Genomic DNA, 72,089 nt, shown 5'->3' with positions numbered 1-72,089 from the left:
TAACCCTTGTGCACACACTTTGCGAACTATACACATTGCATTTTTTTTTCCTATTTCAGTAAATGCTTTTAAAGGCGTATTAATCAAATTTATTTGATTTTTTTTTTTTGTTCCAATTTTTCAGTGGCATCAGTTCTAGCCATACATATGTAGGTTAAATTTATCAACACCTGCAAAAAAAAAGAAAAACAGTCTGGTCTGTCTTTGTAGTCAGTGACGTGATGATGACACTTTAGAGAGAGCCATTAATTGCTCTCTACTGCCACCTACTGTCTTGAGGTGACACACACGCCAACAAAGAATTTTCGGTTTGCTGACATAGTTTGACCGCCGCTCAACGGAATGATGGAAAAATCGCAGGGAAATCTATGTAATAAATCCTATTAAAATGTCTCTTGAAAATTGTGATTATAATGGGTTTATATGGTACAAAATTTGGAATATGATTATTTTTGTCCACAAAATCTCGCCCATCCGGCTGCATAGAAATTTCCGAATCGTTGCATTTCGAAAGTTTCAATCATCTGCTGGGAATTTCAGCTCCCACCCCCCATTGATTATTTTATGATATCATAAAAAAATCAAAAGACTTTCCATAATTTGTAACACAATGCCACAAGAATTAAGTGAAATGTTTTAAGAGGGCTAAGGGAGTCTTTGGATGGAAAAGAGATTGCCAATTTGAAAAAAGGGAAACGTACCAAGGGCAGGAAGAGGAGAAAACGGAAAGAAAGTGAGGCAACAGAGCATTAAAAGTAAGGAGGGGGCCAATCGGTTACCAGGAGGGCACAGCAGCAGAACCCATCAGGGCACAGAGGGACAGGAGAACAGGGAACACATGGGGGGGTATTGGCACCCCCCCCTTCGCATCCAAAGGGACAAATCACCTGCTGAACAAAGCCAATGGGCACCAACAGTGCCCCTTCCATGATTAATAGGGCTGTCACTTAGTACAAATGCACTGCCGTGTATGTGACCCATTTTAGGCAAGCGCAAGCACAGCCTCTGCCTCTTGCATCTTATGTAAAAGCCAGGACCAACAGCTCAATTGGCTGCCTGTGCACCCTGCGATCTTCTCATTGAGCCATTGCAAATGTCTTGTCTTTTTGCTTCAATTCCTCTGCCGAGTTTCGCCCCGAATGTTTGCCGCAAGCATCGTTCATTCAAACGGATCTCCGAGTAGGATCGGCCCTCAAGTTAGCATATTTGCTCAGGATTTGAATTTTCTTATGTCTTCCGGATGCATACACTTTAAGGGTGAAACGAGTTCTCGACTACCTCAATTTAAAAAAAATATATACATATATATTAGATACTGGCCAATCACAGAGCAGCCATTCCCTGAAAATCCATTCATTAGCGTTCTACTGCTTTTTTTGTGCAGGGTCACGGAGAAACCGGAGAATATCCCGGCCAACTGGGCGTGAGAAAGTTCACTGCTTGCCAGTCACAAGCAGAAAACTATTAATTCTCATATTCATAGCTTAAAAAGCTAACGTATTTTAGATCGGAGCGTATTATTTTATTTTTTCGGTACTGTACTTGCTCATCCCACACATGCACAGGATGGCAGAGGAAACTCAAAATGAAGGTCATCTATGTTTACGTTTCTTCCCGGGCTCTTATAATTGCAGTTTTCCGACTGTCGTGACAAATTGCTCCACATGGAACGAAATCCACGTCAAGACGCACGGCAATGAGCGATGTCAGGTGTAGCGATGAAGCCATTCGTTAGAAGTAGCCCAGCGTTGAACAGACTTGCCTGGAAATAACAAGTTCTGCCACAATTTAATTCAGAGGCTTCATTCCCCACCACACGTCATTCGAACCCCCCCCTAAGCGAGTTAGATGATAGTTGGAGAACAATCTCTGGAAGATTAAATTCCCCTCCAGCTACATTTCCACGTGTCTAATATCTGATCCCTGATGAAGGGTGGGGGACATTATCACTTTCTCAAATATTGAGTTACTTTCAAGGCTGGGCCTGATCCGGTATTTGTGAAATTTGGCAACTTCGAAAGAGAAGTAGGACTTAGACACTTGATTTGAGTTAAATATTTGAAATGTGATAATGAGCTCATGCTTTGAATGAAAACACGGCATATGAAAAGATTGGGGTGAGCTCATCTTTGTTCGAATGCAGCTTAAAACATCATCGGGATGCACTGACTTGCTGCTCAGTATGGAATCATGCGACTGCCGATGCGGAGGAAATATTTTTGATTTGCAAAATTATATTATTTACAAACACATTCCATCATATGTGTCGGCTAAATGCTAAAATCGCAGCATTTGTGTAGCTTTAAGCTTACTAATGTAGGATGTAAATTTTGGACTATATGGCACAGCTTTTTTCTTATGATTTGAACCCTGTGGTTTATAGTCCAGTGTGGCTTATCTGCATTTATTTTATCAGGGTTTTTTTTTCAACGTGCCACCGTGGGACAATCCACCAGTAAAACAAACGTGCTTATCTGTTCAAGGGTTGAATTCATGCAACATCTATGAAATAGAACTGAAAAGGTGTCAATCAGTAACTGTGTTGAAAAAGTAAAAAAAAAAGTTATTAAATCTATATATCGAATTGTATATAAACTATATATAAAATTGTAAATCCTAATTATGCGCAATGTTCAATCAAATATAATATAATAATGTTCTGTTACATTATTCATTATAATATAATAATAAAATAAAATGTTATCTCTGACTTTTTTTTTTTTTTTGCTCAGGTTTTGCTGCAGCATTTTTTTATACCAGTGGTGCTTATAGTCGGAAATTTACGATACTTAGGCCCACATTATACACCGCTTTGGAAAGTTAAGTGAGTGAACTTTAGCACCACCATCTTTCAAACATCAGCCGCATACGACGCTTTTGAGAGCAGCTTGGAAACGTTCACCTCAACTGGCGGCTCAACAATCAGTCACGCCACTATTTAAATTTTGCAATTTACCGACAGCTGCTGCACGTCTCTGTCCTCATATTATCCGCAGGTGCTGACATGGAAATTGCCTGTGTTGTTTCTTAGTTTTGGCTAATTACATGCTAGCAAATCCACAGATCGCAATGTTACCCAAGCTTGATTGCTTTTCCTTGGGGGAAGACAAATCCTCCCCGTGAATCACAAAATACTCTTGAATAGATCCAAAGATGCCAGATAAGCAACATCACACACAATCACAACATGAAGTAACAAATGCAGCACCTTGAAAATGATCACGCTCATTGACCAAACGTGTGCTGGAGTAATTCATCATTCAGCTTTGCCTCCCTTCCCTTCCTCCGCAACGGTGAGACAGGGAGTATGAAGCATCGATCTGCTTTCGGCCCGCTGTTTCTGACTCTGATTAAGTTGGGTTGCTACCACGCGTCTGCTGGACTTGTAAGACAAATAAATTGCACTTGATTTGAATCCGACAGTTGCCATTGAACTAACGCAAGCACAGGTTGAGAGCGGGCAGATGATCGATTGGCAACGGGGCCCGCACGCTAATCTGAGGGGTGATATTGGCTGAGCCTGAAAAAATAAATGTTGTCGGTCACACCCTCCGTGTTAGGTTTGCGGTTCCGCCGACCTGCCGTCGGACACATACAAACTAAATTACTTGGACTTTGTGGTAAATGTAAACACCAAAGAAAAGCTAACCCAAAAAGGCACTTTCATATTAAATGTCAATCTTTTCACAATTTCTTACATCTTAATAATGCAATAAAAACAATATGTGTGATAAATATCATATGCATAATGTACAGCAGTGTTGGTATTCCACATGGCTTCACGGAAATCTCGCTTCTGTTTGATTTCGTGCTAAAGGGTCACATCATGGTGGTTTCAACTTTTATTGATCACTATGTACATTCATATAAATAATTTGTCAAATGATGAGGATAAGCGGCTATGGAACATGGATGCATGGATGGACGGATGTTTTAGACGGGGAACTGAGACAACTTCAAAGGGACAGGCTAGCTAACTTGACGGAAAAAAAATGCCCTAGCAATGGTGTGCATCATCTACTAATCCCTTATTTTCATGCACCTCCAACACAATTTGAACCTTTTTCAAATGATCATCAAAATATAAAAACATCTCTCGCTACATATATATATATAAATATATATATAATGCACACGCACTCCTGAGGAAAAAAGCTTGAAAATATGACGACAGATTTACACGACGTTGAATTAATTGCGTTGAGGAGAGGAAATAGATTGATTCGGTTCACACACCATTTGCTGTTCCACCATATAACCTTCGTCGTCCCTTGGGTTCGCTTTGATGAAGAGCAATGTAAAAAAGATGAAGGAGTTCTGCGTGTTCCATTACTTGGTGCAAGTCTCAGCTAGTCAGCATATGGTCCCCGTGTCATTTGATTACCATGCTTGTTGGTCGTAATCATATGACTAAAAGTGAACACTGCTGCGGTATTTACTGTATATTGTGCTGAGAGGAAATAAAGTATCTTTTATATACAGTGGTGATTATTATTCCTGTAGGCAACTGTCCACTTAGCTGCTGTAAAGCCAGAATCAGCCTCTTGTGGGACTAATATAGGTTTATTGGATTCTCCTCTGTTCTTCTGCTGAATGCTGGAAAATGCCAGGTGCATTATTATCATTTTGTCTGTGTTGGTGCTCTTTGTACACACAACAAAACAGATGAAAAAAAAAAAAACAATGTGTAAAATGTCCGTTTTTGAACGTAGCTTATTTCGATGCCATATCGCATTATGTGGCTGTTCGCATTGCACGGTGGGAACATATTGGACAGTTACGAACAGGTTCTTAGTTTGATTATGCTCTCAATTATACCTCAGGTAATCTCAACCTTAATGTGTTCACCGGGTATTGTCGTTGACTCAACTTAATGGACATTTTTTCCAGCCCTGTTTCTAAGGTAGATCCAAGAACTATTCAAGTGCAATGAAAGTAAAATCAAACTGTCAGTTGGAATTGTTCATCAACACCTCAAAAATAGAAGGTCGGGCCTATATTCTTCCATCAAAAACATCTGTTACGTGTGATGAAACAGGCATCATCATGCGCTGACATCAGGAAGCAGAGTGACATATCCAGTCAGGAAGAGAACACTGACATGCCGCAGGCTGTAACGGTTCACAGCCTTTTCTCACTGTGATGGATGGCCTTGTGTGCCAGGCTCCAGTTCTTCCTCTCCCTCAGGCTCCACTCGCTCCTGCAAACGTGACACTCTTTTACTTTGGAAGGGGCTGAACTTAACTTTGTATGGAAATGGAAAAATACACGGAGAGTCCGTCAGCGGGAGCCGGCTGATGCTTGGCTGAAAAAAAGCTAATTAGTACACTTCTCTTTCACTTTTATTCAGGATTGTGTCACTTAGCTGTCCCAAACTTCAACAATGGAAGGTTTCTGAACAGTTTGGGGGATGAAGTAAGCAAAGTTTGCATATTTCCCCTGAGCCTGCCTGGGTTCTTCCTCCCGCATTCCAAAAAGATGCCGTGGCCAGGTGTTGACACACTGAACCTTAGGTGTGACTTGGGTGCGTGAATGGCTGTTTGTCATCGTGTCCCTGCGATCGGCTGGCCACTAGTGTAGAATTTCCCCTACTGCCCGACAATAGCTGGGATCGGCGCCAGCAAGCCATCCACCCACCATGTGACCAATTCCTTCTTCCATCACTTAGATGAATCCAAGCAGTGACCTTCAACGTCCCACGATATCTTGGCTTAACATTATAAAACTGCAGTCTGTGAAGATGTTGTTTACTCAAAGAGTCAGCAAGAGTACAGCCTGCTCCAAATAACAGAAAGATGCATTCAGTCTATCGTGATGTATTCACTACAGTATGCCCTTGGGTGAGATCATAAAGACATAGAAGTGGATGGCTTTCTTTTCCTCCTCATCCCGCTTTGATCTGTGAGCTGTCCCAAAATACCAACAAGCCTGCAAATACGCATTTAGAACACACACACGCTTGCTCACATCTCCCAGGTTTGGCATGTGATTAGGAACCGATATCTTGGGGGGTATCTTTTCTCTTTGGAGGAGGGGCTAACCTGAGGCTAGCTCAATGTGTCCAGAGTACTGCAGCATAACAATGATGAAGTGTCAGCGCAAATGGGGATACGCAAGGAGACAGCTGCCACCAGTAGCAGCGGTCTGCCGTGACAGTGTCATGCACGGCCCTCCAAGACATGCGCGTATTCGCGTCACACACACTTGCGTAATGCTGCGACATGACAGCGCGCTTATGTATTCCGATCATGTATGATCCCAGGCTGATACCGCAGGCACGCAAAGGAAGGGACAGTGCGATTCAAATGAAAGGTTTGATGAAGAAAGTCATGGAACATGCTTCCATATAAGGCATCATTTGTTGGGTTCACTTCCTTGTTCGCCCCTCAATTAGATTTGGCAACTGATTTCAATTGGGTGCAGCATAACAGAAAAATGCTGCTTCACCATATTTGCTATAAAGTCAAGGCTCCACTAAATGACCTGAGTGTCCAGAATTCAGAGCTGATTGGGTTAGCATTTTTTTAATGTATTCAGGACTCAAACCATTCAGTGATCCATAGATTAGTAGGTGCAATTTAAGAGTCAATTTTAGAGCTGAGTTTGAGCCTGTTTAAAGCATTCAGGACTGGAGTGACACTTTTTTTTTCTGTAAAATTCCAAGCTTTCGTAATGCCATGACTCCTGATGTGATGGATGGATTTATCCACTTAGTTTCAGCAATTACAAAGCACGCATTTCAAAGCAAAACAGATGCAAAGCAGTGTTGTAAAGAGTCAATTAAAACACCAATTAGTCGTTCGCCCGGAAGGATTTTTATTGTCATCAAATGATGACTCAAACAATTCTTCAAAGCAACAAATACGCAGCTCGTGGCAAGCGACTGCAAAATTCTCAAAACAATGCAGCAGCTGACAATGAGTGATGGTGGAAAAAATCGAGTAAAGGTCAGCAAGACATGGGGGCTGAACACTTCTTACGCACACTTTTATGTGAATTAATTTGAATGTTTTTGCCACGGCGCTTGAAGGACAAAAGTTTTACCCTCCCCCTCCAGTCGTGTATTCTCATTAGTGCCGCGCGCAAGGACAAGTTGTAAAAGCAGTTTTCATTAGATTGAAAAGGAGCCGATTTAAATCAAGATGACATATTTTGTAGAAGGCCTTGTAAAATGAGATTCCGGGTGAGAAAACTCATCCTACCAAGTGTACAGAATCTTGGGAAAGGAGTTGTTGACAGATTGACTGCAGCCACCATGTGCACTACATCAATGTTTCCACTGGATCAATAAGCTTGTCCATGGTACAATTAAGGTTAGCGTTCTGCTTTCAAGTCTCAATTTAAAAATGACAGGATACACTCAGAAAAACACGGTAGATCGTTGCCTTACGTGGGCAGCTAAGGTAAATGTCTGAATCATTGTGTTAATGAATACACCCTAATGTAGAACCTCGTTAACATAATTATGATTGATATCTCTAATGTTTAAAAGATAGAACTAACAATTAGTGATTTAATTTTGGATTAAATATGAGTTTTAGGTGGAAGTGATACGTCTTGTTTACTGAAGCAGCACCTCTACCGCGTGGCTGCCTCGGCCCTTTCATGATGGCATTTAATGGCGTCCTGCCACAAAACATCCATCCATCCAGCCATCATCTTGACCGCAAATCCTCACGAAGGTTGGGGGGGTCGCTAGAGCCTACCCCAGCCGAGTGAATGGAGACAAAACAGGCGTTTTACTGACATTAAAATACAAGACGGTGTCAAAGGCATGAATGAAGGGAAATAACTTTTTTGGGGTGTTTAGGGTGAGAAATCAACATTGTTTAAGATCATCAAAAAATCGAACTCCCAAGATGCGGGCCCTAATTATCATCGTTTGCAAGCAAAAGTAATATTTCAGTGTTTAAATATTAGTCTTGATTCGTTTGTGATTAGTCAGTGACAGTAATTGCTCCTAATATGTGTCAAGAAAGCAAAAAAACATGCATATAATAAATCATATAGTGGATTTGTTTACAGTCTTATAATAGGACAGCAATGATACCGTTCTGATTTTTTATTTCCCTTCTTCAAACCGCACCATATACAAACTGCAGAAGCGGGCTCATATTTAAGCCGGCACTCGTGTGGGAACATTGAGATGATCCATCGATGACATTTGCATCGTGACCTCCTGTTGTTCCGCATGAACCTGCAGATATAATTGTGTCTGCACAGGCAGATGAGGATGCTATTCATAAATACAGTGCAACATTGCCTTCTGTTTGTTGCAGTACATGCATGAAAACATTATTGGTATTTATGATACCTGTCTGATCGTTGTTTTCCATTTTCCGTTGTCCCACAGACAATGTCAAGCTATGCTAATGGGATGCCCCCTTGCTACTCTAATGCTCTTTATAGAACTGGTTTTGTGCCATTGCGGGTTAGGGAATTATGCACCATCTGATAATGTTTGGCATCAATCAAACTGGACACATTACCAATATACTGTTTGCACAGGTTTGATGAACATCCGACTTGCATCCTGGAATCGGACTTGATTCTAATAATGAAACAAAACTCTACTGTACGGCATACATAAAGTCATTTTAGACACTCAAATCAAAGGGCTGTAATTATCGTAACTGCTTTATTAGTCATGTGAAAATGTGATCTCGTTTTACTTGGAAATGACCCAAATTTGGGAATGCTTTGGCGCATGTTCCCCTGTGCTTCAAAGCGCAAAGCCCCGATGAACCAAATCTTCAATTTCCTGCCGGCATTATTGGCCTGCTAGAAAGGTTGAAGCAGGGTCAGGGAGACAGACAAAAGCTGGGATTGTTATCACAAAAGCAGCAATGAGGGATACTGGTGTTGGGTAAAAGCTATTTTTTTGAGTGTTCCAATTTTAGGGCTAAAGAATTGAATCGGTTTATAAGTATACCTTTCCAAATTTGTACATAAGTCAAACAGTGCCAACAATTGGGGGAAAACAAAATAAAACATCAGATCTTCAGTGACAATTTGTCCCATTTTATGTGGCAGTAAATGAACCTGACACGGGCTAAGTTTGACACCTAGAGGGTGTACCTCTCTACCTTCCTCCCGTTTGCAAGCATATAGAATGGACAGCAGCTTGACATATCACATTTTTTCTGTTTTGACAATCTATGCAATATTTTAGCCTCCTAGTGTTTTTTTATTTTTCATATTGGTATGCTTTTCCTTTGATATTAGACATGAAAAAGCCCAGGTTGGGTCAAATTTTCCTCTAGGGCTCAAGGTCATTATTACAGTAAATAGTGTTTTCGTTCTTAAGGTCAGTTTTGGTCTGTAGACTGGTCTCACGACTGCTTTTTAAGGTTATTGTCTTGAATTGTAAGCATTTGGATTTGGTCTTGCTTAGATGTAAGATTTGTGTCATTTAAGTATTTACTTCAACGTGGAGAGCATACATAGGTGTGTTTGGTGACATTTACTGTAAATCCCTGACACATGCTTGAACTTTGCATTTCTCAGGATAAATCCTTACGGTCAAAGTCAGATTGCGAGACACGGTAGCAGACAACGATGGTATTTGCGATAAAATAGTTAGTCGATTTACAACTTTTAGTTGGAAAATATATAAAGCAATATGCACAGTGTGTTGTTCTAAAAAAATACTTCTTTTGCAAAAACACAATCCAGCATATTAGCTCAATCCCACTTTTGTTCAGAGAAGAACCTTATGAAAAACCTTGCTAACCCAAACAGCAGCACTCAGGTACTCCACTTGACTCAATGGCCAAAGACCATACGTTTGGCATCTAAGGGTAAGATGTACAATGGATAATTCCATTGGATTAAGACCATTGTGTGGTTAGTTTATACAGCTCAGGGAGAAATATGTTTAATCATAAGTCCATTATGAGGCATCGGAATGATTAAAATGTGTTCCTGTGGACTGAGGCGATGGTTGCTTTATTACATCTCGGCAATCTCTCCCCGTCCTCGATGCACGAGCGAGCAGATGAATATATGCCACGCTGAATTCTTTACAGATGATTTCTCTCATTAATTTGCAGTCTGCAGATGTTTCTAATTCATCACAGTCCTAACCTCCTGCTGTCGCAGCTGTTGGAGGTGGGGACGCTCGTGCGTGTGCGCGCGTCAGTGTAAACACTCGGCCGATGCGGGGATGCGTTGCTAGCGGATGTTTATGGTAACCGTGTGATTGTGTGGATCTTGTGTTGCGTTGGAACAAAAGGAGCAGGTGGAGCTTGAGGTGCACGGTCGTTTTGAATCCGTCAGCGCCGTCAGTTGTGACCAGAACGATTCTTCCGTGCAGATTGTAAAGCTCCGGCCGATCAAGACACTTTCAAATAAGATTCCGAGTCAGCTTACTTTTGAATCAAGTCACATGTAAAGTCCGGGTGCCATTAATCATGTCGTTAACAGGGGAAATGAAAAGCGATTGGCCATTCCCGACCAATGATCCAATGTATTCCTGTCGCGCCAGAAACTTGGGCTGTTCTGATTAGATTTGCCAATCTTCAAGCAGTTTACTGCTCACCGTGCCTGTGGATGAGGAGGATACATAATTTATGTTATTGATGATTTTTGGTAGAAGTATTTAGCATGTCTGCTTCACAGTCGAAAAATTCTAGGTTTTTCTGTGGCCCCCCCTTATGTTGATAGATATCCGCTTGTGGCAAAATCGAAAGTGTATTGAGTTGCTGAAATAACTTTTTAAGTCAAGAAGTTCTGGGAAAGTTCTTTACTTTAGCCAGGCGTCCTGATAGGACATAAAACAGGACAAATAGTCATTTTTTGTTGGTGGCAAGCAATCTGTCATTTGCAAAATGTTTATGTTGTAAATTAGATTTGTTGTTGTTGTTTTTAACTGCAGCCAATTTCCTTCTATAAGGCAAATAGTTTGGGATTTTCAATTTGGAGGTTTTCAGAGACTCAAAATGTCAGCCCCGCTACATTCAAAAACTAACATAAAAGCACCATTTTTAACTAGTTATTTTGGAATCATTCATAAGCTATTTCGCACCTTGATACTATGTAACACAAAAAATGGAGGAAACCATTTTGGTCGTAAAAAATATCTTTAGTTGCTGCAGTGTTCTGAAGAATATAAAACATTTATTCAAAACAAATCTTGTTGTTAGGATGCTCTGCGGGCCTCTCAAAAATGGACCGAGGGACGAAAATGGTCCACAGTTCGGACACCAATGCTCAATATTTTCAGTGACATGCTGTCAAAAAGTCAAGCACACACGCTGCCTCCCTAGTTTTTTTCCGAGTCTAGTTTCGGAGTCTTGTTTCAGATAACATGGGCAGAGTAAGCCAGCGAGATCCACAAGTTGAAAAGTCACTGTGCCCACCTGACATTCAAACCGAAAGGTTAAGAGCTATTCAAATAGATAATTGATTGGCTATATTGATCCAGCTAAGGTGTTAATTAGGTATTGCTCAATGTATAATTTACCCTAATTGGCTCAACAAGAATCCTCAGCGGCGGCTCACGCAGACAGTGCTTGTTAGACATATAATTGCCTCCAGCGAAGCCTTGTTCACAAGCCTCTGCTGAAAGTAACTATATACTCCAGGCTTGTTTATTTGAGCAATGGCCGCCGGTGGGTCAGATCTCTTCATTATCGCAATCAGCATGGACGTGCTCATAATCAAACGGCGCAGCATGAGCTCAGGAAAACTGTGTCCGGACATTTCTAAATGGGAAGCGATAAGAAACAATGACTGACAAAAAATCAGCTTGAAGTTATATTTCCTTTTTGAAAATATCCAACAGTGTATTGAAACTTGATTGATTGATTTTTTTTTTCTTGCCTTCAAAACTTGTCTTTTGAAATTTCCAATAAGGACACAGCAAAAAAGTTGGATAATGCATTAGCTTGTCAACCAAGATTGAATTTTGCGTTGTTTAGACGAATTTATAAGAATTTATCAGATTGAAAAAATATGGTAGCTTTTTGCCTGTGTAGCCGGGTAAAATTTCCTTACAATATTTTTGTGGGCCGAGATACTACTTGCTTCATGATTCAGGAAAAAAAAAAAGTTGTTACTTAGGATTACATTTAATGTTCCCTGAAGTGTATTGACCTGTCAGGGATAGAATTCATTATTGTCACCACCAAGCATGCCTTCTATGTTATTTTGCCATCACGGTTTTTCCCAGCAATTTCACAGAGCGTTGTTATGCTGCTATCGCCTGACGTGTACAAAATGGAAAAGTGACAGGAACTGCATGAAACATCTTTTCTCCAGTTTCCACGCAACAGCACATGTCACTGACTGTGTGTGTACGTGTGTTACCTGGCGAGCCAGGTTGTGCCTTTTGAGCCCAGTCAGTCCAGTGAGGCCATATGTCTTGTTCGGGGGAGGCTGAGCCGCGGAGACTTCAACCTGTGGTCAAGCGCGAGAACCCAACTGCCTCACCATATGGAGGAGAATAAAAGGGGCTCTCTGGTCTTGTTAAACTGAATTTATAACTTGTCCTCACTTCATTAATGAACAAAGAGTTTCGGCTTGTAGGTTTACCCCCAAAAAATACACACGTAGTTTTAGATGGATTTTCAAAGGTTTTCAATGGAGTTTGTTTCCTCGAATAATGGCGCCACACTTAATACCTTAAATGGATAATGTGTGGAAATTACCGACAATGGGCATCTTCCACATAGTGAAATGAATGGCTTTTTCCACTTTATTAAAAAAGGTTCGTGAATGTAATTGCTTCAGATCATATACACCAGCACACAGCATTAATTGCAGAGACCATTTAAACTGCATTTATGAACTTAATACTCCCAAAAGACTTAAAGTGTGGGGATTTAATGCTTGTCGTAAAGTAGTCACAGGGTGCTTTTTGAAACCTTGGCCCCATTTTAAAAACACCTATATTTATTATATATATATATATATATATATATATATATATATATATATATATATATATATATATATATATATACACACTTTGTTCTAGTGAGGCACAAAAGTCTCCCGCGGCAGTAATGTTCAAACAAAAACATTCGTATTAATAATGCAATGGATATGTTATACATTATATTTAACTTTATAATTATTCAAAGAAGAGAAAAAAAAAAACATGTTGCTTGTATGGTAAATACAAAGAAAAATGAAATGCAAATGTGCAAACAATAAAGCCACAATTAGAAACAAATAAATTGAATTGTATAAATATGAATAATACAAATATGCAATAAGATGTTTAATATGTATGCATAATATTAGTTTGAAAATATGGCGTCGTTGCGCATGATAGTACCTCATTACCTACCCTTCATCCAAGCCCGTGAAAAAAACAAAAATCCAATGAAACATGTTTGAATTTATCATAAAACAACAATAATAATGTACCATAAAAGATTTTTCTGTACAGTTAGTGTTAAGGCAAGGAAAATCTTTGCATTACAATTTGATTGCTGCCCAATCTTTAAAATCAATTCATCACATTTAAGCACAGAACCATAAAAAAATCAAATAAAATACCCGCAAGGAAAATATTTTGACTCAACATTTGACCTTCGCTAGCTAAGCTATCTTATTTCATATTAATAATTTGTTTTGTGCTTTTAACTGCCAGGAGTGAACATATTGAACTTTATTGTGCGTAGCAATCACAACGCAGCCAGTTGAACTATGGTAGCCGGAAAATTAAGCGCCCCATTCGGATCATTCATATCTGGGGTACCACTCTATGCTGCTGTAATAGACTGCATAATCACAATACCTGTCCAGGCTTTTATAGCTTGGTTCATTGTAGAAATAGATAGCCCCCTTTCGGCATATCATCCTCATATTTGTTTGCCTGTGCATCGGTGTTTGTGTGTGTTTAAGGCCGGATGGGAAGAATGGCTTTTTCCCTCGTTTGGTTTAGATTGCATGCCTTTTAGTCAAACTAATCATTTGAACTTTATTACTTTTACTATGACTTAAAGAGAGCGTGAACTCCTATGATGCAAAACTGTGCTTTTTGTTTCCGGATCACACATTAAACTAAGGTTAGGATCTAATCTTAAAACATCTAACCCTTACATGTTTCAAAATCACTCATCAATGTAAATGTATTTTGTATGTAGTTCCACTTTTTCCCAGTATACCAAAAAGTGTGACTTGGAAAAACTGCTTGCAAACCAAATTCTTACAAACCAAGTCATCCTTCACCCCAATTTCACACATTGATTCCGTTGTTGATAATGTGAGGCTGTGGTCATTCACCATTCTCAAATGGTTGTCGCCGTCGTAAGACGTGTTTCTGCCATGACAGCTGAGTGAGAGCATTCTGGGAAAAAGGTCATTTGGAGGTCACCTTTTAGCGGTCCAAAAGGCTGGAGCGGCTTACCTCCGAGATGTCTGATCTCCTGTCTCCAAAGAAAGTCATTAAGAGCGAGCTGCGGAGGCGAGAATGTGTTCTCTGATGGACAACCTGTGTACAGTATATACACGTGAGTCCCTCTTGCTGACACTGACAGACAAGAAGGTGTGAAAGCTCACCAGAGAGACTTGACCGCTGGGCCACCGAAGACCACTTCTTCACGTCAGAGTGGAAATACTCTATCCATATTAACTCTATCTAATTCACCGGTTCATTCGTCTTGACAGAAAAATTACAAATCGATTCCCTGTAAAGGCCTCCAAGCGTCTCCACAACAAACATAATGGCACACTTACTCAATAATACTGCTTGAGACTTACAGCTTGTCCGGTGTATCCAATGAGCAGACATCAATAAATATGTCCAGAATATTCTTTTAGGACCACAGACCATAATCACCATTTGTTTGCATCATTGACAACCTGTCTCGAGCGCAATATCCCCGGTGCCGTTTGAAATGACGACTGTAAGCCTCAAGTGAGTTTGGGAAGAGCAGACAAAAAATTGATTGTTAAAAAATGTCATGAAAATGAGTAGTGGGAATCGTATTCCTTACACTAAGCATGCCAAAGGGTAAATTAATATAAAATGTCACGGTATGATTGAGAGGTGGTTGTCGTCATTGGTGCCACATATGATACATATAAAGTCGATAAGCATTCACACCCGAAGCTAAGGACGATTTGCACGTCACTATTTTCTTGCTTAGCACATAGTGCAGTCTAACTATACATTCAGGTGGAATTTTCCTTGTTTTTGTAGTCATAAATGAACATTTGCGCCGTTTATTCCCATCCAAGAATACTTTGCGCTGGTCCGAAAATGATGTGTTTTACATCCGCTATATCCATTTTCGTCTTCTTTGGTGTCGCTCAGGGCCCATGACAAAAATGTAGAAAATATCACAGCCAGTTTATTGGCATCAAAAAGCGTTTAAATACTGTACTCTGTTGTCTTTTCAGCCATTGGTAAACAACATACATTCAGGGGTAGGCTATTAATCGTGCTAATAACTTTTAGCGCTTTAGCTGTGGGACAACACCGAGTTTTAATTAGGTTTGTGTCCTGAAGGGACATTTTTCATAGGTTTCTCGCTCCATGACCTTACAGGAAACACGGCCTCAAATGGATGCTAATTACAGTTTAATTTTCAGCACTTTTACACCCCACTGAGCTATGAACAAGATAACCTTCTGTCATTCTGTTTTTTTTGGGGGGGAGAGAAATTATTTTTGGCACAGAAAATGAAACAAAAATCTTAGCCTGCAGCAGTAATTGCGAAACAATAAGATAAAATCAGGAATTTAAGCGATGAAAAGACACAAGACTTTTGGTGAAACCTTGGGTAAGCGGGAAAAAATGGTCATGATTGAAAGTAGCCGTTTCAATATCAAAAATTCAGAACAATAAATATTCAACAATAAATACCTAGCAGAACCTCAAATTCTGCATGCTTCAAAACGAAACAAACATTCCTTGTTTGTTATAGTATATTTCATTCTTTTTGTTAGATGCATCAAGATCAATGACCCAAATTGCAACAATGTTTTACTGTAGAAAATGCAGAGGTGAGGACAATTTGTGTTTGGGAGCCCGACAATCAACGTTAGTAGTAAATAATTCACCAGCGGGCGGAGCTATTGTTATGAATACCTGACTCTCATGGGGACTGATTTGATAGGAGGGCCGTGTCTTAGTGAGAGCGGTGTATTGATGCTATTTTCGTTTTGATGTCAGTTAAACAACTGTTGTTGGCCCCTTTAATTAATCTGTTGGAATAGTCGCCATCATCTGCGAGCTTCGTGATGATGAGCCCTCAAGATGACGGACGGATGCATGGATGTTTCGTGGTCGGCCAGCATTGAACGCCGTCCTGAAGGGGGCAAGGCAGCCACATGATAAGAGCTATTTTCTACGCAAACACGGCATTTTACTTCTCTGTTCGAACTATCGTTACCATAAAATTGATATTTAAAAAGAAATCAAATCTATAATCTGCCAAGCGAAATTTACTATGCAGATATTTAATTGTGAGGCCATCGCTATTTATCTTTCTCTAGCTTTTTTGCGATACCTCTACAGATGGTCAACAGTGTTGAGTGTGAGCATTTAGCAAGCCTACCCACTTTTTTTTTTTTCCTGTGGACATTTTTCAGTTTGTTTGGCTTGCGCGTTCACGAGGCGATACTGTGATTCTCCCACTCTAAGTGCTCACGTGTCCCGGCATGTTTATTTAATCTCCACAGATCAAGATATGAAAGGGCACATGTAGGCCCGTGGCATTTATAAAACAGACACATACGTGACACGCGTGTCTCTCCGGGAAGAGGATGACTTTGACCGTGTCGGCGCTGTGCACCGGCGGTCGTGATGGCGAGCCCGATATGTATTGCGGGCTCGTCATGGAATGTGACACATCAGGGCGCAGTTTGGCCACAGGCTTGGCGTACATAGAATAAACAGACGCGTTGCGAAGGCATGCCTTTGGCTAGGAAGTCTCTTCTGAAGCCGGCTTGTTTGCTCTAACTCCAAAGGATGACATATGAGAATAGCGCCAATGTTTTATTCATGTTTACGTCATCAAATCAGCCCTGTAAAAGTATTTGTCCAACAAAGATGATGTGTGTTTTGACATCGCCTCAGCGTGATCGTTCGTCGATTTTGCACTTTTATTATTTTTTATTTATTTTTTTATGGCACCGGCAAAGCTTCCAAGCATATCATATTAGCATGAATTCTGCCAGGTTGATGGTGTGTGTCTTTATTTGTGTGCATGAGCACACGTGGGTCGTTTTGGCTGCTCCGAACGCCTCCCACTCTCTCTTTAGGATATAAGCCTCGTGGAGGAGCTCTTATTCCATGTCCCGGCTCATTTTGCTTTTCAAAAGAATTATTATAGACCTGTGGATGTATGTGAATTTGCGCCAAGCCTGTTCAAAATAAAATAGATGTTTTATACCACAGCAGGTTTTAACATATGTAACATTTGATTCATTACTGCTAAAAAAGTATATTATTTGGATTTAAAGCTACATTTATTCATCTTGAAAAAATATGGACACATGAATGGACTATCAATATTTGATCTGTTCAGATTTGCTTCCTCCAAAAGGAATTATAGAAATGGAATGAAATGGTAGCAATTTTAAACCTATAACTGTTACATGATTTGAGTAACCTTTTACCTTACGCAAGATGGTTCCGCTTAATGTTCATAAACAAAGGTGACCTGGAAGCAGGCATAATGTCTTCAATGAACCGAAAACATTTGTTTTGCAATTTTAGGAAGAAGCCTGCGTACCTTGGAATAAGACAAGATTTGTACATGGAACTTACTGAATATAAAGCAGATATGCTTGCCACATGCTAAGTCATCGTTATTACCAGTATTTCATCAAAAAAAGTACTGTAAGCCATCACTAATGTGGCTCTTACAAGTTCACATTTTATCATTATTGTGTAAGTGCAAAAGAATCTAAACACATCATGAAAAACAAACAAAAACACTGTATTTATTCTGGATATAATTGTTTTTGACACTTGAGATTCACATTGTTCTTCTGTAACGAAAGCCACGCAACATGACTAGTCATGACAATGTCATTAAATGTCAGACATGAAATAAAACAAAGGAAAAGAAACATGAATGGCTCATTTGAAAAAAAAAGTGATGCGTGGTACTTTGGCAGGCAATTTTCAAAGTTGTTTGGCTTTACTTTAGTGTCTAACACAAAGTGAGAGTGAAGGTCAGGAAGCAGGGGCCATCATCTATCTCCATTTGTCAGACAGTGGCATGGCATGACAAGTGATAATTCATTTTGATGATAACCGCTGAACTCTTGTGCCACATCTGTATGTATAATTTGAAAACAGTCAAGAGAAAATGAAGTCATTATAAAATGCCATTAATAATACAGGAGTTACCTTTTCAATTTGATTATACCTGTACATTTCAATCACGTCCTTTACAGTATCTCGTGCCATGGACTTTGAAATAAAGTCTATTGCTGCAGATGTATAAAAAAAAGAAAGATTAATATAGCTTTCCGCACCATGATGAGCAGCCAGCTATATGATAGTGTCTCCATCTAAGGCTGCATTGCAGATAGCAAATTCATATTCTGGGGCTGAAGCTCAATCTCCCTCTTTCTCTCTGCAATGTGACCTGTAGAGAATGACATCTTGGGAGTCAGACAGTGTAAACGTTGTCGTTTTTTTTTTTTTTTAATTTAACACGTTATGCCATTTTCTCATAAAACAAGTGTCAATACAATCAAAAGCACAGCATGCGGCAGTTGATCAATGGAGCAGAATGGAAAGGCATGAATGAACATGATCTGCTGAGTGTCGATGAGGCAGATGTTAAAGCTCTCCCGATTCTTAGCATGCTAATTGCGACATTTTCCAATGTCGGGAGGGAGCTTTGGGCATGAAAGTGGGAAGAGAGTCGAGAAGAAATGGTAGCAGAGATGGAGCGGCGGAGGCAGCAGGTGGGCACAGGGAGCTGTGTGAAGCCCAGGCTCGCTACAGATAACGCTCACACAGGAAATTGCAATATGGAAACTCAAGTGGAATACTAAAAGACCCTATCTCTGGGTGTCTCTGGCCCTTTGTGTTTATTCAGTGGAACACAGTGTGCCACTGAAACCTGGGATTCATTGTGCATTGTAAATGCAACAATTGAAAGATATATATATATATATATATATATATATATATATATATATATATATATATATATATATATATATATATATATGGATGGACAGACAAAAAAGAGGTTTTGAGGATTGTTGACAGCAAGAAGAAATGCCTATATCGATGAGTCAGATTTGGTAGTTTTGTTCAACAGATGTATTTTACAGGAAAATAATCGTATTCAAGGTCGTATTATAATCGTATTCAAGAGCGCCGTTATGATAGTCAAAATGAAATCTTTTTAGTTGATTTTGCATCAATTCCATGCATTTGCGAAATACTTGTTGCAAGCTAAATGGAAAATAGTTGTTGAGTAATGGGATTAATTGCAATAAATTAGTTGAAAACTAATTACTTGATTTATTGGGATTATGATTCAATTCAAATTAGTAAATACTGGTTGAAAAATGAACCCATATTTAAATGAATTTGTGAGTCCTGTAAAGAGATACATTTGTCTAATACAAGATGATTCATTATGTTCTTTAAGTGTAATGATTCTATTTAGGTTTGATCCAATTCATTTGAATCTTTAAAATAAAATAAAAACATTTCTGTCCTCTAAAAGTTCTCAACTATCTTTGGAACCATTCCGGTCTCATAACCTCCCCCCAAAAAACTAAATAACACTCCAGACGAGAACCTCAAAAAGAGTCACAATCATTTCACAAAACTAGGAAAATATATTTAATCCATCAGTTTGCTTTGCAGGTATTCCATCTGCCTGCAAGTCTTCTGGTGATAAATTACAGAAAGATGCGGGGTTTAATTAAAGGATTGCTAATCTAGGGTAGCAAAGACGAGGCTAACGATGGAGTTGCTGATGGTGCCCGTTTAGTTGCAGTATTTATCCAGGACCAGCATGCTGCACGGCTGGTGACAGCACTGCTCTACAATGCCATCACGTTTCATCATCATGTCCATCTTTTTCTTGAAGGCATAACCCACAATCTCGTTAATATCGTCCGTTGATGTTGTCTCGTCAGTTTTTGGTGGAATGATACCTGGAGAACGGGACAAAAGTGATACCATGGATTTGTTTCAAAAGCTAGGTCAAAAAACACAATTCAAAATGCAGCGGAAAATGGAACAATTAAGATCCGGATCTTGCAATTTTGTGGCATTTTCTTACGTAGCACAGAGTCGATATCCCTCCTGGAGCTGGTGAAAAAGCCTCTGTCCCCACAGACCATATTAAGGGCATCAACCAAATTAGGGCCGCACAGATGTTGAGAAGAAAGGGCTCTGGAACATGGCCATGACATGACCAATAAGACCAGGATTGAGGCAGAATGAAGCCACAGTGGTGCCATGTCTGAAACTGCCCAGACACAAAATAGTAGGTCAATTAGAGTAGCTAACGGGGTTCTTCTGTGATAGTTCCCATCCTAAAATGAAACAACAAATTCCCCGCACTATTTATCGAAATCAACCTGTGAAAAACAAAATCTTACCTAAAGAGCTTGTGTGGCAGAAGAGCAGTAGTTGGACTGCTGAAATCCGGACGGCATCAAACTGGAGGTCCCCTGTCCATTAATACCCTTGGCACGGCCTGAAAATGTGCGTAATATGTGTGCAGATGACGTCGGCGTCAAATTTTCCTGTCAGCAAGTCCAAATGGCCGGTTGGACATGAAGCCCTTTTTGCAGCATCAATTAGTTAAACAAACCCTGCTTAATGATCAGGAATGATGTGATCACCTCTTGGTCAAACACCGATCACCATTTTGCCACTTTTTGCTGCTCCTGCTCAGGAAAAATCAAGATTATTAGATCAAAGTCATTGTAGCTAGCCTTGGGTGAAAAATTAAACATCTGCGATTGCTCACCCTTGATACTATTCGTAATTTTGGGATGTTGAAGAAGAAAACAAAATAATTGGTGAAAACATGGTGTATGGATACCCTTAAGGGCTGGGGATTGGGACTTCTGGTCGGATCTGGTCCGATCCGGTCCGAAGGCGCCTGTGAAGCACACGCCAATACTCTCATAGCAATCACCGGTGAGATATATATATATATATATATATATATATATATATATATATATATATATATATATATATATATATATTTTATTTATTTATTTTTTTTTAATCGCTTGTAGCCGGTATGCCACCCCGATAGTAGGATTACTATTATTTGTGGAACCTATTGCATCTTGCCTATCAATCCTTAGAAGTTGTTCATATTTCCATACACATTGTCCATTCCATTTAGTTCTTTTCCACTATTGTGAAAAACGGCGCCGCCAGCTATTTGGCATCTAAATGATAACGTGCAGATTTGTTCCTTCTTTGCCTTTATCAAATCAGACAGCTCAAAAATAGCCAATATACTGTATAATTTAAAAGCATAAGGGAAGTTGCTCCACTATAGTAGTTAAATAAATAATGCTCAGGGCTGACAAAAGGTAAGTATTGAAAAAATGCATTTTTGCCTACATGATTTGATTCAAACATAGTGAGAAGGTGGACGAGCATGTGGCGGATGTAAGCAGAATAATTGTGACTTTATATCAATATGCAAACTGCAAGCAATGTGCAAATGTAAGCTGCTTTGTGCGCATTGTGGACGCAATTACAATTTGATTTTGAATGTTTACGCTATTAGCACGTTTGAATGTAAATGGCATACAAATAAACCTAAATGTCCCCCACAATTATGAGACACAATACTATCCGGACCATCCAGCTGGACTGTCATTATGGCCATTAGATTATACTCTGGAGTGTTTGGTTTTTTTGCATTTTTTTATGTGTTAACACAAATTGATAATGAGCTAACAGTTTAAATATTTTCAAGTAATTAGGGCATTTATGTGTCAGAAACACCGGTACTGTATAAAACTGCTGGTTTCCAGATGATTATAAAGCTATTGAATGGGAAATGGGATTTTTCTTGTATAGTGCTTAAAAGTACTTTAAGACGGGCGCCTTTGTTGCCTCCTGATGATGCAACATCGAGTTGTACATTGTAGGTTTAGTTTAATCTTCTATTGTATATTCACTTGATAAAATTTCCCAGGTTGGGAAACAATAAACACAAGCTGGCCTAAACTACAGAAATGTATAATATACTCAACTCAAAGTCACCGGTCTGTCCTTTGTCACTTTGGCTCAAATGCCTAAAAAGAAACACCTCGGCTTGGCATAAAAATCCCATTTTCAAACAGTGTACTGTTTATATGACGCTTTGTTGGTACCAGACAAAGAAACTGGTGCGCTGCCAAGCATTGCTAACCTGACGCATACTATTTGGAGAAACTGCAAGCAATTACTGCACCTTCCCAGGTGAGGCATGTCTCACCGTGATAAGTACTATGTAGCTATAAAAAACGAGTACCCTAACCCTAAACCCTAACCCTCTAAAAACAAATGCTTATGCCCTAAGTAAGACACACATATCTCTTTTTTCACTAGTCCTATCGATGATTTCCTGAATTATTGTCTTGATTCCCTTTGAATGCCATTACATTTTAAATGTTAGCCACCAACCTTCACCAGCCCATCTGGTTTTCTTGGCAGTGAAATGGTTTTTCACAGCTGCCACCTCATGGGTCGCTTAACCAGAAATAACTCACACACAGTTGGTTGCCATAAACAACTAGAGCCTTTGAGGTGCGACAGGAGACAGCGAATGGCAAATATAGTTGATAAGGTGTGACACATTCATTCCTTGACTCATTTTATGATGGTGTTGGGCTGCGGCGGTGCCCCTGGATGCCAAAGAACCATCCTGGCGAGTGCCCATGTTATGACACGACCGTAACACATTGGTTGCTTTGGCCCCATGACGAGAGCTGTTAAGTGCCTTCTGGGTCAGGACCACCTGTAAAGAGGTACCATGACGTGACGTTCTACGCAAAGGATTGTCCCTTGGGCCGCAAGAGTCGCAAGAGTCCCAAGTGGCCAATCTTTTTCTCGAGCCTCGGCTTAATGTGCAACTTTACATCCTCAATGCAAGACTGAGCACCAGGGTGAAAAAAAATCAACCTTGTATGGTATTCAACAGTGTAACCGAGTTAAAATCTCCAAAAGTGATACGGGCCCATTAAATCTGCGATTTTTAATTGCTGCCCTGAATTAAGTATAATAAAAATATATCAGAGAGAGCTCAAATCTGTAGTGAATCACGCGTGACCCCCACCGTGTTTGCAGGTCGGGTGACTGTTATACCAATGATATTCATCCAAGTGTGTCACACAAAGGCAATCAATTCCCAAAGTATAGAGTTGGCCTGCGTAAACACACAACAAAAAGCAATTGGATTTGTGTTCCCTCATTTGTTCTTAAGTTCTGCAGCAGTCAGCTCCATTTAGAGGCCTGGACAGCTGATTGCTGCACCACCTGCACAATTTTGGGAGGGCTGCTTACCAACGTCAGCTTCCATTTGCCACCTGGGTTATGAGCACGGCTGACCTTAGAAGTCAGATAGAGCGAGTAGGCGGTGCGAGCTTGTTGACTGGTAGAGCAGACCGCCACAAGTGGATGAGCACACACACGGCTTGATGAGCACACACAACTGGCAAACAAAAGCCTGCTTGCAAATATTTGAGGTCACAAAACAAGAGCGGGTTGCTGAATTGCGCAAAAGCGTTTGTATTTGTTTGTCGGTTACACGAAAGCTACTCAAAGTTTGGTTGTTCTAGCTATCGCGTGCACCCACGCGCCGCCGACTTCCAGTTAAAAAAAATTGTGACAGCTTCCCAACAGTTGTGTTTTGTTTGTACATCATTAACGAATTTCTGATTCTGCTACTCTCAAAAATGTGAGTTCAACCCTCAGGGATGCCACACAGGTTTTATGGAGCACATCTTCCATTAGCCTTGAATCTGGCGATTGCTAATGAGGAAACATCAGATCAGAGAGTGTTTGGGAGTTAAAGGCTCCCTGTGTGACTCTGTGGACATCATTAGACTGACTGAGGAAGGTGTGTGTGTGTGTGCACGTGTGTGTCCTTGCATTAATCACTGACTAAAGTCAGGAACAAGCTTGGACAGCACTGACATTTAGAATCCATGTTGAAATGGTCTAAACAACTTGTACAATATTAAGCGCTTGTGTGTACTGTATGTAAGAAAATACAAACTTTTTTTGAACAGAATAAAGTAATCCATATTCTAATCCTACCGTTAGCCAGAGAGAAACCAAAGCAAAGTCATACTGCCTTCAAATGATTACACATGAACAAATACAATTGTATTTGTGATACATCAATAACTAAAGTTGAGTGAATTTGGCAGATTTGACCACTTTTTGTTTGTTTTATCAATGTTTTATTGTGGAAGCAGCAAGGGTAATGGGCATGTGAAATATAACAAAACAACAATCCCCACAAATGTCCCGATCTATCTTCTTCATTTAATGCTTACCTGCTGCTGACTTGGCCCCGGGTGGTCTCTGCACTTTATCAGTTGACCTCCTGGTTCTTGTCTTTGCTTTGTTGTCCACCTTCTCCAGCTAAGATTGTTTTGCAGTTATTGTGAAATGCTGTGCCAATGCCTTCAGTTGTGGTGTTTAAACAAGTTTGGAAAATGGTGTTTCAGCATCCTCGGCAGTGAGAACCAGCAATGCAATATAACGTCCGTGCACTGGCGGCGTCCAAGGTTAACGGTTATATAACTACACAAGACAGCAGGGGTTATAAACTTATTGAGAAAGTCCCTCTCCATACTTTTGGTACTGTTGGGAAATATGAGAGAGAGCACCTGATCTTTGAGATATTAATATTTCAACTAGAGTTGATATGACCTCCTGTATTTTTTTGATGCTGAGATGATTATTTCTTGAGCGATTGTGTCATTTGATGACCCAGTTGTGGGAGTCTAAACTTGATCAAAAATATCGGGAAACAAATAACTTCACTACCCTGGCTTTTCACGATGGAAATGTGTACAGTATTGTACATCATCGTATTCCGTTTCATAAACGCACTGCTCGGCTGAGCCAATCAGAAATGCTAATGTTAACAAATCATCTATTTTGGCCAATGAGAAGCGCTATCTTCGGTGGTTGTGCCCTAAATTCAAAATCTAAATATTATTAGACTACAAAACTTGCAAGTAGGATTTTTTGTGGATGATTACCGTTAGCAAAGATGTACTTGCAATTATTGTTTACAGTACAGTTATGTTGGGTTTTCTGTAATATGAAAGTGTTAGAGTGTGGTTCAGTTATATTATAGATGCAATACAACGCCCATACACTGAAATTTACCCTGGATATTCTTCTTATCAGCTTGTCAGCTGTCTTGTTCGCTGGTCCAAACTGTCCAGTGGTTCGTATCGGAATACGCCGAGCCGACCGACCTTTTGGGATTATCTGGTTGGGGGCGCTTCTGCACCAGGGACACAGTGCTTGACCATCAGGGCTCGCTGATGCGAGACCTTTGATATTTGATCAGATCTTGACCTTGCATACGTTCATGTGCTGTAGATATGCAATTGCATTTACGCGGCACGCACAAAGAAAATAAGTGCGAAAAAAACCAAACAAAAAAAAAAAAACGATTTTGACACTCCGGCACCATCGGAAACGATTGCATGTTCTGCGTGTTTGAGGAAATGCTGCCTGGACACAATAATTTAGGAGATAATACATTGTCTGTGCACATGACTGTTCAGAAAAAAAAAAGAGCGGGAAACCAGTGAAATGGGCAATTTAATAACACGCTCTATAACTCTGAACAGCAGTTTGCCTTATCTGCGCCGTCATGCAGGTAGCTGCGAGTGTGTCGACTGCATGTGTTCCAGAGGTGCTCCGTGATAAGGAAGCAAAGATATAAAACACAGAAACGTGACTGAGATACCAAAAGAAATGAGGTGGTCCACTCCACAGGATGCAAGTCGATGAAAGGGACTTGTTTGATTTTTCGAGCTGCAGATAAAACAGCCCCAAAGGCTTACCTGTGAAAAGCCATGAAGATGAATTCATAAAGGAACGCACTTTTATGTGTTTCATTCGTTTCATTTTTGACTTTATATGAGCTTTATACGTCATGGAATGCCTCTTTTATAGCGCTTGGGCCAATATACCGATTGTGCTATTGAGGACTACGGAATAAATGGTTGTCATTTATTTTTATCTTCCATGGCGAGTTCAATTATTAAAAAAACTATTGACTGCAACTGAAGGTCAAAGATCAATTTTTACTGGGCTGACAGTGAGTATGGCAGAAAGTCCTTGTACTGGAATGGCTTCTTGCTATTTTTATTTGTACTTATGAGAAAATACTTCATCTGAATTTGAATTTAGGAGGAGCTGAGCCTTGTAAAATGTAACAATGTATCAACAGGGTTGAATAATCAGCACCTCAGGGCTCTGGGCTTAAAAGTTTGCATGCACCACTTCTATTTATTGGCCTGTGAGGAATGTGATTAACTGTGATCATGTGAATTAATGTGACGCCCGCCTCCGGCAGTGCCTCAAACAGTAATATTCAAATTCTAGCTTTGTGGATAGTTTAGAATGAGCAAAAGTCAATGGAGATAAAAATAATCAAATCTAGCGTTCAGCAGCATGAGAATGACCAAGCAACAACTCCAAACTGCACTCAGCATTTGTGTCTAATTATTCCCATGTATTACACCATTAAAGAAAAAAATCTCAGTCACATATCAGGGATCATTTGAGTCTTATTCCTCCCTACAAACACGCAACGGCAATATTTCATGGAGTGTATTTTCAAAGTGACATTCTAAACCAAAACAAGGTTAAAAAATAAAACAACTGTTGTAGAAAAAGGGGTGTCTTGTTTTTTGTTTTTTTTTAAGCTAGTGGTTGAAGTCCCCACATGGTGTAATAAACAGGTATAGTCAAGGTAAGCCAGTAGGTGACACTGTTCTCTATAAACATCTGTGACTTTGCTGTTTGACTTTCAGCTTTTCTCCTCTAAAATATTCCATGACAGAGGGGCAGTCTGGACTCCATCATTAAAAAAATGTATTTTTTTCCCCCAAGACACTAATTGTCTCTTAACATGATTGAGTTCTGATGAGAATATTTAAGTCAAGGACAATGCTATCCATTTGGCTCCCAAATAACACAATATGTGTGTGTTTTCCAGGTTTAATTTGGTCCTGATTTCCTCAGGTGGTGCACTGGTGTTGCCATGTTATTTAGATCCACGTTTCCAGGATAATGAGAGCCCCGTGCCCCTGCTGACTGCCGACTGTGCTGACTTTAAACGCCCTTCGGCGAATAGACCGACCCCTTTGTTACGGCAGCTGGAGCCATCAGGTGAGTGAATTGCGCTCACTTGATATAAAAATACACATGTGCTTCCATGTATATATTGTCCCTTGTGAGGAAAATGCAGCTGCACCTTTCACAGGCTTGATGGTGATAATGCAAGAACATTCCATTTTTTTTCACTTATGTATTTTCCCTGCACTAAGAAAACTCCGAATGTAGTGTGAAAATATAACCTAATCTAGCATACAAATGTTAGGATAATATGTCTTATCGGCCAGTAGTTTAGTATCCTTCTCTTTAACTGGAAAACCAAAATATCACCATGCCGGTGGTTTAAAAGAAGACAGAGCATCTGCATTTCTCTGGTGGGCCTGCAGCTATTGAGTATTTTGATATTTGCATAAAATTAAAAGAACATGATTGGTTAGCATATCCTCCTCACAGCACAGAAGATGTAAGTTTGCTTTTAGCGCTGGCCTCACTGTGTGGAGTTTGCATGTTCTCCCCGTGCCTGTGTGAGTTCTCCTGGTACAGTCCAGTATTTCTCCCCATTTTCCTTCCATGATCATCCGAAGGTCAGTTGTAATGGGGCAAAGACAATCAGGCAATGATCGTATAGCCCACCCCCAACTTTACTGCGCATCCTATCTGCAGTCATCGTATTCCCTTCGCCAATGCGCGATCAACATTTTTCCCCCCTGTCTGAACCTTTCCATCCGCCGCCAGCCATTCTCGCACTCATTCATGCCATCTGTCCATTTGTTTTTCTCTCTCACGCTCATTGACCTTTTTTGCTCATTACCCTTTTACAGTTGCACACAATACGTGAACAGCTGAAGGACAGGCGTTCATGATATGCAAAATTTGTGTTTATATATGTATGAAATGATACAGAAAAGCTATTTGGAAAAAAAAAAGCCGTAATTTGTTGAATGTTACATGTTAAACTAAACTTGATAGTAAATTAATAAACACGTCTCAAAGGCCTAAAAAGACAATAAAGCAAACAACATTGGGAAGAAGACACAAATGCTATTTTGTGCTTTTTTTTTTTTTTCCACTATGGCCTAATATGCAATCTAATTCTTCTCTGGTATCATTGTGCAAGTATTCATTTGAAAATGCGACAAAATTATAAACATTTAAAGTGACTATTAACTGCATCATTGGTTCCGCTAATGCACCGCTCCAAATTAACTAGCCATCAATATTGATTTTGGATACTTGAGTCTTAAATGAACATCTTCACTGTTGATAAGAAGATAAAAATGTTCATGTTTTAAGGACATTAGTGAGAGTAATTGACTGAATAAAAGTAGGGAATTTGTCAGTAATATATACATGCTCTTAATTTAGTTCAATATAATTGGTAATTATATTTGTAAATGGAGAACGGCAACAAACATCAGGATATCTCTTTGATGAGATTATAGGTTGGAGATTCACGCCCTACCTTGACCTCCTCCTGAACTCACAATTGCGTCAACAAAATGAGTCACATGTCAGAGAATCCTCCCATGATTTCAGACAAAATAGCTTTGGAGGTGTTGCTGCTTGAAGGGTAATTACTACTTTGGAACACTTCATGTTCTCCCCCCCGGGCTTGATCCCTGAGGCTGGAATTAGGTCAATATGACTTTTTCCTTGAATCCTGGTCCCACCTGAAAATGATGTTAGCGCTAATTTGATAACATCGCTGGTTTGGACAGAGGATGACGAACAAATTCTGAAAACATTGGTTTTTGCATCGGTTCAACAATTCCAAAGTACATACTGCTGCCACACAAAAGTGTGTCTTCACCTTCTCAGTATGTCTTCACCTTTTTCCCCATTGTAGTCATATAGAGATGTTATAAATATCGTACGTTTCACACTATAAGCCACTACTTTTTTTCTCAGGCTTTGAGCCCTGCAGTGTGGCATATCTGCAGGTTTTTACTAGCCACCAGGGGATGCAATCTCCCGGTAAAAAAAGGCATAAAAAAAAAAAAAAAAAACACTACAGCGTACCCCCGGGTTTTTTACTTTATTTCTTTGTTTATTTTTTCTTTTATGAATAGAGTGATGACATTCATGGCCAGCGCTCTTCTCAATTTTAAGCTTATTGAGTACTATAGTGACCATTTGATGGGAGTGTTGCTCTCAATAGCTACGAAAGATGCGATCAGCGGGTTGCCTTTTCCGATAACGCTTAGCACAGAAAGAGTTAAAAATGATTCTGAATGATAAGGACTCCAACCCATGCTAGCGATTGCCAACCTGGTGCCTGGTATGTTCATGTTCTTCCAGGTTCTGTTTTTGTTTTTTTTTTTTTTAGTTCGCTATGGATCAGGTAGTTGAGTGATTTGTTCTGAAGCCCAAGAGGTCTGAGCCGTTCAACGCCTATGGCAACAAAATAATGGGCACCAAAGCGATCAGGTTTCCGTAGCTACCCTATTACCTGGATATACTGCCCTCCGGACTTGTCATCTTCTCCAAAAATGACCGTCAATCTTAAAGATTGACAAAATGAAGCAACCTTACGTTTGATGCGTTTAAAATTGAAAAAAGTAGAAACCGCCATCACATTTTTTAACGATCTTTCGTTAATATATATATATTTTAGCAACTATAAATACGTGATATTTTGCACTACACGATATTTTACACTATCATCCTCATATTTATTCAGTTTCTCCCTCTCTATCTACTCTATAATATGCACAGAATGTAAGTCTATTCATTTGCTCGTGGTTCATTATTACTGCCCTGTTTTTTTGTTTTATTGCCTACTTCATTATTTGCTCGATTATGGAATCTAGTTGGCTCAAGGAAGTGAGCAGAATAACAATTTTATTGTGTAGTATTACAATGCATGTGACAATAAAACTCACAATTTTTTTTTTTTTTTTTTTTACCTGAGAGCATTTTTTATGATTTAAATTCATAAATAAAAAAGAAAAGACTCAGCGGTAGTATGTAAGCACATACTATGTTGCTGAATGTTCAAAACGAACACTTTCTGCATCCAAGTCGTTTGTTAGCGTGCGTAACTCTCTCTAGTAAAGCCTTCCTTCCCCCTATGGCGCAGAACAATCTAATTAGGGCAAAATGTAGCTGCTCATTAATTAATCACAGCTCCATGTTTTAAGGGATTGATGAATTTCTTTACCACATGTGCCTTAATTAAAGTCTCCAAGACAGGTTTTGTTGTAGCTTATGCTGTCATTTCACCTACAGCCCCATTCCCCCAACTTGCAGAAGTGGGTTGCATGATATAATTAGCTCTTGGATTTTACTGCTTCCGCATATATGCAAGTATCACAGCCCTTACAAATTATTGGCATTGTTTATGCTCCCATACCAAAACTCACTGATTTCAAACACAAGACTATAATCACTAAGTGAATACTGTAAAAGTTTAACACTTATGGTTCATGTAAAAATGCATCGCTAGATGCAATATTTTTTTTTAAAAAAAAGGGACCACTGCTGCTTTTCAATGTTAAAAGAAAAAAAAAGCCTTCCCACACATGGTCTTTTTTTTTTTTTTATATCAAATTGACTTCCTGATCATGGTTGTTTTTAAGCAAATTACTATAAAAGATCATTGTTTTTTAGTTTGTTGTTGTGGTTTTTTTTTTTAATACTCAAAAAATACCTTACTATACATAAGTTTGACATAGGTGTACAGTTGTGAATAGAAAGTCATTCCAGGTCATAAATCATCATCATCCGCATCATAAAGCAAGATATATTCAAGAGTTTTATTGTCGCATGCATAGTAATACTACACAACGAAAACCTTATTCTGTTCACTTCCCTGAAGAAACTATATACATTAGAGGATGCAAAATATTATGTAGTGCAAAATATGATGTATTTAGCAGCTTTCCTGCACTGTGCAGGATTTGTAAGGTGCACGTGTGCGTGCGGTAAAGTGACTGGTGATGAGGCACATTCGGGATTTGTTCAGAAACCGGATGGCCTCTGGGTGTAAGCTGTTTGCCAGCCTGGCCATCAGACTTCTTTAACATACATAAAACTCTTGCCTTCTTTGAAGAATTTGATGTTTTGATTCACATTTTTTATTGACCAAAATAATTCTATAATTATTTATTAATAATGCTGAATGACTAAAATATTAATCTAGAATTCCGCCAATGATCAAAGAATGAAATAAACGTTTGATTGTCTTGTACTTAAATGATTCGCTTATTCCAAGATATTGCGTGGCTTTAAAAAAAAAAAAAAAGGGAAAACCATCTGCATGATCAGAACACATGTCAGAATTAAGACAAAACGGCCTTTGTTCTGACAAAAACGGTTGGAACGTGCTTCGGGCAAGTCTTTCGCTGTCAGCCCCAGCAAGACGATTCTTCCACCGCATACATGAACAACAAGAGATGAATATGACAGATCCCATTAAAGCCCTTAAGTAACTCTCCACCTTAGCCCTCAGAGAAGTGCAACTATGGCCCCTTTGCATTTTAAATGCCGCTGGAAAGGCGTCACGTTTTCGCAATATTCCGCTTGGCTCTGATTCAATTTTCTGACAATTGATGCAGGGGATTTACTGTGAAGCGCCGAGTCTGGATGAAAGCTTTCCTCACGCATTTCAGACTCCCGTGGCATCCCGACGAACAAACACGACGTCGTTTTCCAATGGGTGCTCAAGGATGAGTCGAGGCGGGAGGCTTTTGTCTTGCTTCTACATAAAAGCGTTTGCCGCATTGCTTCGACGTTGTTTTCCCATCTGATATGTGATCTGAGCCATCGCCGCTCTTGTCTCACAATGAAAGAAATGCATCGTGCTGTTACACATCGGGACAAATTTATACTGTGACTTAAAACAGAATGGGATATTACTATACATGGTCTATTTTTTTTTCAAGGAAAAAATAAGCCTCACTGTACTGAATCTTTTTATTTATTCATATTTTTAAATGCCCTATCATCGATGTTTATTTAAAAAATAAACACATCAACAAAGTACTGTAAAAAAACGTATCCCATGTATGGTAAGTAATGTAAGCTAATACACCAGTCTTTTTTTTTCTTTAATTTTTTAAAGGAAACATTTCATTATACTACAGCAAATATAAATGCAAACAAATATTGGCTCATTTGTGGGCAAGATGGAATATTGATAAATTATAAAAATGCATCACAAACTATAATATGGTCGACATTGCCGATTGTGATAACATATTACATGTATTACATGTCTAATATCGTCTTTTGTAACTTGAATTTTCTCTCATTACTTAGAATATTTTCCACGGAGGCGTTTTGTAAGATGAATTTTTCATAACGAGTCGTTGGTAAGTAGAGGTACCACTGTTAATACAAGTATAAAAAAAATAAAGAAAGTAAGTTTACTTTTTTAAGAAGACACCTTACACCTGAAAACAAAAAACGAGCAAAAAAATTGCTGTATGCTTGGTTGTATTATTTTCAGCACAAAAAAAGACAGAGTAATACACATGGTTGTTTCTTTTTTTTCTCTGAAATAAAAGAAAAAAACCTTTCTACACTGGTTTCTTTTCATGAAAAAAAACAAAAAATGCTTTATAAATGGTTGTTTTTTTTCCCCTCAAAAGGATAACTAATGCACAATGTTTTTTTGTTTTTTTTTAATTAATACAGGTGCTTGGACTCCTAAGAATTTGTGATTATTTCCTATATTAGTCAATTTCAAAATCAGGAATACCTCACAATAGTACATAATGTGATAATATTCATTTGCAATTGATCGCTTCTCACCTCTGCCTGCTTTTGGGAAAAGCAGAATAACAAGTCTGGTATTGAGTTGATGCTATTTCAGCCATTCTAATGTTCTAATTAGAATGCTTAATAGCAATTTTTAAAACAACAAATACAATAATAGAGGCAAATGTGCATTTGCACATAAACGGGAAGAGCAATCACCAGATTGCACTTTTGTTCTTGCCAAGCGATGATTACGGCGCTCTCCAGACGGACCTCGGCTCATCGTGGTGTCGGGCACGTCTGTCTCAGGCCGGTATCACCATATAAATAGGCAGTAAGCAATAATGGAGAGCCATCATAACGCAATGATGGCTGCGGGCGTGATGGCGGTAAGAACAGAGGTGATGGCCGTTCCGCTGCCTCTGGTGAGCTGACGGCGGGGGTATGCAACTTTTTCAGCGTGAGCGTCGCACATGGGCCGCTTAAATGGGAGTCACGGCCATAATGGCGTTAAACAGTAATGGAATGGTTCATTCTTCTCAGCCACATGGCCTAAAGATGGATGACGATAGGGCGCAGGTTTCAATTTGCTTGTTTGCAAGCCTGTTTCTCTCATTGTGCTCAGATGCATCACAAATCACTCCTTGGAATGGCTCATGATTTGGGATGGGCAAAAATCGAAATTAAAAATCATCATTTCGTTGATAGGGCTGACATTCACTGATTTGCAACCACGTCTTTAAAAATTAAACCAGCCTGAAGCAACAGTGCCTCCCTTGGTTGAAATTAGTATTGCGCTGTGTTTTGATTAGTCAACATTAAGTTCTGCACAACAGAGCAAACATCAGCTCAAAAAGTGAAATGTAAACATGGAAGTTGTTACAATTGATCTTTCCAAAGCCCTGAATGACTCTTTTAAATACATGTTAATGGATGATGAACATTTTCAATTATGGTTTTGATTCGCATTCAAGAGCGTTATGGCAGCAGGTGGTGTCTGTACAGGAAGTTTATTGGTGTTTTTAATTGCTGTCAGTTTTTATTTCTAAATCCCATTCATGATTATTGTGATTTAGGAAAAAATAATATGGATGTTTCATACCTTTTTCTTTAGATTAAAATATTGAAGTTATTTGTTCTCTGTGATAATGTTCCAGATCAATTTACATTTACTGACTTCATCAACTGGTTATTTTTTTCTAATTCAGACTAACCTGTATGCTGTATAAATTCTGTAAAAAGTAAACAATTGTTAAAAGTCGATTTCTGTTGCTTAGAGAAAAATAGAGAATATTAATTGGCATGGATATGTGGATTATCCATGTTAAGAGCCATAGTCATGAAAAAAAAAAAAACTTAAATTACTGAATATAAACGGCTGTGTTTCCTGGCTATTTTTGACGTTGACTATTTTAAGTCCTTCAGCTTTGGCAGGTGGACAGTCCGGTCTGTTGTTGTTTTTTGAAGTTTCTGTTATTACCCATACGTGCGGATTTACATGTCATCATCCAACATTTGTGCACAGCTAGGGCCCGCTGTGGGACCCACCTGGCATAACCATGCAGATATGTGAGCATCTCAGTGCCTCTTTTCCTTCACACATGCTAATGCACATGCTGCTAAGTGATGAGCTCATACCACCGCTCAGTTTGTGGACAGAACACAGGTCACACCTTTAATTTGGCCGCATTTAGATGATGTGTCACTGGAGCAGTTACTTAAGATCATATCAACTTGGGCCAACATTGATATCTTCAGCTTTTTAATGTTTTTCCTTCCAAAAAATGGTTCGGGAAACTGAATTTGTCATGCCTTTAAAAAAGGAGGTTGAATTATCAATAGAATAACACTGGATAAAAGATATTAATTCCAATATATTTTGTTTTACGTTTACAATTGTCATAATAACAATAATAATAAAGATAATAACGAGAGGAACAACGACAAATCATAATTGGTCGAACAATAATTCATAAAAAAAAGTAAGACTTCTGATTTCTACTTGCCTTTACAAAGCTTGAAACCCAATCATAAAATTCTACACAGATTTAAAAAAAAGAAAACAAAAACACATGATTTAATTGTTCTTGTTGTCACAAAGTCATAATGGACGATGTATTGATGTATTAAAAAAAAAAAAACATTCATCAGCGGCTCTCAAATGGAGGATTTCTGCATGTATCAGATAATTTAATCAATTGTAAGAACCACTACACTTTTTCTTTTCAAATTAAGAGCAAATCAATTGGAACATGAAATTACTTCTTACCGAATTGCGCTATGGTGACTTCTTTGCTAAATAATAACAATTCCGCCTTATTTTGACTCTGATGCACAATCATTAACAACACATTTACCAACAGATGAGCCAGAAATATATCACCTCAAATTTAGTTTCACACACGAATGGCGCAGAACTTTTTTACATTTATTTTTTCAGCAAAACATGCAGAAAAAAAATCAAAAGGAGTATGTAGACCAGTGAAAAAAGGATGAGAACCAGTGGATGAGTGTCATTGTGTAACACACACTCGAAGCTGCTACGATTGAAATCGAATTGCGATAAAACAGAAAAGACAGCCAAGCGAGAACAAAACAAGAACAGTCAGAGGGATTTGCCAGTGAAAGAGAAAGCACACATGAAAATATAATGAGGGGAACACTCACAAAAAAAAAAAAAGACTCGTTAATAAAAACTTTTTGGCTCTTTGTTGCAAGGCAAGAGAAAAAAAAACTTGATTTTTTTTCGGTAGGCAGAAAATGGGATGCATATTGTATTGCTCTGTTCAAAGTGAAAACCAGAAGAAGGTCATGGGAACAAAGACGGAAGAAAGTGTTCACGTCTACACAGCGGGCCCATTAGTGAAAAGTGTAGATCAGTGTGTTCCTGACTTCATCACCCCTGTGGTCTTAAAATGTTTACCTCTCACTTACAGCTAACTCCTACGCTCCATGCGTGCGTTAAACTCCACATTTGGAGCTCGCGCCATTACAGCACACATCGTGTTGTGCTTATCACCCCGCAAGAAAAAATAAAAACACATCTGATCTTCATCCAAGGCATGTAAAAACAGTTTAAATAGGTTGTTGTTTAGACAGAAAAATAGAAGCACAACTATTCGCTATTTAACCAAAATATCTGTTACACCAATTATGCCAAAACTCCATCCAACAGTCGTGAAATGGCCTCTACTTTCAGCCACCAAATTTCCAGGTGTGCCGCGGTCCTTCGAGTAAAATTACTCACTTTACTTGTATCATAAGTGCTATTATTATTCTTAATAAAAAGAAAATGTAGTCATTCAGGTGTTAATAAACACAAGGGCTTATTTTACAAATGTGGTGCAAGGTTTTCATAGCTTTGTACGTGTTCGTTCATATAAATCCGTACAGCTTTATGTATTTTTCCACCTCCCCGTGAATGATTACTGATATACAATTTATTTTTCTTCTTTAAAAAGAAACCATGAAAAAAGATGACCCTGACTATAGGGTGTATATATATATATATATATATATATATATATATATATATATATAATATATATAATGAGCAGCTCACCCTTTGGTTTTCATTAGCCAAAATAAAACCAAAGAAGCAATCTGAAGTGTAGAACTGTATACAATATTTATTGATGATGTTATCATTTCCATGGGTATCCATTGTAAAGACAGACATTGGCTTTTACAGGGCGTATCTTTGAGACGGGTACAGCTCAGAGTTCCCGGGAATGTTCTCGTGAGGGGCACGTACGAAGATTTGTGGAGGTGGACGGTGTTGACAAGGTAAGAAGGATTGACGCCGCTCGGATTAAAAGTCCAGGGCAGCACGAGTCTAAGGCTTCTTCTGTGAGTGTGTGCAAAAGTACACTGTCACCAAGATGAGTCATTTAGGCTTTTAGCATGTCCTTTCCCCCCCCCCAGGGACGATTCCAAAACATTTTCACAAACCTCAAGAGCCGTTCGGAATCTATTCACAACCACAAAGAATCTCCGAACTTTATACAAGGGGTATCTGAAAGGCTTCCAAGAGCATACGTGTTCAGCTTTCAGAGCCCTAGAAGACAATATACAGTATAGTCATTTTCTATAGTATAAATATGTGAAATTTGGATTTACAAGGTTTTGCCAAAGAGCAGTCTTTGCACTTTTTTTTACACAAGTAGAAAAATATATGAAACCAAAATGCCGTGAATTCCATTGACGTATTAAAGTGTAGAATGTATGATGTAGACCTTCCTTGCCAGTTGCCAGTGTACTTTGGGGAAAAAAAAGAACAAAAAAACATGGTTGCCAACATACGATCTATGGCACACTCTAAGTGTAAGTATATTATCCTGCTTACACTTCCAATTACAAAAAATGGTCTTCAAAATAAAATCAATGTAAAATTACCATGGGAAAAAAAGTCATATAATTGCCAAAACAATTGTACTGTTCATAAAAAAAATAGCAAAAAAAAGTCTTGAAAAAACATCTATTTTTTTCAGTCCGACAATAATATTTGTAAGCAATTACTAGCAACCTTTCAGATATAATGACACATAAAATTGATTTTTTAATCTAATGTCAGACAGCCACTGCGTATAATGAAACGATCTTACAATAATAAAACAATAATCCACACAGACATCTGAAACAACTCGTCTGGCATTATTAAAGTATGTGAAAGTGATATTTTTAGTTGTGTATATTTTACTGACCTGAGATGAATTTTTTGGGCTACTCCATCTCACCCTTTTGCGACTATTTAAAAAGTTAGCTAAGTACGATTTCGGTGATCCTCGGTAGAACAAATGTTTGTGTATGTACTGCCGCATAAATCATAAAACTTCTACATTCATAAATATAAATTTTGGCAAGAACATGTAAACAAAACAAACCACCCAATCGTTTTTGCAAACAAAGCAACGGGAACAAAAAATGCAATCATGTGACGCTAAAATATACTATGTACATTGTCAAACATCTGATGAGGCATTCTATTTATGTTACAGTATAAATGGTAGTGAAAATCTTATTTTGTTTGTTTTGTAGAAAGCTTACGTGTGTTTATCTACAGTGGTTACATAATTGATTAATAATGTTATGCCTGATATTTACATACATGTATTTGTGGGCATCGTGATCTCAAACTAAATTTAGTAGCTGTATAAAACATTGGTTTTGCTATTTATGTCTTAAAAGGATTCATTATATGAACTATTTGTAATTTAACATATTTATCAGAGGGAAATCATGTTTAAAATATCTTTTTTGTTGAAATGACAAACAAATGATCCTATGCCAATTCAGTCAACAGTTGAATTTATGAATGAGTAATCCCAATAATTGATATGTAAACAGCGGTTTCAAAGTTTGATGCTCGCAACCGTATACCAGATCAAAAGAATTTTACATGTACAGTTAATATAATTATGGGAAGTTATTTTGCTGATGCATTTTTCTTATAGGATCTCGCCTCCGCGTTAATTGTTTTTATAAAGAGCAAACAATGGGTATGTTTTCTAAATATTCAATACTCTTGGCGATATATGCGATATAATTTCATTTAAAAAAGTTATTTAAAATGTTTAATGTTGTTGTTGTACGCAAGTAAGTATATTTTTATGACCTTTACAAGCACCAGCGTTAAAAACAACGGTGCAGCCTCTATGGCTTTTAAGATCTTGTGTGCAAAATGCTTTATAAAATCATTTTTTCTAACTAAGAAACTAATAAAAGTCCACAGAAATATGATTATATATTGTACAGTATATGGGTATTTTTTGTCGTCTTACAGTTAATGATCATATTGGGAAATAATCACATTTTTATGCACAGTGAGGGAAAAAGGTCTGCATTAAAAAACAAAACAAAGCGTAATTAGCTGATACTTGTGCTTTTTTTGCAAGTGTGCAAAGTACTTTCTTCACATAGTAGTATTGATAGTATGTGCCCGTTACAGAAATATGACACAACTCGACACATTTGTCAGTACTACGCATGGGAAAACAAACTGGATGATTTAAATTGTTTTAAATAGTGTCCAGCAAATGTGAACAAAATAATGTGTACAGTAAATGTGTTTTTCAACAATTATAATAGAAAATAATTATATCTATATATATATATATATAATTATCCATCCATTATCTTGACTGTTTATCCTCACAAGGGTCGCGGAGGGGCGTTTGTCCCAGCTTTCTTTGGGCAGTAGGCGGGGTACGCCCTCAACTGGTTGCCAGCCAATCGCAGGGCACACATAGACCAACGACCATTCACGCACCCAATCACACCTTAGGACAATTTAGAATGTCCAATATACCTGCCATGCATGTTTGTAAGGAAACCCGAGTACACGAAGTGAACCCACATAGGCACGGGGAGCACATGCAAACTTCACATAGGAGGCCCTCTTGCGCCGCCCCTCATATCTAGGTAAAATAATCGTTTTTCACATATCTGACAGCGACTTTTACCAGTTTTAAACAATACAATTCAACAGATCAACCAATGCAATTTGGCAAATAACAGACTGTACTGAAAATAAGACAAAAAAGATATGTACAGTGTATTAAAAAAAAAAAAAAAAGTATAGTTTCAAAGAACTAAACAATGACTTTAGAACAGGCACCTTTTTTATGATTATCTCCCTTCTGTAAGTTTTTTTTTTTTTTTTTATGTGTACAGTAAGTCAGCAAACGTGATCAAGACATGACGAATGCAGTCCTGGGTGTAGTACGTCGGTCCATGTCACGAGACACGCGAAAATAACGCGGAAATAAAATACAAAGAAAAATTTAGCAAAATATTTTCAGTTTGCTGTCCTAATTAACATAGTAAAGCCAGTAAACAATGTTGAAAAAGGAGAAGACAGTTGGGAAAATCATCCGCGACCATTTGTCTATGGAGTTGACATCAGTCAAGTCTGGAATGTTGATTTTGAGCTGCGACGTGCGCCTCCTTAGTCGACTCTTCTTCTGAGTCATGTGGCGCTCCAAGGTGTTTCGGCCAAAGTTGTGGCGGGCCAATCCGGCTTTGCGGTACTGCAGGGTTGAGCTGTCGTACGTTAGCATGGTGTTCCGCGGGTCATTGAGACCCAGGGCCAGCTCGGAAATCCCCATGTCGTTCTTGATATCTAAAGTACTCAGCAGGATGTTTTCATGCGGGTCCATCTGGTGAAGAGAAACGCCGATTTTGTCATGGCCTGTCTATGGATGCGTAATGTTGGATAAACCTATTCACGGCTTCATTTGATAGCTCTAATGTCGGTCCGCAATGCGATAAATCACGCAAGCAACAACGTTCGAAACACCAGGGGTCAAAATCTTGTTTTTTATTTTTCTATGTTTGTTTTTTGCCTCCATGGCTATTTTGAGAAAAATGTAAAACAAACTTTTGCAGCGTAACATTCATAATAGTGATTTCGATATTACTTGGTGCGTTTTCCTGAACAAAACTACACTAAATGCCACTGGTATCACGCTTGGTCATTTTAAGAAGAGGCGTGGCTTTGGAGTGAAGCTACATTCAAATCTTGCTAACAGTTTTAACATAACCTCTTCCCATTTTCGCCGGAGGTGTGTAAAGCAGGTAGTTTTTAAACTGATATTTACTGCCTCGTGTAGATCATAAACCTCTCAGTAACCTTGGCTCATAAAATATCAATAACTTTGAGACGGTGCGGCAAATATACGACATCGGTTCGCACCCACCTTATTCTTTTGCTCGCCGAGTCCGATGGCGGCGTCGTCCATAAAAATCGGCTCCCACATTGAGTCATGACCATCCAGATCCCTTTGTTTCATCCTGGCGTACAAAGTGTCATCACGACCGACGACATTGCCCACCAGCCACTACAAGCGCATATACAATCGCCACGGTTACGTATAAAAAACAAAGTAGGCGGGAATAAGCTGGCAAAGAACTTATGTTCCTCCTTATAGGTCCTTAGAGAGTTGAAATAAACTTGAAGAAGTCTTTGAAAACAGAATCTTAGTGTTCAATCTATTCTAACAGAATGCAATCAAGCAAGCGGACGTCGTACCTTGTTTGGATCCATTCTCATCTTTTCATTGTTGGCTGTAGCCGTCTTCTCGGCGGCCCTCTTCTGACGCTGAGGGCCCCGTCCAAAGAAGATGTAGTTGACCAGCGCGTACTCCAGCAGAGCCAGAAACACAAAGACGAAGCAACCCATGAGGTACATGTCAATTGCTTTGACGTAGGGGATTTTGGGAAGCGTTTCTCTCAGATGGGTGTTGATGGTAGTCATAGTCAGCACCGTGGTAATACCTGGCGGGAAAGAAGAGTATCGTTTATTCAAGAGAGGGCTAGTGGCGCAACGGTAGATTTATTCCTATTTACGAGACTCCGTCTTTGCTTTATTGATCCTGTCAGAGTCCGTGAAATTGAGTGGCTTAGCGCGGTAACTTTAAATCTAGCATCTGGAAGTGAGCTAATTTTACATTTTTAATTCCAAAGTCAACCTTGGCCTTGTTCGTTAGGCAAGGGTTCCTGCTGAGAAAAAAATGTCAATGCTTTCGAACGCTTCGGGGATGGTTAAGAGATTGATCTTGCATTGAAATTTGCTTCGACTTTAGGTTGCAGTGACTTTCAAAGAAGAAGTTTTCCAGAAACTAAAAATATTCTGATCGCGTGAGGTGGCTCATTCAAATGCATATCAAACCCGCGGCCCGGGGGCCACGTCTGGCCCGCTATATCATTTTATGTGGCCTGAAAAATTCTTTAACTTTCTTACTGAAATACCACGTTTGCAAATTTTTTCAAGATTTTATCGAAATTAAGGGGTGTGTTAGAATTTAAGCAATAGCTGTTATGGACGCTTTTTGCCTGTTTAGACTATCGACTAGCGGTCGCTGTGCCCAGTAAAGGGTTAAAGATATAATGGCCCCTCTGACAGAAACAATGACAGTTTGGCTCATGATAAAAAATGAGTTTGACAACCTTGAATGGTTTTAGATATGCGATTAATTAAACGTGTTGTCAACTTCCGGAACGTTCTCAAATGTTCATACATCTGCTAACAATTAGCTAGTTATTTTATTGTCCGTCTGTCACAAAGCTGATCATTGCCAAAATTGGATCCAAAAAAACGCAAGTCTGTTTCGAAACCTAAAATCAGAACAATGTTTGTGAATCTTCTATAGATTAAGGGGTGACAACACGTTGAATCGCCGAGATGACCTGTTCCCATTATGAGGCATTACCTTTTTTCATTAAATCCTGTAAATGCCCCCGACCCCCACCCGCCCCCTAAATCACTAAATGCAGCTCAGTCTTCAATCTGCGAAATTGCCTTGTCGACCGAATGGAGGGATGAGTAGAAGGACGGACGAAGCGAGCTGGATGGCGTGGGCTCGGAAGACGACAGGGAGCTTACAACAAACGGTAAAGAAAGCTCCCAAGCGTTGTGATTTTCATAATGGAAGTTGACAGGGGAAAACGGTTACCCCCGAAATAGCTCAAACCTGATGACATCCATTTTGGTGGTGTCGCAGAAGTGTACCGGACTTACCCAGGGCCACTCTGGCAGCGGACGCGTCATAATTGATCCAAAAGGAGACCCAGGAGAGAATGGTGATCAGGATTGACGGCATGTATGTTTGCAGAATGAAGTATCCGATGTTTCTCTTCAGCTTGAAACTTAAGGACAGCCGGGGGTAAGCTCCTACATAATTGGAAATAAGGAAGAGTAAAGAAAGCCAACATTTAGGACTCAATCAATCTATTCTGAAATTGGTGTTTGTGGAGATGTAAGGAAGTGGCGTCTTGAAAGTAAAATAATTTGTCAAAGATTAAAATAGGGTAGCAATATTCATTGAAGTATTGATGTAATACTTAACTGTCAAACGTGAAAACACGTCCCTGGCATTGAATGAGTTAAGGTCCGATATTAAGGACATTCATTTCCAGATAGTTGAGTATAAAATCGATACTTAAGTACATTCTAAAGTATCGATAAGGAACTCAAGTATATGGGATTTAATGTCTGGACTCTTTAAAAAAAAAAAAAAAAAATGGCATTGAATGAGTTAAGGTCCGAAAAATAGTATATTATGAATGAGCAAAAATACAGACTTATTTTAAGAGTAATAATAAAATTAGATGTATTTGATTTGTTTCCGTAATGGTCAGTGATGCTTTCATTTGGGAAGTGTGCAAAAGTTCACCAGTTTGTCGAGACTGCACTCTAAAAACCTCTGTGTCTTATGGTCTGAAAAATACTCCGCTTATTTTAGAATGAAAAAAAAAAAAAAAAAAAGACAGCCACCCAAAGCGTGTTACAGTAAGCCCAACTGTTCGGTTAAATTGTTCTCACTATCCAAGGAAAAAACACATTTTGTGGTTTTAAGTTTTACATCCCAAACAGGGAAGGCAGTTAGTTCCGTTAACGCAGGTGAAAACGAAAGCTTTTCCAGATGCATTGTATTCATTAATTGCTTTTGTCAAAGAGCGCCTTTTGCCACATTTCAACCGAATTGTAAAATGTCACACAAAAGGTCTTGGAAGAGCATCACGCGGAATCGCAATTTACTTGAAAGTCATGTCGACAGAAAAGGGCCCAAAGGACAAGATTTACACATGAAAACACTTAAGAGTCCGTCGGGCCGCTGTGTACGTCTGCTATTTAATTGACTTCATTTAATCACGAGGCACCGTGAGTGTCACGAAGGTTTAAGTTCACAAGATAAAGAAACACGGTAGGTTGAAAGTAACACAACAAAGCCAAATGCTATACGTTATTCATTAGATAAAATGACATTGATTCTCCTTGACGGTAAATTTGACACCCGTGTTGGGTAAACGCCAAGCACTTGCTGATGTTGCATCTTTGAACCATCTCAGGGTCACTTCTTCCATTTTGCTATTGACACGCTATTAGGCATGGGTGTCAAACATACAGCCCGCGGGCCAGATACGGCCGGGAAAGAGGTTCAACCCGGCCCGGGAGATGTTTATCAAATCATCGGAACTCCGGAGCCGTCAGCGCTAAGGGCAACTTAATTCTAACTGATTTTGAAGTCAAAGAAGCGGGGCATTGTGTCGATACGACATATATTACGGTAGCTGATGCGTTTGAGTGTTGAGGAAGGCGAAATGTGTGCATCGACGTGGGGAGAGACGCTGGACCCATCATGGTATGTGTTCTAAAATATGTATTTTATGAAGAAATGGAAAAATGATGATAGAAAATTTCCATATACCCCTGTGGGAATTTTTGACTCAACTCAAGCTTTTTGATGTTTTTAAATGTGTAATATCAAAGGAAAAGCATGCAAAAAAAACATTCGAAGGCAAAAATATTGCATAGCTTGTCAAAAGATAACGACTTTCAATTCGCCACGCTGCCGTCCCTTGCAAACGGGAGGTGGAGAGGTACACCCTATGCATGTCAAATTTAGCCCATGTCGGGCTCATTTACTGCCATTAAAAAAGGGAATTGGGAATTGGATTGGTCTAGCCTGAACTCCAAAAATGCTAATATCTTCAAAAGTCATAATACTGACAAATAAAATATTTCTAATTCAATTTCAGCATAGTTACTTTTCACATTTTCACAATTTTTGTACATAAAGGGGACCTAGGTTTCCCTCCCAAAAAAGTATATATGAATGGATAGGGCTGGAGGAAAAATCTATATTGAATTGCCACTAATTGTTAACTCTGGCAAACCCGGATTGAACATACAGCAGATCCAGTGTTCCGCTTACACTTACGTTGCCTGCTTTCACGACCATCTCATGAATTTGGAAACATGGAAAACATGAATATTTCATTGTATCAGACAACATTCTTTTTGTTTATTGCTTTTAAATAAGTCATGGCGTCTTACATCTCAGAGGGGTATAAACTCAGTTTGAATGTTTTCATCTTTACAAGCTATAGTACAAGCAATTAGCAGAGATGAGATTTCCCGATCCATTTGAGTGAAATCACTTTGCTTGCATAATAATGAAATAAAAAGCTGCATTCAAATCCTCGTTTCAGAGCTGTTGCAACTTAATGAAATTAAAGTTTGTAGATTGACTTTTGGGTAAATTAACAGTTAATTTATTTATTGTTGGTTTTCAAACATCATTTCTAATTGGGTTTGATAGTGGTTTTCAACCTCTTTTTTTCAGTGATGTAACCTCTGTGATTTTTTTTTTTTTAGTTTTTCAGCCAAGTAACCACTAACAAAGGCAAACCAATTTTTGGATGCAATAAAGATACTTAAAACGGAGTGTTGTGACATCGATGTCTGATTTATTAAACTTATAGTGGTGTCACAACACATATATTATTCAGTGACAACTGTAGATAGTGTATGGCGGCCATTTTGGATAGTGACATTAGGCGCATTTGACCTTCTTGCTCTATAATGCAAGTGCAAAAGAAAAAAGTTGTTTTTGTTGTTTTGTTTGCAAAAACTTTCAGAAACAACAAAAAATATTTCTCCTGTCATTTGTAATTGTTTTTCTTGCATCGCTAATGACAGTAAAACCTAACAAAATAAAAAAGTCGATTCATTTTCCAATTGATCTCTTAATTTGAAAGGAAAAAGTTTGCTGATACCGCAGAAACCCTGTTAAAGTCTCGTGTACCTCTTGACATAGGCTAATCCTTCATTTTGAATTTTCAAGACTTTGAATCAAATACCGATTTCACAGACTCTTAGTTCTCTCCAGGGATTCAGGATCCTCACCTGTCGAGAAGACGACATTCTTGGATATTAGCTTGTGGTCTACAATGGAGAACTGTGGCAGCTCAATTTTGTCCACGCCGGTCACAGCGTTGTTCCCTCCTCGCCAGTAGAACTCAATGTCATCTGTTGTGTAACCATCTGAGATGGGGTACAAGAAACAAGAATGTTCTAGTAAGTACTAAGTACAAAAGAATGATAAGTACCAGACAGTATGCTTCTTTATGTTCCATTAAAGGCCTTTGGAAAAAAAAGAAGGGTTATTTATTGGTGTGAACGTTGATTTTAATTGCCATCGTAGGTTACTTCGCACAGACTCTAGCGCCAGTGTAATAACTATATAGCAACCAAAAAATGTCAATAAAGTGGTTACGATCATTTTATGGCTGTGAGTGGCTGCCAAGTTTGGGAAAATAATCAGCTTAATGTTTACATTTTTGCTGAGCCTCAGTCGCAACATAAATGTTAATCTCACAGCATTGTAGGGCCTGGTATTATACATGAACCATTTTTGTACATTTTTTTGTGTGTGGTTTGAAACTAATTTGACCAAATTGTGACAATTCAGCATGTTTTTTAGAAGAGAGAAAAAATGTTTTATTTGACAAATCGGGGACATGGCTCACACCATTTAGAATGGATTAGTGCTTTTTTGTGTCTCCTTATTTTTCGTGAAGCTAAATAATGTATTAGCACTATTAGCTTAGCACGTGTTCACTTGTTTTTTAACAATCACCTTTGAGCCTTCCTTGAATAAAGCTTGCTCTGATGCCTCAATGCTACATTTTGACTGAATTATGGAAAAGCCCGACTATCAATAATAAAGTAATGTTAAACATACAACATTACTTATGTATAATTGCTGAGGAAACCCCTTTACACTGTACCTACGGTATATGGGACTAAATCTATGAGTCACACTATTATGTTGTGTCCCATGTGCAACTAAATTATTAACGTTCGGCGAAAGAGTGATTAAATAACCAAGCTAGGCATCCATTTTCATCTCTAGAAGCGAGTAGAATCCTTGAAAGGGACAAGAGTCTATTAATATTAATCCAAACCAAAGCTATTCCCTCTTTTGCTTTCATTTTGGCCAAATCAGCGGAGACGTGGGCAGCAAAGTGGGCTATGGGTCCAAGCAATAAATCATTGAGTAACATGTTATTCCAGTTCCATTTGAGGACAATTGCGACTTTAAAAAGCAAAGATAAAGCATTCTCGTTAGACCATGAAAGTTGGTTCCTATGTGCTACGTTGGATGCTGAGGGTGGTTCATTAGTGAAACGGCAAAAAAAAGAAAAAAAAAAGACATGCGAGTCTGTTAAACCCATTTATATGCACTCACTCAGCAATGCGGTTTAATACAACGGCCATTCAATTAATCCTCCTTCCATGAGGATTATACAATAAGGTTCTTCACATTGAGAATAAAAAGGGTTGCAAAGCACTTGTGATAAACAAATTAATATCACAGTGTAGGGCATCATAGAACTCATTGAAAAAGATGCTGAGCATAGCAACATTTAACCACTGCCTATGATGAATTCTATGGGATTTGCATATCAATTTAAAGATATTATTATTTCACATTGACTTGTTTTATGGTACTTTTGCCTTTGTTGCTAAGATGAATGATGACAATTTGGAGATTTAGCAGCAAGGAAATAAGCATGACTGTTTGGCCATGCATGTAATGTGTGCAGGGCATAATGACTGATTACCAAGCTTTCTTTTTCTACCATTTTGTCTCTTTCTTTGCATTCTTTCGCTCTGGCAAAGGTGCTAGTTTTGTATAGGTGAAAGTCCTCATTGACTTCAACCTAGTTCAATAGCATAAAAATGACAATATTTTTTACATTGGTATAAAAAAATTGAAGTGTTGGCTTACACCAGTGCTTCTCAATTATAGTTTTATTATTATTATGTCTTTATTTATTATCATAACATATTTATTTATTTAGAATTTTAGTTCTATCATTTTCCCCCGCCCAAAATTTGGTACAGTCCTGTACTGAGCCTACTTATAAAGCTCCGGTTTGTAGTATACAAGCTTTTGGTGTGAATGGCTAGTTCATAACTCTCTTGACATTTTTAGTTTTATAAAATGAATACAAGTTGAAATAAGGCAGTTTGCAAGTCGTTTCCACCTTTGCAGAGTCCCTTTCTAGTTGAATTCCAAACGCATGGTCATTTGTCTCCCCGTCTACCTCGCCGCAGTTCCCACCATCCTGCCTGCTCTCCTTAATTAAATCTTGACTGACCTATTTAGTTGGAATGAATTATTAAAGCTGACTCTTCATCGGTGCCTTTGAACAGCCTCGCACTCAGACACATCTATTGTTGGTCTTGATGAAAGCCCCGCTTGGCGCTTGCTGCATTCAAGTGTACCCCACACCGCATTTCCTTTTCAGGTGCGGCGCGGTTGACGTTCATCTACATCTCAAAAGTTATCAATCGGAAGGCCCCTCGCGCGGTCCGGCCGAAACTCCGGATGCTCCATTTTGACCCTGATGTTGATGTGCAGTTTTTCAAATCACAACGCAATACACTGCGATGTGGATATTTGTTCCCACGCGGCGTTAAGAGCGAGATGAATATAAAGCTCGATGGTTTGAAACAATCCAAACATTCTGCTCTTTCAACCATCGAGAAATTGCATTAATATATTCCGCGGCGGCGATTCGGTGATTTGCATGATATCAACAGAGAGACTCAGTCGTACAAATTACAACAATAGGGCGAATAGGAAAGGAACTCCATTAAGCCTAATTGGCAGAGATATTAACGTGTTCCATCTGGGGAGAAAAAAAAATGAGTATTTCATGGCGGCACAAAAGGTCTGCGAGTCTGCGAGCGCCGGCAGGCCAAAATTAAATGAAATTTTTGGTGATTCCATCTGTGGAGATAACAATACAAGAGAAGAGCTATTTAACTGGGACTGTGGCATATCTTCCTGTCTGCATCTGACTGCAGGCTTTTTATCAGCTCAATAAAATGATGTCTCCCTTGATTTCTTTTAATGGTCAGAGAAGGATGACGGCAGGAGATAAAATACTGGCATTCGAGCTATAAAAAAAATGTTTTCCTCCAAGTGATATACAGTAAGTCCATTTTTTCTTTGCACGTTCCGATTTTTTACAGACACTAAAGATAACGTTGATGTTTGAAATAATAAAAATGAGAACTGCAATTGAGGCTGCAATTGATGATTATTTTAGTAATTGGTTAATCTGTCGATTAACATATTTTTTGGGTTTATAAAGCACAATTAAAATGATTTACTTCATCAAAATGCCATCCATTTTTAAATTTTAATGTGGGATACACCGAATTTTTGGCCACTGAAGATTTTTGGTTGGAAATGGCAAAAAAGGTCAATTGAACATTATTATTATTATTATAAGGGTGTTTAAAAAAAAAAAAAAAAAGCCCGATCATTAAACAAATCAATCACTGATTAAGATTTCTTACTACATTGAGAGATTTGATATTACTCATGTAATGTATAACTCTGCAAAGGGCCAGTTTAGGTTCTTCATCTGCAAACTCTCTTTAGGCACAGTGAGTTGTTACTATTTGTCAAAGCTTGGAAACAGTCTTGTGAAAGTTCAAAGTCATTTCAATGGATGGAAATTTGATGTAGAAATTGGGTGTCAAATGGTCCTTCATGCCTGGTTGCAGCTTTGGACTCTGGGAGACATCCATTTAGCAGAAGCCAATGCTCCCGTCTGAAGTAAAAACGGAGATGTTTAATAAACAGACAGTTTGCATTTCGGCTCAATGCATATAAAAATATGCATGAGCACGCACGGCAGCAAAATGGAGCACCTGCCCGACTATCTCAGCGCTAACTCCCTCCGTGAGCTCAAGTGGCTCAACTTGAAGATTTTGTTTTGATTCCGCGCTGTTCAAAGTGACTTTAATGTGAATTCTGGCGTCCAATTAAAAACGTCTCTTATTTCCGCAGCGTACGGAAAGGCTGGAACTGGCTGCTTGCCCGGATAGCAAAGGAACATCTAAAGATAAGAAAATAAATAAGTAAGGCGTAGCCGTAGATGGCATTAGAGTGAGATAGAGAAGTAGCTCTCTCCATATGATGTGGGCCGTTGGTGCAGAAAATTTAACTATTACTTGGTAGGAAAACATGAATAAAATGATTGATTTTTTTTCTCATGATTTGAGCCCGGCGGCTTGTAGACCATTGCGGCTTATGTGCAGTTTTTTTTTTTTTTTTTGCTGGCCAACAGGAGACAATGCCATCAGTAAAGCAAATGTGTGTATCTGTTCAAACAGTCAATTTCTGGAACAACTATGAATAGAATTGAAAACATGTGAATTGATGGCTGTGCTTGAAATGCCTTTAAAAAAAAACATTTCCATGTTGTCTAAGCGGTGCCACTCTGAATTGACTCAGCTGAGGACATAAAAATTTGTGCATAATCCTCTCGGATTTAGTAATATTCCTGTCGGCGAACAAAGACTCGAACGGTGGTTCAGTCCGCTAGTTTCTTTTCTTGAAAATATTGCCGTAACAATCTCAGCCACTTGCTGCTGACAACCAACTGACATCAGTGCTCTAGCTCATCCTGTTACGGTAATTATTGCAAGTAAGAATATGGCCGATATAAAAAAAAAGACACCTGTGCATTAAAACTCGACTTGTGTGGCTGATGGATTTTCCTCATACTTTTGGCCTTCACTTTGGGGGAAAAAAGTCACTTTGACGGTAGGGTCATTCAACTGTTCACATAAAAAAACCATGGATAAGCGTATTTCATAAGTTTTACGTTCGTCTCCATTTACAAATCATCATTTCCTGTCAGTGCAATTAAATGTGAAATTCCCCATTGCCCACCACAATCACACATAGGCTGGAGCTAATCAAAATGACAAAGTGTAGTTTCTGGCATTAAACGGGTGAGTGACCCAACAGTGTTGATCATTTATTAAAAAGGTTCACAGACGCTGTACTCGCAGAGTCTGTGTGACATCTTTGAACAGGAAGCATGTTCTTGTTGTCATTAGGGCACCTGAATAACACCGTATAGTGGCGTGTCTTGTCATATCATACGATAGTTGAATCGGTCATTGAAAAGGACAAACTACTCACAACTCTCAATCTCCAGTGTGCAGTTTTGCTCATCTAGCGGATACCTTCTGAGGTCCATCATACAAGCAGCGGTGGTGGTGATCCTAAAGTCACACAAAAGACAAAAAGGTAACCATTACAAAAATTCAAGGAATATTCCATCTATATCATATAACACACATGACTGTTGCTATAGTAACCTCCACAGTCACATAAAGAGGCAAGGACGGCGAGGATGATGATAACAGCCAAGCACGAGTCAATAGATAAGCTTGTGTTGTCCATCAGGCTTTGTGAGAAGAACATAAGGATGAGGTGTGAGTAATAGCTTTCTATTCTTCTCCTGGCTTGGCCCTTGTGTGCAAACCTGATTCCCACAGAGGGAGTTGCCACTGAGCAGCACAGAATGGCGAGTAATCGTGTAGGCACACCTGACAACACAGATAAATGTGTGCTAGTGGAGAAACTCATCACGAGTCCCAAACGCGGAGGTAATCAGCGAGTGGGCTTCTCGGCCTTAACGGACTCGCTCTTCCGTGATTGAGAACAAAAGCCTGTCTGATGCCCTTAGTTATGGACGTTGTATATTTCCTGATCTCAGAACGGTTCAGCGGGCTGGAGTGGCGACTCGAACATCATGTATTGAACTAGAAGGTCCACATTACTCAATCCAGGCCTGTTTGAAGGTTTCAATTTTGTGTTTGGACAACATTTGGAGAAACAGGCGTGTGAATGGATAGAATCGTACTATGCGGCTTTGTTCATAAGCAATTTTCCTTAAATAAGCAGAGCTATGTAGATTTTTTTTTTTAAAACACCAAGAGGGACGAATTATCCAAGTTGAAATAGCCCTGGCCAAATGAGTTGATCAGATTTGCTCAGTTTTGTGTTACCGACTCCAACAGACATTGCGAGAAATGCTCTTAGGAAGCTTTTTGGAAGAAACATTTCCACAAACACGCTTCTAAATCGTGTAGACAGGTGTAGCTAAGATTCATATTTTTGAGGATTTTCACTGTTAAGTGTAATGGCCAGGTGTGTGTGCCAACTAACAGACACACGCACTCTATTTTGTCGTGTAACAGGCCAGCCTTGATAAATAAATGATGTTTGGCCATGACGAGGTTGGGTGGATTTTCCGTTCCACGTCTCTTGTCTTTGTCAGCGTTTCTTCCAGCAGGGTGGATTTGCTGCTGGTGATGAGTCCGCCAAGTGTTTAACCAAGGAGTAAATTGCTGCTTACTTTCTGGCAAATCTCCGATCTTGTGTGTGTAGATGGGGGTCGGCGGTGTAGAACTGAGTGCAGAGAGCCTCTGGCGGAGTCTTTGGGAAGACGGCCCAGGTAAGGTGAAGGTCATCTTTGTGTAAATATGTACACGGAGCAATTGTGTAGCGATGGTGTTATCGGTATCTGCTGCCATTAGTGAGTTTTTCGCGTCTTCCAGTAAGTTTTAGGATTGCCTATATTTATAGGTTAAATTGTAACTTTACCACACACTATATTCCCAAGAAATATCTTAACAAAACAAAAAAAGTACTAAAACTATGAATTATACAGTACATGAACATGTGGCGAAGACTCTCCATTTCTTCTACTACCAATCCAGGCTAAACTCGGCTCCTCCTTCCAGACATACGCCTCAGCAGTATTTCCATCTCAAGGCCTTTATTTATAGAAAAATTTGAACGCAAATACTACTTTTTTATGACCTGTGGCTTTGGCGCCATCTTGCGGCAGCTCACGGCGTTACAGACAGACTAAATACGCTAGATAAACATGGGAATTTGTGGATGGCAAAGCAAAAATGACCAGCATAATTTAGAGTCAGTTAAACTGGACACCATGGAAGAACAAATTGGGAATTATGTCACTGGTGGTGTAAATGATGCATAATATTTCGGCCTGTGTTTACTTGCTGGCCGCCCGAAGACGTCACCACCAAGCATACCAAATAAGCGCCATATGTCAAAACAACACGGTGGCCCTCACTTGTGAGGTCAAGTCACGGACAAGTAGCCGCACATGCTCAAGGCCATTTTTAACATTCGCACCAAGTAAAATGTAGACAGTTGGTTACATGGTCTACACAGTATTAAAAAAAAGAGTAATAAAAGTGAAGTTGTTGTTGTAATAGCACATTGTCTTTTCAAAATAAGAACAAATTTCCTGGAACATGAAATAACCTGTTGCTAACTTGTGACTATTTTGCATTATTGACATTAACAACACAATTTTTAATGGAGTACATTCAGTATATAGAAAGTGAAGGGTGTAATTTTAGCAGGTGGCGAGTTGAAGTGGAATGCTAAAGTCACTTTATGGATAATACACAATCCGACGACGAATCACGATGCATTATTGAGCAAGTTGAAACACTTTCCTGCTGTCATTTATTCATCATAAGCTGTGCTCTGCCTCGAAGGCCCACGGATGCAATTTGAGTGTAAATGAATGTCTTTTCATCTTGATCTAGATTGCTCATAAATTGCTCAGAACAGAAAGCTGAAGCGCACACCTAATTAGGTGATCTTTCCTGTGAAGCTCATACTTGCGTCAAAAGCTTTTGACTTACTACTGGCAATTTAGATCATATTTCTCCGGTGTCTCCAAAATAGGGCGAATAAATAATGTAAGTTGGAGAATACAAAATCAGTTTCTGTGGAAACAGACCAACCTGCCTTACTATGTGACAGTGGATTTAAAAAGGCAAGTCAAGTATTAGGAATTGAAGCTCATTAAAAAAAGCTCTTCTTCTGTTGTCCTTCGAACCACCTTCATGAATTTCTGCCCTCAATTTGCAGTCGAATGGCACCCAAAGAAAGTAAATACAGAATATGCGTGCATATTTATGCTTTTGTTCTCTCGGTCTGGATTCACTCTTATCTGCTTCAATGGATTTCACGCATTCAATTACAATCCAATTGAGGAGTCTCATAATCAAAAATCACATCGTAAATTCCATCTGAACATTTTGTGTGATGAAATTAATGGCAATTTTGTATTTTTCTAATATATTCTCCTAATGCCATCACAAGTACAAATACCTTGAAATATGTCTTAAATAAAGCCTACCGAAACTGTTTTATTTCAGGGTTCACATCAAAATAAAGGCTTGACAGAAAAAAAATGGTAATTTGCTGTATTTAATGTAGCTATAGCATGATATATGGTGTGTTTGGAGGTTTTAATGTAATGTACGATATCTGTATGCATTGCCGTGTTGTTATAAGCGCAACTGGCTGATCTCCTGACCCAATTCTGGCCATCCTACTTACATGATATTGAGTGTCAAGAGCGATGGATTTCTTCCCCCAATTTCATCCTAATCCCCCCTTCATCCAAAGTAATATTTGATGCCGACTTTTGTCGCAACTTCGCTCTTCACGGCCAAGCAAATCCCAGCGATTTTGGATATTTTCATTTGCATATTGGATTCGGCTGTGCCAGGGGCCGGTACAGTAGGTCATGCGCTTGAACTCAAACCACACGACAAAACACAGGGATTCGTTCTATCTGAATCCGACCCTCGCAATCTGCTCGTGCCGCTACGCAAATGAGATTTGTTCAGTTCAGATAGCTTGTTTCTAATCAACTTATTATGATTTGAACAGCGGCTCAATGTTACTTAAGCTATTTGATTAATATTCTTGGGTTTCATCAACATGAGATGACTAACTTGTACCCTAAGTGTTAATTCACATGTATTCTATATTGACAACAGACAACATTTTTATTTCGATTGCAAAATCTTCACAAAATCACGAGTCAGTGAATGTATTTAAAAAGGTGCTAAAAATAGGTGTAGGATAGTGTTTACTTGCAGATGTACAAATCGTAACGGTGTGGGCGACGAAGACCTCAACGTTAATTCTAGTCTCCCTCAGCAGTGCCAATGTGTTGCCATAATAGCCATTAAGATGTTACGGTTTTTAATAAGCTTTTATAGAGTTTGGGCGTCTGAGGCCTATTTTGCAAAAAGAAGCTGATGAGACACCGGTGCAACAGTGAAGTGCACCGTCAACGGGAAGCTTGAAAGTCAAGTCAGTTAGCTCCAATGTTTAATAGAGCTTGGCGCTCAGATGAAGTTCAGAACGCCATTTCTATACATGGATATAGCAGCATTAACAGACTCATTAAAAGTCGTAAGCGGTTATGAGAACTTAATCTAAACACTATAATACAGTGAGCGAGGAATTTAAGAGTCATTCCTTAATGATTCTTTAATTAAGGAACCCCATCTTTGCCTTTATTACTTTGAAAATACTGCAGTTCATTTTCCAAGCTTGATAGTGTATTACCTCCAATGAGCCTGCCCCATATATATATATATATATATATATATATGTAAACTGTTGAGCATCCAGCAAAGAGGGCGAGTGTAAGCTCACCTCAGACCGTAGAGCACAGTTCCATCTGGGTGCAGTCGGATCATTCTGTTTTTCACAGTGACACCATGGACAAAAGACTTCTTGTCGTTGAGGAAGTAGGTGTCGGGCACCCACAGCTGGTCGGCCACACGGTTATCTAAGGTCAGGTTGAGGGGAATCTCCGAATAGGACAGGCGCTTATCTCGCCAGGCTTGCTGAAAGTACATGGTCAGTGTGTAGTCCTGGAAGAGAGGGAAAAAAAAGAGATGAAGAGTGAGGAAAAGAAGGATAGAAAGCGCTACAAGAGATGGAACGGGAGAGGAGTGTTACTCTTAAAAGCCGGCGTTTTACACCGCTGCTCTGTGATACTTTTACACGGCCAGCTTTCATTTTAGAGCCGCGCTGGCCTTCAATATTAGATGAAGCCCGTTTAAAATGCAAGCGGAACAGCACAAGTACAAAGAAAAAGAACTGTCGGAACAAGGGCGAAAGATGTGGCTTGGCTTCCTCGCAACGTGAGCTTGAGAAGACACGATGAAACGTCTATTAGACAATCGACCCTTGCAACTCGAACGCTTTCATCGCTTTCTTTGTGAAACCTGCCAAATGGCATACACTTGAGAGGACACGCCAGCCTATAGAGACAGACATGGCAAATACATGTACAGCAAATGCTACATGTCTTTTTGCTTCATGTAGTAAGACGTCCCCTTTGCTGCAGAAAGGCTAGTAGATCACAATAAAAGTCAGATATTGTCAAATAAATCATATCTGTAAGAGCTTCAAGGTTAGTAAGCCTCAGTGGTACACATTGATTTGTGATTAAGCCGGGATAAATTGCTTTTCCGCAGCTGTGGAAAGTAAAACGAGATGGCAAAGTTTGGTAAATACTGTAAAGATTGTCTCAAGGTGGCAGAGTTAACACGAAATCTAATTTATGGGATGTTAATTTGGAAAATTAATGGGTCAAAAATCAACTCTGTCAGTCAGCCTGGTAAAATGAAACTTTGACGTCTATAGTCGTCAATGGCAGTGAATGTTTTCATTTCACTGCATCGACGGCGGTCGACTGCTAAGCTATTGTTGGCATCGATCACACTGAAAAGAAAACGTCAGTGGTGAGTCATCGCTTGGTTGTGTATTTTTTATTTTGCGCTTGTCGCGAACACGATTTCAGAACAACACCGTGATGTTTACATGGGGAGCTGCGCCCTCTCTAGGAGCAAACGATTAGCGAGTAGTAGACCGATGTCATGACCATGCTTTTGGGAAGATCTTCAAAATAAAAGCGTACCGAGTCCGTTACTAGAGGAGATAATACATTTTCCATAAAGTTTCTGGGAAAACACACACAAACCCTATACCTGTTAATAATTCATAAAAAAATGAGGGACTCTTTTTTTTCATCTCCTGCGAAACTCAGACATGATAAATCTAGGACGGCGTCAGCCCCCACAATCATTCAGCAAAAGGCAACTTTTTATATCAACTCTCACATGAACTTCCTTTCTCAAGGAACTTTTTATTTTGTTGTTGCCATGACTGACATATTCACATTCTGGCAAAGAAATTCGAACATGCATTTTTGAACATGCCTGGTAGATACAAATGTGATATTGCACAGCACCTTTGGGACTCTCATGTCGCCTGGAGGAGTTTGAGGAGCAGGAGCATCTTTTATCCACTTCCAATATGACACATGTTGTCATATTTGCTGTGCCTTATGTAAGAGTTTGCACTTAAAATTCTTAGTATTTGGCAGAGTAATTAGAACAATTCACAGTTACAAACTTGATGTGTGACTGGACTGGAATATCTGCTATGACTTGGAGAAACTACTTTTCTGCTTGTTGTTCCCACTCACACCAACTTCTCAGCCGCACGTGCGGCTTTCGCAACACTCGCATTTCCAGTCGACCGTTACGTAACGGCTCACGCTGGCATGCCGTGGACTGCGGCACGTGTGGGTGAAGAAGAGATGCTTTTTTACCGTGAAGCTATTGTAAATACAAAACATGTCAAGCATTTGGCGACGCACGCTCGAAATTAGTCCGTAGAACGGATACCGCCTTAATTTTGTATGCGCTAGACCAGGGGTCGCCAAACTTTTTGAAACGGAGAGCTTCCTTGGTACTGAGTAATATGAAGGGCTACGAGTTTATGTGAAGACAACGATCATGTTCATGATTTTTCACAATAATTAAGGAACAGCTTTAGTAAATATGCAAATCAAGTGTTATATGTAATGTAAATTAATACATGTATAATTGTAAAATTCAGAGAAAATCGCCAATGTTTTATATCTTGTGAGCTATATATATATATATATATATATATATATATATATATATATATATATATATATATATAAACACCAATGTTCTATATCTTGTAAGATGTAGATAGATAGATAGATAGATAGATAGATAGATAGATAGATAGATAGATAGATAGATAGATACATAGATAGATAGATAGATAGATAGATAGATAGATAGATAGATAGATAGATAGATAGATAGATAGATAGATAGATAGATAGATAGATAGATAGATAGATAGATAGATAGATAGATAGATAGATAGATAGATAGATATGTGTGTGTGTGTGAGTGTATAAGTATATACTATTTATCACTATATACATATGAATTTACAATAGGAGATCAAATTACCTTTCATCATTTTTCAACATCACAACATATGCAAGGTGGCAATTTTGCCATTTATTGCCACTTGACAAACATGTCTCAACGGAGCCAAAGGTCTCATCTTCCAGCGTCACATGACCAAACCCAGAAATCAGCCCTGACAATCGCCCCTCCCGGAAGCATAATGTCTTGTCTAATGGCTAATTGTAAGGATTGTGTATATCTTGTAATGGACTCCACAGAGACAACTCTGCTTGGCAGTGGTGAAACTTACAGGCTTTATCTGAAGACGTTCTTCAGAATGCACAATCCCGCCGCCCGCTTCCAGGCCACTTTTTAAATGTGTGTTCATCTCAAACAGACAAGTGACAATCACTGCGGAGTAGAGTGGGTGCTGCGTAAGTGTGGCAGGGTTTGAAATATTTCCATTGTCATCGCCCACAGCCTTTCATCGCAGCCTTATCTACTTGAGGAAGCTGCGGCTCGCTTTGTCGGACGGGCTCTGTGGAGGTGACACCGCCGCTTCGCCAAACTTTCCTAAAAGACGACTATTGTGCGCCTGGGCTCGCCGTGGGAGGAGGAGGCTCCAAATTAGCAGGGCCACTGCAGTGGCAGTGCGCGCGCACATGGAAGTGCAAGTGAGGCTGTCATAATAACAGTCGTAATGAGCATCACTACATAAACTGCGCTGGCAGAGACGCAAAGCTAGAAGTAAGCAAGAGTGATGCGGAAAGAATGATTTATGAACAATTCGCGGGGTAGGGCGATACAAAGTCATCGCAGTCGTCTCCAGAGTTGAGAGTAATGCATTACAAGACATTAGAAGCATTACAAACAAAAATAGTAATGCTAGGTAATGAGTAACGCATAAAGCTAGCAAAAAGAAAACACGTGCAGGATTGAGAGTGGGGATTAAAATAGAGCGGCAAAATTCACGTTCTCTCGCTTTGACCTCAAGAGGTTAGGTGAGCCCCAGCATGTCGTACGTAGAAGAAACTCTGCCGCTCTCCTTAGCGGATTCGCCAGAATTTCAAAACCTTGTCATCCCTTTTGCAACTAACAATAATGACAAGGTAAGCTAACACTAATTTTCACTGCACAATTCCTATTAATAATAGGCTATAAATATTTATGGCCTATGTATATCAAGATGAAGCATACAAAAAGTTATGTTAAATAGTACTTTAAACACGATAACGATGATGTAAGCGAGTTACTAACGTTGGCTTCACCAAAATCATCTGTTTTTCAAACGTCTCTCCATAAACTAGCCGACTGGACTTGAATTTGAATATTAACATTGAAATTGTGGAACGAACAAACTGCCTAAAACTTAAAAAAATGCTTCGCTATGCCGTGAAGCTAACAAATAAAAAGGTTAAAACATAAAAAAAAAAAAAAAGATTTTACTTCTTGTCATGTTGTCTTTAAAGGTTTACGATGCAGATGAAAAGATTTGTACTGTTTTTAGGCTTAAGCCAACTTGGAAGTGTAGTGAGCACTTTACATACATAAATGTCATACATTACATACAGTAATATTGTAATGTAACTAATTTCTTTGAAATGACAGCAAAAAGTAATAAAGAATGCATTAGTTTTGAAGTAACTTGCCCAACACTGATTTTCTATGTTATAGATTAGCAATATATTTCAAAATTAATTCTCATAGTGAAGTAGAAATAACTAATATCTCCCATCTGAACATTTTGACCTCCTCTAACCTTCTGGCCATCCAAGTCGCTCTGGCAGCTAACTCTTCACATCTGATCCCCAACCCCCATGCCACATGGCTGCTTTCGGATTTGGGAACAATATCAAGAATTAATATAAAATTTATTCACAGGATATGGGACTTTTTTTTCTTTTTTTTCCCAGTCCTAAGCCTTACATTGTTGCTTTTGGCCTCATTTTTACTGATTTACTCTACCCGGGCAGAAACACAATAAGTCCCTACATAGTACATGACTAAATACAATGTTTGGCAATTTTCTAACATTCCACCAAAGCAGTTATTTTTTTTTAATCCATCCAGAGCGTTCATTAGCTCTTCATGTTGCACTCATTTTAATCTGTTTCACACGTAAGCGGTTGCATTACTGGCAAATACTTCTTGCAACAAACATTTGCTCACTTATTCATACATGAAATGATTCAATACTGAGAAACTGCATTCCGGCTTTAGAATGTCAAGAGGCTCAGGCAAAAAAAAAAACTGTCAATCCAGCAAGCATTTAAAAAAAAATCCTCAGTTTCAAGTCTTTAAACAGGATTTTTTTTCCCTACATTCTAGTCTGTGTTTCACAGCCTTTTTTAGAGGATGATATACTTAATGTATTAAACTTTGAACTACATTTGTACGTTTTAGCCAGCATCTCCTGAATATAGATTGTCTATGTATGTCTGCTAAAATATTGCATCACTGATATCAATGCACATCTGTATAAAACCTGTGTCATTATCACAAAATTTATTTTTTCCTGTCCCAATTATTCTTAATTTGAAAATAAAATCGTATTGTTCCAATGACAGAAATAAAAAACCTAAATTAGATTTACTTATACTTGCAGAATCTCTATTAAAATCTCAGTGTCCTCCTCATGTACCCCCCATCTGAAAATTGCTCTTCTATGCACCCCTACTTGTCTAAATACGGCATTGTGATTAATATTGCGTGAGTGAAATTTGAAGCAGCAAAATCTAGATGTTTTTATCCATCTCAGGAAGGCGGTCATTTTGCCATTCTTTTGGATTCTACTATTGTTTACTTATTGTCTGACGTGATCGCCCATGTAAGGTCATTTTTTTTTCTTCCATTTTTAAGGTCTCCCACAGCATTTTACAGCTAATTTGCCACTATAATTAACGTTCAGGTGATTCCTCAAAGAACTTGTGCGAGACTTGTGCGAAAAATTATTATCAAATAGGCGGTAAAGAGAGATCGGATGAGGTCAGAGCTGATCTTGAAAGTTGGGTAAAAAGAGGTTGAGGTGAGAAGCAGTAGCTGGACCATTTAGGGTGCATTCTTTCTTCATCCTACCCTTGAAGCCTGTTTTCCATTTGAGAGGTGCGGAATGGAGCGGCGTGCTTGTTAAGGCAGGATGGAGGGTTTCAAGGGGTAAATGAAAGGCGTCTAAAAGCTCAGCGGAGCGGCGATGCAAATTGCTTTTATTCTTCGCAGCTTGCCACTTCCACTATCTGATTTCAGTACCGGCGGTGACCTCCCTTTGATGCTTTTTTTTTTTGCCACTTTTATCCCGCCACCCTTTCCCACCTTCTCTTTTGCTTTACTCATTTTCTCGAGTCCCATTTGCCATCATTTCTTCCTAAGAGTGGAATCCATCCATCTTGAGCTCAGGTTGTATCTGTTTGTATGCTTTGACAAAAGTAACATGTGAGTGTAAGAACACTTGGGATGGTTGGGAAGCTACCAAGAGCTTTAAGGTGCTAATTTAAATAGTCACAAAAGTGGGAAACATAACCCTTTCATGTTTATTTTCCCCTCTCTAAAGGTAGAGACCATGTGGATCGCCACAGTACTTCATACAGTTGTGATCATAAATTCCATATACCAGCATTACGTAAACATATGAGTACAATATATAATTCAGTATTATAGGGCACACATTCAATGAATGGCCTATTTTAAAACTGTTTTCAAATTTAAGGCGCACCACATTATAAGGCGCAAGGAATAGAAGCTACTGTAGTGGCTGGGGTTGCTGGACCTTAACAAGTAACAAATTGAGTTGAGACCAGACACTTAGTTGACCTTGAAAAGTCCTTTCAACCAAAATCACATCCGTGACCTTAAAGAAGCCGTGGTCTGGTCTTTCCACATATTTCCCCTATTTCTTTTCCTTTTCCGCAGAAACGCGATCTCACCGTCCCTAAGCCATCGCTACACTATCATCCATCTACTTCAGTGTCTTGAAAAAGCCCTCCAACAACAAGAAGCGGCTTTCAATTTCCTGTTCCACACTGTCCTCTTGCCGCCAGCGACAGGCTATGAGGAGCCTGGCATAGGGCAAAGCTTCTCCAAAGAAGCCTAATAATAAACATGGCAGCCCCCACCGAGCTGAGTGACAGATATTCCCCAGTCTCCCAGCAGCTGAATACGGACTTCTTAATATTCAAGCGTTGTAGCTGGAACAGCTTGTGCGCTGCATGGAGTCAGTTTGAAACACACATACACAGAGGCTTCTGCAGGGCTTTCATTTGCCCCGTTTCTTCCTGTATGAATAATGAAGTGTTACACTGTCGTATCAGCAAAACCAATAAAGTTCGGTTGGACTGACAGATGTAATTCACAAGAAGACAAACAAGGCAAATTCAGGATGCTACCTGGCTCCTCCCACCTGCTGATGGGCTAATTTCAAGTGATCCAAAATCGTGTACGATTAATTACAAGCTTCTGACAAAAAACAATTGTGTTTCAAGGTCACATCACATGGCGTTTATAGGGCACAAGAAGAAAAAAAAAAAAGCCACTCACACACCTTGGGACATTTAGAATGTTCAATTGACCTACCTTGCATGCAATTGAATATTAGCATTGCCCTAACCTGCATCGTAGCGCTAATCGAGTCCAACAATTAGTGAAGCAACTGTGAGGTAAGTTGAGCAATTTCTGAGTGTAATTACTAGAGTTCCTACAAGGATATGACCTCAAGAGGCACAGTGTAATTTCTTATCGCTCGTCATTTACTTTGGTCCGAATAGCGCTTTGGAGAAAAGCTGGCTGGCTGGCGATGGTGACTCAAATTTAGAGGCACTATTGTTTTCTTCCCGCCAGCAGAAGCAAGCATGCTTAGTTTCGCCAGTTGGCAGCTGTGCAGCTTAACGGAGGACATACAATTTATTAGAGTCAATTGGGGCATCTGCGAGCCCTCTTTGTGTCCCTGGAGAGGAACGGTCGAGTTAAAGGCCATTCGGAGAGGGACAGGCGAGGACAAGGCCCACGCAGATTATCAGTGGAGGATTATCACATGCTCAAATATTCTAACGGAAGACGTGAAAAATTCGGTGGCCGGATTTTACACAAAAGAAAATAAAACATCATTCACCATACTATGTTTCCATTTTCTAATTTCTAACTATGGAAATATTAGAAACCATAGATTTCTGACTATAAGGCGCAACCTTTTTCCTCATGATTTGAGCCCTGCGGTTTATAGTCATTTGCATTTTTATTTACCAGCAATCAACCAGTAAAATGTTCAAGGTGCCAATTTGTGGAATGAACTGAAAAGATGTGTTCAAAATGTTTTAAAAAAATATGTAGTTGAAAATATGTCGGTGCTAAACATGCTGGCATGTTCTGTCTAGAAAATAGGATGTTGATGTAAGGAGGGAATTTGCTAATTAGCATAATTAGCATACGTAAAAGAAAACTTTATTATGTAACACGAGCTCATTCACTCCCAAAAATGTTTTTATACGATTTTGGGGATTCCAGAAACTGAAAACCAAGTATCTACTTATACATGTTTTCATTTTACTGTGTTGGGCGTGAGAAGGTCTAAAATAGGCGGGTACTAAATTGAAACGCTCGTCATGCAGTCTAACAGCACTGTTTCGTTATAATCATTATCGTTCTTCCAAGCGAAAATATATATTTTTATTTTTATCTGGATACCTGATTATTCAATTTTTATTCTGATACCCGAATACAAAAATTGATTATTTCACCCCTCATTCTCACCTTGCTATTTTTCTATTATTAATAAAAAGTTCTCAATTACTTCAAATCCTTCCTTTTACAACTCCATCTTTGCTGACCTTGCCGTCTTTTTTGTCTCTCTTTCAAAGCCTCAAAACAAGTGGTTCCTTTCACAGCATTTTTACGACTTGCTTTCACCGTGCTTCTCAAATATCGTGGAAAAAAATACCTGCAGCGTGTTTTTAGTCACGACAAGCTTTGATAAAGCAGCTTTTATTTCGATGCTCCGTTGGAGGCCAACTGTGACTGCAACAAGCTGTGCGGTGGTACGCGTGAGACAAGACACACTGACCCACAGTTGAGAGGTTGTGATGACTAGACCGAATATATGAGTATACATCTACACAGTTCACGAGAAACACATTTGTCACCCAACCTCCAGCAAAGCTTTGCCGTCTCTCTGAACATCTTAACGTAAGGAGGCTTGGCTATGTATTTTCTTTGTGAGCATTCTGGGATGTGTTAACAAATAGAAGATTTTAATTTCCAATTAAAGCGTTTTTTTTTTCTTTTTTTTAAGTAAATTCAACCTCAGCAATACTTTGTAATGAAATTTAGACGGATGTTAATGAAACCGTTTTCTATAGTTGTAGGGCAGGCAGTCATAAATGATAACTGACATCCACCGTTTGAGTCATGTGAAACATGATAATGCCATCCAGTGGACATGATTGCCAATTGCATTCTCGTCCCCTGCATTAACCGTGATGGTGTATTATAGCCTAGGTGTTGTGTTGTGTTTCAATTGCAGCGTAACTGTGAACCTCAGACATGGTGTTAACGTCAAGGGTACTAGAACTGTTCTAGAATACTAGAACAGAAAAACAAATTACAATCAGTGCAGACAGAAGTAGACCAGTGCCTGACGAATGACGGACCCGGAAAAAAAAGTCAAAAGTCACCCTCTAGTGGTGGCGGCAGGTTGGGCAAAAACACACCAACGGACTGACGGACTGACGATTATAATTTTGGAAAGGGCCCCATCCCCTTTCTGTCAGTTTTTCTCTCTGACGGATGATGGACCACCCACATCTGCCAATTTGGTGACTATATAGAAAAGAAAACTGGTCCAAACATCTCTAAATTTATTTTAACCGCAGCACCTGACTGAGATTCAAACCCAACTCAATTCTCAATCCGCTCACTCACTTCTCAGAGCCGTGAGAGGGCCCCAAAAAACATCTTGTCAATTGAGTGTGATACCTGTTGACAGAATAGTGCAGTCGTGCTTGTATCGTGACAGACAGCGTGTGAGGTGTCAGTCACTCAGGCGGCTCCTGCAATGTTTCCGGCTGTGAAAACAACATCTCAGTTGAGGTAAGCGCATCACCAGAAGAACGTCTGCCAGCTTAGTCCCCGAATCTTCACCCCTCGGATCTGTCTGTGTGACGAACGCAGCTTCTTTAGCATATAACTATGGTATTTTTCTTTTATTCAATTTTGACATGTATGAGAGGGATATTATCAGCTGTATTCTACTACATAATTACTACAAATGAATGCGCTTCACTCGAGATTCTAACAGCCATGAGCTTGGTTCATCCCTTTGAGACTCATTTGTGATCGACGGCTCGGTAGTTTGTCTCGACTGACATGGTTCCTGCAAGTATGAGCTAAACCAAGGCTCGTTAAAGCCGTGACAACAACAGTACACTTTCTTTTCAAACTAAGAACCAATGAATTGGAACATGAAGCAACATGTCGCTAAACTGTGTTGCAGTAAATCCGTTGCATAACATCAGATGCCTTAGTGTTGTTACGCCTTATACAGATGCACATGGATGGATGGATGGATGGATGGATGGATGGATGGATGGATGGATGGATGGATGGATGGATGGATGGATGGATGGATGGATGGATGGATGGATGGATGGATGGATGGATGGATGGATGGATAGATAGATAGATAGATAGATAGATAGATAGATAGATAGATAGATAGATAGATAGATAGATAGATAGATAGATAGATAGATAGATAGATAGATAGATAGATAGATAGATAGATAGATAGATAGATAGACCATCAGGGGCTTGAGGGAGTGCAGGGACTTTCATTTGCGTCTTCAACGGTCATACACGATATTTGAGAACTTCTTCACGCTTCCCTGTGCCTGCATTACAGCACCCACCAGTTCAGTTCCGAGATGAACCCCGGATGAGACACTGCTCTGTCGTTCCGTAATACAAATGTTGACTTTACCGCAGGCTGCGAGGAGAGAGCACACAGGGTGGTGAGCACAGCGAGAAGGTAAACTTCCTCAGTGGACACCCTCAGCTTTATGGTGCTGGATATGCTGAAACGCTAAGTCCAGGCTAACCTTGCAAAAGTCTCCCAAGATGACAAAACTTTGCAAAGTTTGCCAATTCTAGTCCACATACAAAATTGTATTTATTTTATTTTTTTTATCATATGAGCTGTCACATATATTTGTAGGATTATGAAGAATTATGAGGGTATTCCGTAATGTGTGTTATCACATTTAAAATCTGGTTAACCCTAAACCAATCTGCTCTTCGAGTTAAATCCTAAATTGTTATTTTGTTTCTTAAAAAGTACATTTTGCTCTTATTGATGCTATTTCTCAAGGTTATTTTATTGTTTGTACTTAGTATTAATTTTATTCAAGTGCAGTGCACTCTCATGCTTGAGGTTGAAGTGATGTAACCAAAATATTTGTAATAAATGGGGCATATTTTCTCATACTTACAGTTGCAGGCTATTTTTCTTTGTTTAAACAGAATCACTTCTTACATTTCATACAGAAAAAAATATTAAGGCATGTATAATTCCTACTCATATTGTATCAGAACGATAATGGCATCGTATGGACAGTGTATGGTAGCCAAACCAGACAAACGAAAAACTAAGCAAACAAAAAAGGTCATCGCAAGCACGAAAAAAAAAAAAACACCTTACAAGAGAGAAGCACAGGAAAAAAGAAGCATGTGAGAAAAAAGAAACAACAAGCAAACAATAGAAAAAAACTAAAGAAAAAAAATTAAACAAAAATACACACAATAAAAAAAGAGCATGCAAAAAATAAGCAAACAATAAAAAAGATCCTGCAAGAAAAAAAAGCAAACAAGAAAAGACATAAGCAAACAAAAAAGCACACACAAGAAAAAAGAAGCACACAAGAAAAAAAGACAAACAATAAAGAAAAACATGAAAGCTACTGTGTACTTTTTCCGTGCTCCCTTTTTTTGCATCCTCCTTTTTATTGTTTGCGTCTTCCTTCTTGCATGCTCTTTTTTTTTAATTGTTTGCATCTTTTTTCCATACTTTAACCTCATGAGACACTGTCTCTTCATTTGTGTCCACTGCAGCGGACATTTTGTTTTTGGTCTATGGACATCATTGTGGACTTGCCAATGACGCTTTATGTGTTTGGGTGTGATGCAATTAACTTTGCTGAGATGAATTGGACACAACAGTGCACACAAATGAATAAGCTGGGCCTCCGGATAATATTTGAATCGTTTAAAGTTGCGTATGGATAACAATATAGATAATTTTTTAAATATATTCTTCAAAGCAGTACCCACCATTTTTTTAACGGTATTTACAAGGGCGAGATTGAATTAATCTTCAAGAAATCCAATTTGAAAGCTTTTGTCACGAGAGCAAAATGAATCCTATATCGGATCTATTCAGATGATTGTTTTATTTATTTATATATTTATTTTCATCATTTCGCTCTACCGTCAAAAAGATGAAGCCGGGGTGGCTGACTTAATATCATTTTAAAGCTCTCAGGTGCGGATGAGATATTACACAGCCAGTAAGTGGCTCCACAATCTTCCCTCCCTTTTATTATCATATGGCAAGCAATAATCTCTTCTCGCCTTTCGGCCGACATCCATAATAATATATCTGCGTGATATATTGTACACGCCGCCGACAGCTCGTCCGGGATCTCCTTTGTTGAGCTTCTCTCAAAGAACTTCACGAGCAGGGATGAAAATAGTGAAAGGAAGGAATTTGCGCCATTCTGGTATGTCGAAAGGATGAATTTTGGGGTTCGGCGTTGAGCCGGCGAGCCGCCCGCCTCGGGTTAAACGCCTAACGTGACATTGCTATTCTTTGCATGTGCGCCACTGACTCACGCACAGTGAAGTGTGAGCAGCACGAGGGCCACGACCTTCCCTCTAACACTGTTTGGCTTTCTGCATGGCAACTCGGTCGCGTCACCAGCTCTCGATCTGGCGCTCTCGCTGTCTGTTTGCGTCTCTCGCCCCCTCACGCACACCGAGGTGATAAATGTGACCCCTAGGTCTTACACACTCATATCCATTTTCACCCTTCAAGCCTCCGAGGCAGCCCAGGAGCTACGCACCTCCTCGGTCCATGTCTGAGGTTTGTAATGTCGTACGTGGAACATGGCGTGTGACTTAGCTGCAGGAATGAGTCTGATCCACACTTGCATCTAATGAAGAGTTTCGCTTAGGTTTTTTTTTTTCTTTTTTCCCTTTTTAACTCCTGGGGGAAATTTCGACCCAACTTGGGCTTTTTGATACTTGATATCAAAGGAAAAACGAATTAAAAAAAGACACTAGGAGGCTAAAAGATCGCATAGATTGTCAAAACATGACGACTTTCAATATGCCACGCTGATGTTCTAAATGCTTGCAAACCGGAGGTCAAAAGATACAACCTATTAGTGCCAAATTTGGCCCATGCCAGCCTCATTTACTGCCTTCAAAAATTAGAAATATTGTCATTTTTGGACATATGAACACCTGATGTTTTATCATGTATTCCCCACCAAATTTTGCATGAATCTATTCAATGCAAACTTATGAACAGGGTCCGATGAAAATTGTTTTGACACCCCAAAATCACCGGGTGGAGCTAGCTGTCAACTTATGCATTTGCAAGCCTTTCAATGACTTCATTGATCGGCTTAGCCTAGACTCCCATGATGCAAAAGTCATAATACTCTGATTTTGACGTATAAAATATTCCTTTTTTTTTTCAATTTCAGAAATATATAAATATACAGCATAGTTACGTTTTCTATTATCTGAAATTATAAGATTGTGTTTGACTTTTTGGTCATCCCCATGTGGTCTTTGGATTTGGCAGCACAAATTTCACCTATATGTGTCACGTGCGTGTGCATGTTTGCGTTCGCAAATAGACGGGGCATCGTCTGCTTTTCGTATCACGTCTCCACTCAAGCAGGCAGTCTGCATGTGCACAAACACAACAACATGAGCAAAAAAAGCCTTCAGGGGGGTTTTTGCTGCTGCCAAAAATATTCCACATGACATCTGAACATGAGTCATATCACAGTCAGCGTCGAAATCACATCATAGCGGGGGGGCATTTTCATATTTGCAAGGAAAAAAAATACATATAAATTAATCAACTTGGAGGAATAACCCAAAACACCGACATAGCAAATGATGATGGAAAAACCAGCACAAGCTTCACATGTGACCTTCCATGGAGAAAAGGGAGCTGTTTCAACAAATCACCAGTAGGGGGTGCACTTGTATGGAGCAAAATATCCAACTTCAACTCCTGTCAGTGTTTCCAGTAAAAAAAAAAAAAAAAAAAATCTAATCAAATCAAATAAGCGCTTATAAACCAAGCGTGAGACACAAACCCAACAGTTATTTTTCAACACTCAAAGAGATCGGACTGAAGCAAAAGCCTTTGCAGTCACATGAGAGGAAATTCTTGTTCTTTTTTTTTTTTAAACATGCATGTTTAATCCTTATAAATATTGCCGGCAAAAACAAGGCATTTCAACCGCGGTCAACCATTTAAGCCATTAAAAATCTCATGTCAGAACATAAACATGAGTGTGGGGGTTCCCCTTCTGTGGATTTGGGAGGGTATCCCCCCCACCACCCTCCTCCCCACTCTCCCCCTCCCCTTCGCTCTTGCGAACATTCGCGCAGGGATAATTAGCCCAGCATGTATGATAACTTACCATATTGACTTCTGACACCATGTCGATGCTGGCGATGTCTATATTCATGCCCACTCCCACTGGTGCGCCTGGGTAAAAAAAAAAAAAAAACATTTATCGGTAACTATGGTGCAGCGGGGGTGGTGATATCATTTTTACACGTAAAAGCAGACACATTGAACCATATGAAAAGTTGAAATCGGGGATTGTTTTCGTTTATTTATGCATGCACAAGTGGTTTTTTTTCGTAGGGGTGGGGGAGTATTTGCACAGCATTGGCGCAGAAAGTGACAACTCAACATTTACCTCCAAAATCTGGTCTCAGACGAATATCGTAACCTGTCAACAGCCTATCCACCGTCTCCTTAACCAAAGGCATATTGCTCGGATCATTCACACCGACACTGTGGAGGAGCACACACACACACACATACATACACACGTGAACAAATTAACAGATTAAGGTGACAAAACATTCCACGGAGCGCAAAGTCTCCGCTGCTGGTCCGGGAGGGGGAAAAAAAGAGCATCCTTACCTTTGTGCGCACACCACGGCCACTACGAGGGGGAACACCCCGACACAAAAACACCATCGTCTTCTCCTCAACACCGCCATGCTCGCGTCTTTTGATGGCGTGTGTTTTTTCCCCCCAGCCTCCTTTACAGAGAAGACAAGACGAGCTACAACTTATTCTTGCCAGTGCGGTAATTCCAATGCCGGGCGCATGCGCAGTCCGCACTACAACGTGAAGACTGATGATGAAGAAGATGATGATGAGGATGCTTGTGACAGAGGTGTAGTATACAGACAACCAGACGCGGGTGGAGTTTAAAGGGTGGGAGTCAACTGTCACTCGTGGGGGTGGGGGGTGGGGGGGGGGGGGGTCTCCCAGTGACGATAAGGTTGCAGGTTGGATTCCCATGTAAATGAGCAAGACGTGTCTCTCGTCAGTGGAAGTTAGCGCACTTGTTAGGTACGCTACCAATTGATAATCATTTAAAGGTCAAGAAGTCAAGAAATGTACACCCACACACCCCTACACTTGCCTAAACACTATTCAGATTAAAATGGCGTTGTTTTGAAGAATATAATATCCGCAGAATGAACCCAATCACACCTAAGGACAATTTAGAGTGTCCAACACACCTGACATGCATGTGCTTGGAATGTGAAAGGAAAGAACCTACAAAGGCACGGGGAGAACATGCAAACTACAAACAGGAAGACCAGAGTGAGTTGGAATTGAATTCGGGACTCTGATCTGTAAGGCGAACGTGCTAACTACTCTTCTACCGTGCTGCTAAATAAGATCATTGTCCATGTATAAACAATGTTTCAAACTTATGAACATGTAATAAATGCAATAAGTTTGATTTAAAAAAAAAAGGTACTGAAAGGGTTAAGCATACATTAAATCATATCCTTTTTTTAGCTTTAAAAGTAAAAAGCAATGTGTTACTGAAGTAACTGAAATGAAAGTAATCCCTTAATTAAATTACAAAAATGTTTGATCGACTAAACTGTATGATGGTGGAAGAAAAACAATAAATTGTAATGCATGTAAATTGACCTGGAACATTAACACAGGAGCACAGCAGCTTAAACAATTTTGAAGAAAAATGTATGAAACCTGTTGTTTTTCTTTTATCCCAAATCACGATAATTATTATTGGGATCTCAGAAAAAAAACGTTGCTAGCATTTGAAAAAATTGAAAACCCTTGCACACGCTACGCTAACAAGACCCAGCGCACCGCCTTGCTAACCCATTTCCCAGCATCAATCAAAGCCATTGTGAACACGATTCTGTCCTACGGCCACAGCGTTGTGACCGGTGTGTCTTGCCATCCCAGCACCAGCGCGTGGACGGCCATACATCCAGGCCTGTATACGCGTAGTGCATTAAGCGTGTCTTGACACTGCGAGAGGCACGCCGCCAATGCCGAGTGCCTCGGGCTCCGGAGGCTGGATCCATGTAGACCAGCAGTTTGTGGCGGAGCTACACACGCGCATCTGAGTAGGACGCATGCATGGCTGTAGAAAGAAAGCTACGGCCATGGAGGAAATGGCGGATCAGTGGAAAATAAATAAAAAAAAAGAAAACCCAAATAATTAAATAAGGAAAAAAAAGACAGTGTTGTCAAATTTAAGATTGGGTCAACACTGGCGATTGTCAATGATTTGCAGTATGGTTTTTACAGTGCCCTAATACCAATTGTTGCTATGACAAATTATGGGAAAATTATGCCTGCAAGCTGCAATTTAGGCTTCAAGCCAAAATGGGAAAATTAGCTCTCAACTTGACATTCAATGTAAATCACACAAATTATCCATTTACTATTCTACCTTTGTCAATTTCAGAATTTATAACAATGACGCTTTGAAGTCATTGCACAATGGTGTAATAGCTTTGGATTTTATTCTGGTATACTGGAGACAAAAACATCAGACTAAAATTCTGACTTATAATAAATATTCAGTATTTACTGAAAAAAGGGTCATTTTGCTATGTGAACTGTTGCATTAAAATATACGGACAGTATCTAATTTTATGGTGACTGTAGTCAAGGTATGTTTACTTTTCGATTATCTGTTAAAAAATACAGCATATTTTTGAATGTTCTCATGTAGAATTATGTAGTAGCTGTCAACTTTAAATGTGGTTGATTTG

At 39.2% G+C, this 72,089-nt stretch overlaps 2 protein-coding genes across 2 annotated transcripts; both read right to left on the bottom strand.

Annotated features, from left to right (window-relative positions):
• Window positions 1–19,924: 19,924 nt before the first annotated feature.
• On the bottom strand, window positions 19,925–20,625 carry LOC148408624 (insulin-like). Its single transcript, XM_088441096.1, has 3 exons — window positions 20,535–20,625; window positions 20,223–20,411; window positions 19,925–20,094 (listed from the first exon to the last, which is right to left on the bottom strand). The coding sequence occupies exons 2-3, from the start codon at window positions 20,401–20,403 to the stop codon at window positions 19,925–19,927; spliced, it is 351 nt and encodes a 116-aa protein (XP_088297222.1). The 5' UTR covers window positions 20,404–20,411; window positions 20,535–20,625.
• Window positions 20,626–36,578: 15,953 nt separating this feature from the next.
• gabrb2b (gamma-aminobutyric acid type A receptor subunit beta2b) lies at window positions 36,579–70,150 on the bottom strand. Its single transcript, XM_088441030.1, has 10 exons — window positions 69,955–70,150; window positions 69,725–69,822; window positions 69,440–69,507; window positions 55,141–55,361; window positions 50,773–50,855; window positions 45,663–45,800; window positions 42,492–42,644; window positions 41,004–41,248; window positions 40,672–40,812; window positions 36,579–40,131 (listed from the first exon to the last, which is right to left on the bottom strand). Exons 1-10 carry the CDS (start codon window positions 70,032–70,034, stop codon window positions 39,784–39,786), a joined length of 1,575 nt encoding a protein of 524 aa, XP_088297156.1. The 5' UTR covers window positions 70,035–70,150; the 3' UTR covers window positions 36,579–39,783.
• Window positions 70,151–72,089: the final 1,939 nt, after the last annotated feature.

The sequence above is a fragment of the Hippichthys cyanospilos genome, chromosome 18, assembly GCF_059441005.1.
Source record: "Hippichthys cyanospilos isolate Australia breed blue-spotted pipefish chromosome 18, RoL_Hcya_1.0, whole genome shotgun sequence".
Lineage (NCBI taxonomy): Eukaryota > Metazoa > Chordata > Actinopteri > Syngnathiformes > Syngnathidae > Hippichthys > Hippichthys cyanospilos.
Note: the sequence above shows the minus strand (reverse complement) of the source record. Positions and strands in the feature narration are given on the sequence as shown.

Excerpts from the sequence above, each read along its gene's own strand:
- LOC148408624 (XM_088441096.1), bottom strand. The coding sequence starts at position 20,403 with ATGGCACCACTGTGGCTTCATTCTGCCTCAATCCTGGTCTTATTGGTC. Across the intron at positions 20,095-20,222 it reads GGATATCGACTCTGTGCTAC|GTATCATTCCACCAAAAACT; the intron begins GTAAGAAAATGC and ends CCCGTTCTCCAG.
- gabrb2b (XM_088441030.1), bottom strand. The coding sequence starts at position 70,034 with ATGGCGGTGTTGAGGAGAAGACGATGGTGTTTTTGTGTCGGGGTGTTC. Across the intron at positions 45,801-50,772 it reads CACACTGGAGATTGAGAGTT|ATGGTTACACAACAGATGAC; the intron begins GTGAGTAGTTTG and ends ACCCCATCTCAG. Across the intron at positions 40,132-40,671 it reads TCGGCGAGCAAAAGAATAAG|ATGGACCCGCATGAAAACAT; the intron begins GTGGGTGCGAAC and ends TCTCTTCACCAG.